The 72089-nt window shown below is 43.5% G+C and overlaps 1 protein-coding gene and 1 long non-coding RNA gene across 3 annotated transcripts; one reads left to right on the top strand and one right to left on the bottom strand.

The window, feature by feature from the left end:
* Positions 1-19380: 19380 nt before the first annotated feature.
* Positions 19381-22749, top strand: LOC120028716. Its single transcript, XR_005473516.1, has 3 exons — positions 19381-19812; positions 22177-22326; positions 22703-22749. It is a non-coding gene; the product is annotated as an uncharacterized LOC120028716 (long non-coding RNA).
* A 13979-nt stretch (positions 22750-36728) lies between these two features.
* On the bottom strand, positions 36729-41341 carry LOC120029021 (glutamine amidotransferase-like class 1 domain-containing protein 3A, mitochondrial). Of its 2 annotated transcripts, none has more exons than XM_038974306.1 (5): positions 41259-41341; positions 38209-38321; positions 37703-37874; positions 37336-37537; positions 36729-37225 (listed from the first exon to the last, which is right to left on the bottom strand). In XM_038974306.1, the coding sequence occupies exons 2-5, from the start codon at positions 38314-38316 to the stop codon at positions 37033-37035; spliced, it is 675 nt and encodes a 224-aa protein (XP_038830234.1). In that variant the 5' UTR covers positions 38317-38321; positions 41259-41341; the 3' UTR covers positions 36729-37032. The 2 variants fall into 2 exon arrangements, with proteins under 2 accessions (XP_038830234.1, XP_038830233.1); XM_038974305.1 differs by lacking the exon at positions 41259-41341 and adding an exon at positions 40118-40228.
* Positions 41342-72089: the final 30748 nt, after the last annotated feature.

The raw sequence follows: 72089 nt of genomic DNA, 5'->3' as shown, positions 1-72089 counted from the left end.
GCTTTTTAGTTAGCTTTGCGACAGTATCAAAAATAAATTTTGGATTGTTCTTATTTTCCTCAATTAAGTTGGAAAAATAGGATGATCGAGCAGCAGTGAGGGCTCTTCGATACTGCACGCTACTGTCTTTCCAAGCTAGTCGGAAGACTTCCAGTTTGGTGTGGCGCCATTTCCGTTCCAATTTTCTGGAAGCTTGCTTCAGAGCTCGGGTATTTTCTGTATACCAGGGAGCTAGTTTCTTATGACAAATGTTTTTAGTTTTTAGGGGTGCAATTGCATCTAGGGTATTGCTCAAGGTTAAATTGAGTTCCTCAGTTAGGTGGTTAACTGATTTTTGTCCTCTGGCGTCCATGGGTAGGCAGAGGGAGTCTGGAAGGGCATCAAGGAATCTTTGTGTTGTCTGAGAATTTATAGCACGACTTTTGATGCTCCTTGGTTGGGGTCTGAGCAGATTATTTGTTGCGATTGCAAACGTAATAAAATGGTGGTCCGATAGTCCAGGATTATGAGGAAAAACATTAAGATCTACAACATTTATTCCATGGGACAAAACTAGATCCAGAGTATGACTGTGGCAGTGAGTAGGTCCAGAGACATGTTGGACAAAACCCACTGAGTCGATGAGTTGATGAAAGCCTTTTGGAGTGGGTCTGTGGACTTTTCCATGTGAATATTAAAATCACTAAAAATTAGAATAGTATCTGCTATGACTACAAGGTCTGATAGGAATTCAGGGAACTCAGTGAGGAATGCTGTATATGTCCCAGGAGGCCTGTAAACAGTAGCTATAAAAAAGTGATTGAGTAGGCTTGCATAGATTTCATGACTAGAAGCTCAAAAGACGAAAACGTCATTTTTTTTGTTGTAAATTTAAATTTGCTATCGTAAATGTTAGCAACACCTCCGCCTTTGCAGGATGCATGGGGGATATGGTCACTAGTGTAACCAGGAGGTGAGGCCTCATTTAACACAATAAATTAATCAGGCTTAAGCCATGTTTCAGTCAGGCCAATCACATCAAGATTATGATCAGTGATTAGTTCATTGACTATAACTGCCTTTTAAGTGAGGGATCTAACATTAAGTAGCCCTATTTTGAGATGTGAGGTATCACGATCTCTTTCAATAATGGCAGGAATGGAGGAGTTCTTTATCCTAGTGAGATTGCTAAAGCGAACACCGCCATGTTTAGTTTTGCCCAACCTAGGTCGAGGCACAGACACAGTCTCAATGGGGATAGCTGAGCTGACTACACTGACTGTGCTAGTGGCAGACTCCACTAAGCTGGCAGGCTGGCTAACAGCCAGAATTGGTTTCCAGTTGACCAACTATGCAGGAAGTGGATTTCCCCAGTGTCTGCTGTAACGTTAAAAGCAGGATATAAAGCATCCTCTAAAACTAGACCCAAAAGAGCCCTACTCCATAGTTCTGCAGACCTGTTTTATACATGGAGATCCTGTAGTAATGTTCTATTTATTAATGTGGTTTTTATCTGTTCAGATGCAGGGTCTTGTGGTGGACACATCTTGTTTTAGGCTGATCATTGACACTTGTTTATTCATTATAAGACATGAGAAATATTGGTTACAGTATTAAAAACAGAAAAGAAACTGGAGATGTTAGTTTAGTTGAGTTTTAATATGAAATAGATTTAAACAATAACAGACATATACACATAACCATTGCAACACATTGTCAGGACAAATGATAGAAATCAGGTAATTTAAATGCTGCATGTATGCTGTTTGGCCTGTGTAAATCTCCCGAATGGAACAATACATTCAATCCCACATAAATCTTACCTCACCATTACAATAAATAATCCTTAATTTCTCCCCAGAAGCATCACACATTCATCCACAGTACATAGTCCTTAATAAATGCTAATTTAGACTTAATTCAACATCAAGTGTCACGCCCTGACCATAGAGAGCTTTTTATTCTCTATGTTGGTTAGGTCGGGGTGTGACTAGGGTGGGTCATCTAGGTGATTATATATCTATGTTGGCCTGGTAAGGTTCCCAATCAGAGGCAGGTGTTTATCGTTGTCTCTGATTGGGGATCATATTTAGGCAGCCATTTCCCCATTGTGCTTTGTGGGATCTTGTCTAGGTATAGTTGCCTGCGAGCACTACATTGAGCTTCACGTTTAATTTTGCGCTTTATTGTTTTTTTTCTTTGTTTTCTCTTCCAAATAAAGAGGATGGAAACATACTACGCTGCATCTTGGTCCACTTATTATAACGAACGTGACATCAACGTATTATGGTGTTTCTAACCTAGAGTTTTCTGGTCGCACTTTATTACAGAACAAAAATCTAACATCAATCTAGAATTCACAACATCTGTATCGTACCTCTAAAACTACAACAAATATACTGAATACATAGGTCATTTCCTTGATTAAAACATTTGTTATAACAATAAGGTCAGCAAAGATTGCATTTGGCTTTCACTACAGTCTTCTCATCACAACGAATTGATTAGCATTCAGTTAGCCCAACATTACAACAATTATGCCACGTTTTTACACTCTCACATTTAATCTTCAAGAGAACACTCTTCATTGGCTGGTGGCCTGAGATGTGTGGGTCCAGTATCTGATCTGAGCATCATCATTGGTCAACATAGGATGGGGGAAGGAGAGGATGGAGTGGGAAGGTCCTCTTCATAGCATACTGCTCTTCACCCTCTCAAAGATCTGTCGAACCTTGATAGCCGGTACACAGCCCTCCCTCACGATGCTAATCGTACCTGGGGGAGACGGAAACAATTCTGACTAAGTGATCATTGACACACAAGGAACCATTGGGTGGGACTAGGGTTGCAAAGTCTCAGTAACTTTAACTAAAATCCTGGTTGGAGGATTTTGGAAATTCCTTCTGAAATCCAGGAATCTTCCAACTAGGATATCTGGAAAACCTGGGAATTTGGGGAAAGTTATTGGAATCTTGCAACCCTAGGTGGGACAACACACAGCCTAAGAGGCTTTAGTTATGACTTATTGTAGTGGGCTTCTGTACTGTACTGTGACATCATACCTTCATCTATCTTGAGGCAGTTGACCACTGTGGAGGCTACGACCTCGTTGGACTCCCCGTCACACAAAACACCCTGGAGCTTATGGCCCAGACGACTGAAACACACACAGATAGAGGAGACAGTGTCACTATCAGTATTAGGAAGACAGTTTGAGAGTAAGTTCAGGTATAGGTTCAGGTTCAGAACAGCATCAAGAGTAAAGAACATCATCTACATTATGACCCAATAACTAGTAGAGGACTAACACAGATACATTAGCATAACTGTACATTTACACAGCAGGCTGACTGATACTGATGACATGTTATAAATGGTGATCATTTACCACTATAATGTTTTATGAATAACCACCAACACGCTTGAGTACAGGTGAGTATTATGCTAGACTGTTACCTGATGACCATGTCGTGGTGCGTGCTGTCGGGTTCTCCGCTGGGATTGGCTGAGGTGATGGCGAGTGGGCCGGTGATGTCACACAGGTGTCCGGTAACGGTGTGGTCAGGGACTCGGATCATAATGCTGTCCTTGGTCCCCACGCGGTCGTAGGCCGGACCCACACCTGGACAACACATGTAGACCATCACCTCAGCCAAAGTTGACCGACACAGGTGCGAACACAACGATTAAAAACACTATTTTAGTTTAGATAAACCCCCAAAAGTCAACATGTAATTCAAATAATTTCTGTTAACCTATCCCAGTGCAGCAGAAATAAAATAACTGTAATTTGCAGTGGAGGCTGCTGACGGGAGAACGGCTCATAATAATGGCTGGAATGGAGTCAATGGAATGGTATCAACCACATGTTTGACACCATTCCATTCACTCCATGCCATCTATTACACTCCATTCAAAATATTATTATGAGCCATCTTCCCCTCAGCAGCCTCCACTGGTAATTTGCCACCATGGTACTGACCCAGTCTGAGTAGCCAATCTCCCTTGCAGACGATGCAGCTGATTCCTCCAGGGTAGACGTTCCTCATGAACTCCCAGAGTAGAGGACTGAAGGGGGGCTTGGCAGCCACCAGCTGCTCCACACTGGAAATACAGATACAGATCGGCTTCTCTGCTGGGCGGTCCTGGTTAGGGGTCAGAGAGACAGGTCAGGGGTTAGAGGTCAGGGGTCAAGGGGCTTGGCCCAGCTGCTCTACACTGGAGATATAGATTGGCTTCTCTGCTGGGCAGTCCTAAAAGGGGTCAAAGAGAGGTTAGAGGTCAAAGATCAAGTGTTATCTAGTTTCATCCAAAAACAAAATGTTGTGAGCCAGTGCATGACAATTCACAGTATAACATTAGGATTGTTCCAGGACAATTGTTCATATCAGGCTCTAAGGACCAGTAGCCTACTTGCTGGAGTAACATTGGCTTGTTTAAGAGTATGAGGACAGTATGTTACTGATAATGTGAGTGTTACCTTGATGTTGTAGATGCTCTCGATGGCGTGAGGGTTCTTGCAGGAGGCAGCCAGGGCGTAGACAGTGTCGGTGGGGATTCCACAGACCCCCCCGTCGTCTAGCAGTCTGTTGATTTTCAGGAGTCCACTAGTCAGCCTGGAGTCTGCTACGGGACAGGGCGAGTCAGGCGACAACGCCTTCCTCTGCTTCACATCCTGAGACACAACACAGAGAGAGAAGATATGGAGCAGAACAGAATGGAGTAGGACATAATGGTATGGAATGAAATGTAACAGAACAGAAACAAATGGAATGGAACGAGAACCGAATGGAATAGAATAGAATGGAACGGAATGGAATGGAGTAGAATGAAACGGAACGGAATGGAATGGAGTAGAATGAAACGGAACGGAATGGAACGGAATGGAATGGAACAGAATGAAATACGGAATGGAGTGTATTGTTCTCACCTTGAACAGTGGTGGGCCGAGGGGCAGCAGTCTCTGAGAGAAGGTACAGTTGACCAGCGATGCCAGGGCTCCATACACACAGATGATAGAGAACACAGCTAGCATGGCAACTGTAGGAAGAACGCAAGAGCAATGTTAGAACAGTGACATTCAACTGACATCTAGGTCTCAAAACAATGTGTACATGATGCAATGTTTTGAACAGAAAGCGTACATGTTCACTATGGTAGAGATACTGTGCAGTAGGTCTGAGACCGTAAGGGTAGTGAGGTGAGAAGCAGGTTCCTTACTCTCCAACTGGTAGGGGAGCTGTTGGAGGGTGGACAGGAGGAAACAGACCAGGACTACCTCCATGACTGTGGTCAGAGACAAGAGGACCAGGTTCCCATACGCAGCTGGAGGGTGGACACATGGAAATATGGAGAGATATAGAAATGGAGAGGTGGAGGGGAGAAGACATGGAGAAAGTTAGCAATACAGGATGAATACACTGCATGTGTCCCTAATGCTCACCTATGACCTATATCAGGCTTCCTCAACGGCGGCCCGCGGACACATTTATTTGGCATATACATTTTTCTGAGCAAAAACAATTGTTGGATATAAAAGACTGTAAAAACACCAGCAAATCAGCTCTAATTGATTTTAATTTTGGATATCTGTTCCAAGGTATTCCCACGCATAATAGAGAGATATATGTGATTGTGTAGAAATGTAAACAATGTTTGAAATTACTATGTTTTAGTCAAATGTTATATCTGTTCGGGCTTCTTGCGGTTCATTTGCAGTCTACAAATGATTTGTATTTTGCCCTCGGCTGAATATAGTTGATGATCCCTGCACTATGGTGAAGCACTACTTGTGACCAGGGCCCATAGGGCTACATAAGGAATAGGGTGCCAAACACAACCTCCGTTTTTCACTCTCTTTATCTGTTGAAGCAGGTGAACAGGTAGATTTTGGTCATTTCATGAAGAGACTGACCGATGAGCATGAGGAAAGCGTTGATGACCAGGAAAGCGATGGTTCCAGCTGTGAACCCTAAGGACCCTGCTGGAGAGATCTGTAGCATGAGGCCTGAGAATAGAACAGAGAGTACTGGTTACTAAACAGGTCACAGAGCATGGAGACAACAACAACAGTAACACTGACTAACTGTCCTACAAGACTCCTCTGGACATTATTGTATGATTTAGGCTAAACTTAAAGGCACATTCTTCCTGTTAGGATCTGTCAATGTGTGAAATGTGTAAAATTCTATATGTATGTCAGCACCAAAGCCACATTTCCATTTTGCGTAAACCTAATGGATAATAAAGTCTTCTAATCTAATCCTTCAGTGTACATCCCAAATGGTACCCTATTCCCTATATAGTGCACTACTTTTGACAAGAGCCCTGTATAAGGAATAAGGTGTCATTTAGGAGGCAGCACAAGTCAACCATGTACCTGCGAAGCGGTACCATGTCCATGTAGCCCAGACAACCATGTAGAAGGATGGGATGACGGACCCAAATCTCTGTCCTCCCCTGACCTGCAGTCTGCTGACCAATCCCTGTACCAACGCTCCTGACACCAGCACCCACGGAACGCTCAGCCGCAGGAACACCCCACTCTGACTGGACGAGGCCGAGTGGAGTGCCGAGAGAGCTGCCACCCCGTTGGTCAGGTAGAATAGGGTGTCAGTGATCTGAATTGTCGGTGGTGATGATGACAGCGCCCCCTGGAGTTTCCCCGGGGAACAGCAGCAGCACAGGATGGAGCGGAGGCGGTCAGAGGAGACGAGCTGAGAACCCACAGGGATCAGAATCTTCTCAGCAATGGAGTTGATGAGGCGGCAGAATGTCCCGTAAAGCGAGGCAGCGGCAAACAGGGAGCAGGACACCCCGAAGAACATGTAGTACCCCTGGAGGGGGATCTGGGGGACCGTGGACACGGACAGCAGCAGGAACAATGCATTGTGGGCCACCTCCAGGGTGTCATTACTGAAACTAACCAATAAAAGGAGCAGCGCTGCCGTCACAAAGAACCAATCACCAACCATTGCCTGTCTCCCAGCAGCCACCTCTACCTTCGGCTCCGACACGATCAGGGGCGACAACACAAACTCCTCCCACGCCTTGGTCAGCCAGTAAGTGGCATGCAGCCCGGCCTTGATGGCCAGGTAGCCATCATGCCGCAGGTGAGCATAGTAGCTGGAGAGGAGCTGAGCAGCAGAGATGATGGACACCCACACGGCCCCCAGGGAGAAGGACGTGACGTAGCCGAAGCTGTAGAACAACAGGATGAATGGAGACACGGTGTCGCAAAAAAAGCAGAGCGCTTGGGGTTCAGCGTACTTCGTGTTCTTCTTCTTCTCCTGTCCCAGGCTCTGAGCGCTGGCCGTGGGAGTTTGTTTGGTCCCCAGTAGGAGCACGTTAAACAGGGGGTTGCCGAACCCCTTCAAGATGTAGCGCTGTGCCAGGCCTTTCACCAGCAGGGCTGCGCTGCCGTACACGGCGAAAAGAAGGATGAGGAGTTCTAGAATACCGGAGACGATCAGTGGCCAGGCGGAGGACACTCCCAATATCACGGCCTCGAACAGCAGCGTCAGCGTGATGGCGCCGAACACAAAGGGCATGATGACGTTTACCGTGGCCGAGCAGAAGGCCAATAGGAAGGAGAGGAGGATGTACGGGACCAATCCCGCGATGGCAGTCTGGGGAATGTGCAGGAAGAACAGCCAATCAGGGCTCCGCGAGGTGCCGTTGATGAGTTCCGCTGACAGGGATAGGTTGGTTATGAGGGAAGTATGCATTGTCATGTTGCTCATCAGGTCATGTGACAGGGTCAAGTTGGTTGTGATTTGTTGGGAGGCACCCTGGAAGATGCGTGTGGCGCCATAGCTCCCCCAGAGCGCTGCGTAGCCGATGAAGGCAGTGCTGCTTAGGTGGTCGTATTTGCGGAACGACAGGAGGCCGGCGATCAGCTGACACACACCACCTATCAGAATCAGGTGAACACCTGCAAGCACACAACACAGTTAGTGATGTTGAACAACCACCTACAAACACACAACACTGTTACTGATGCTAAACAACCAACTGAAACACAACAGCAAGAACATACAGTAGAGTTAGATAGTGATCATGATGAATGGATGGATTGATTAGCGTACCTGCCAGAATGTTTTCCACCCCCTGTACCGGTACTCCGGTTCTAGCGGTGTTGAAGTTCTGCAGTAGAACCAGGAACGCACTGATCCCATTGGATAACATGCCCAACACCCCTGGCTCACCATAGAAACTGGCGGGAAAACCATCCACGGTTGCCATGGCGTCTGTCGTTTCAGCTACAGCTGTAAAATACTAGCAAAAGTAATAATATTATATGAACATGAGAGAGAGGACAGCGAAGAAAAAAATTATAATGAGAAAATAAATGATGAAAATACAAGCTATTCAGTAGCATATTATTCCAGCATCAGTCTGGGGCGAAGTGTTTAACTATAAGGCTCTAGCTGGGGTCCCAAATGGCACCCTATTCCCTATGGGCCCAGGTCAAAAGTAGTGCACTATATAGGGAATAGAGAGCCATTTGGGACACAACCCTAGACTGGTGTGGTTGGCTGGTCTGTCTGTCAACAGTCTCCTCCAACCCAGGGCTAAGACTTCCTCTTGCTCTAAATTTAAACCCAATATTGGCTCATTCATGTCCTGCCTGTTTCTTTATTCTGTGGAATGGAAATAAAGTATGACTGTGTTTCTAGTATAAATGTGTTTTGGACAATAAACAAGCAGAGGATATATTTGCAGAGTTTATGATGTCACTGGCCCAGTCATGGAGGATAAATGTTATGTTGACTGGGACAGATGAGTTGAAACAGGTCATCACCAGAGAAACAGGTGGCATTGGAGCTTACTGTCTAGAACGGGCTCTGGTTAAGATTCACCTCAGTACTTATCACTGAACATAAAGATCCCATCGCCCTCTACAGTGGGGCAAAAAAGTATTTAGTCAGCCACCAATTGTGCAAGTTCTCCCACTTAAAAAGATGAGAGAGGCCTGTAATTTTCATCATAGGTACACTTCAACTATGACAGACAAAATGAGAAGGAAAAAAATCCAGAAAATCACATTGTAGGATTTTTTATGAATTTATTTGCAAATTATGGTGGAAAATAAGTATTTGGTCAATAACAAAAGTTTCTCAATACTTTGTTATATACCCTTTGTTGGCAATGACAGAGGTCAAACGTTTTCTGTAAGTCTTCACAAGGTTTTCACACACTGTTGCTGGTATTTTGGCCCATTCCTCCATGCAGATCTCCTCTAGAGCAGTGATGTTTTGGGGCTGTTGCTGGGCAACACGGACTTTCAACTCCCTCCAAAGATTTTCTATGGGGTTGAGATCTGGAGACTGGCTAGGCCACTCCAGGACCTTGAAATGCTTCTTACGAAGCCACTCCTTCGTTGCCCGGGCGGTGTGTTTGGGATCATTGTCATGCTGAAAGACCCAGCCACGTTTCATCTTCAATGCCCTTGCTGATGGAAGGAGGTTTTCACTCAAAATCTCACGATACATGGCCCCATTCATTCTTTCCTTTACATGGATCAGTCGTCCTGGTCCCTTTGCAGAAAAACAGCCCCAAAGCATGATGTTTCCACCCCCATGCTTCACAGTAGGTATGGTGTTCTTTGGATGCAACTCAGCATTCTTTGTCCTCCAAACACGACGAGTTGAGTTTTTACCAAAAAGGTCTATTTTGGTTTCAACTGACCATATGACATTCTCCCAATCTTCTTCTGGATCATCCAAATGCTCTCTAGCAAACTTCAGACGGGCCTGGACATGTACTAGCTTAAGCAGGGGGACACGTCTGGCACTGCAGGATTTGAGTCCCTGGCGGCGTAGTGTGTTACTGATGGTAGGCTTCGTTACTTTGGTCCCAGCTCTCTGCAGGTCATTCACTAGGTCCCCCCGTCTGGTTCTGGGATTTTTGCTCACCGTTCTTGTGATCATTTTGACCCCACGGGGTGAGATCTTGCGTGGAGCCCCAGATCGAGGGAGATTATCAGTGGTCTTGTATGTCTTCCATTTCCTAATAATTGCTCCCACAGTTGATTTCTTCAAACCAAGCTGCTTACCTATTGCAGATTCAGTCTTCCCAGCCTGGTGTAGGTCTACAATTTTGTTTCTGGTGTCCTTTGACAGCTCTTTGGTCTTGGCCATAGTGGAGTGTGACTGTTTGAGGTTGTGGACAGGTGTCTTTTATACTGATAACAAGTTCAAACAGGTGCCATTAATACAGGTAACGAGTGGAGGACAGAGGAGCCTCTTAAAGAAGAAGTTACAGGTCTGTGAGAGCCAGAAATATTGCTTGTTTGTAGGTGACCAAATACTTATTTTCCACCATAATTTGCAAATAAATTCATTAAAAATCTTACAATGTGATTTTCTGGATTTTTTTTCCTCATTTTGTCTGTCATAGTTGAAGTGTACCTATGATGAAAATTACAGGCCTCTCTCATCTTTTTAAGTGGGAGAACTTGCACAATTGGTGGCTGACTAAATACTTTTTTGCCCCACTGTATATGTAAAACACTAACCTACACTTTTTTGAATCAAAACACATTTGTGAATTACCACATCGCTCCCTGCCTTTCTCTCTCTCACTCACTCTTCCCCTCCCTCTCACTCCCTCTCTCTCCCACCTCCCCTACCTTATTCAGCAAAGTAACCCCTCTCAGAGAGCCCATCAGTGCCTCTCTACTCCCTGTCTTGCTTAGTGCCAGATAAACGCTGAGATAGGAGAGATAGGAGGCTGGTGCCTCGAGAGATAGGAGGCGGGTGCCTAGATTGATAGGAGGCTGGTGCCTAGAGAGATAGGAGGCTGGTGCCTAGAGAGATAGGAGGCTGGTGCCTAGATTGATAGGAGGCTGGTGCCTAGAGAGATAGGAGGCGAATGCTTAGAGAAATAGGAGGCTGATGCTTAGAGATATAGGAGGCTGGTGCCTAGAAAGATAGGAGGCTGATGCCTAGAGAGATAGGCTGCTGCCTAGCCAATCTTATTTTCTTCCTCGCTCTCTCCTTCTTCTCTCTCTCCCTCTTTCGCTGAGTCAGTGACAGGAGACAGAGCAGAGCACACTTACTTACCCTGTATATGTCAGCCTGTCTATCATCATATACAGTCTATCACATATATCTATTAGACTTCCATACACATGTGTTTACACGTCTATTATCAAGCAGCTGATTCTAGGAAGTAATATCAGACCTCTCTCTCTCCATCACTATCTTACCATCCAACACTAATAGCCTCCTCTAACTGTTCAGACAACTTCTCCACAGTATCATAAGCTGCTCTTTACAAGACAAATATTTACATAAGATACCAATTATTTCTGCCATGAATGTCATGCCATGAATGTTTGAGTATAATATTCTGCTGTCCTGAAACTAGCCTACACAGTGCATTAACACAGAGAGGAGAAGAGATGGATACAGCACGCAGTTAAAAGAGGAGTATTTACCTTCTGATGATGAGGACAATGATGATGATCCTCAGACAAAGAAAGAGAAGGCGAGATGATCGGACAGAGAGAGAAGACGTTGTTTGACATATGTTTTGGAGGAATGTCCTGAGAGTGGGAGGACTTCCAGATGTCCCCCCCCTCACCCCTCCAGAGGTGACATCAGACCTTACCTGGGTTGTTCCATGAAATTAGTACCTTTTGCTTCCCTTTGATATTTTAAAGGTCCAATGCGGCTGTTTTTATCTGAATATCAAATCATTTCTGGGTAACAATTACATACTTTACTGTGATTGTTTTCAATTAAAATATTGGATTTTTTTTTTTGCTTCTTAGCAAAGAACCATTTCTGAAGCAAAAATGTTGCTGGGACTATATGGGAGTGGTCTGAATTGAAAGGGGGAAAATGACAATGTGTTATTGGCAGAGAGGTTTGGAACTCTCTTTCTTATTTGTCTATTAACTAATTTATCGATTGATGATGTCAACAGGTAGGCCAAAACTATATCCCGTTAAAACTCCATCTCACCAAAACATTTTTCAAACAGCTCTTACACTAAAAGGGCATTATCATCATTTTCACAATTTCACAGTATTATTCCAACCTCAGTGTGGAACACCTTCTTAATATTGAGTTGCACCCCCTTTAGCCCTTAGAGCAGTCTCAATTTGTCAGGGCATGGACTCTACAAGGTGTCGTAAGCGTTACACAGTGATGCTGGCCCATGTTGACTAAAATGCTTTTCACAGTTGAGTCAAGTTGGCTGGATGTCCTTTGGGTGGTGGACCATTCTTGATACACACAGGGAAACTGCTGAGCGTGAAAAACCCAGCAGCGTTGCAGTACAGGTGACATCAGTAAGGGATCATAGCTTTCACCTGGTTTCACCTGGTCAGTCTATGTCATGGAAAGAATTATGTACACTCAGGGAATATAAAACACAGGGAAATCATGTTTTTGATTGCAATGAGCCTTTAAGTAGAAAATCTACACCAATATTGCATTTTAAAAGCCTTTCATATTTAATGACATGCCCTTTAATATAGACCACATGGAAAATTCAATAAATCTGATATTTTTATATGAATAGACTCCAGAATTTTACAAGTCCCTCTCTGCACAGGAAGAGTTTAACCCACTTGACACCAACATTTCTCAAAATGTTCACTATCATTGTAAAACCTTTTTGTTGCTTTGACAATGTAAGATTCTGAAGATTAGTGAATATCCATTTTTTTTTTTTTTTAAGATCAACCCTGTTACCTGAACTGAACTCTTGTTTTAATATGGTGGAACTATTCCTTTTAAATATTTACTTCAAAAGAAACACTGAACATCTATTAGTGAAATCCTAGTGTAAAAGCAGGTGGGTTGGTTCTACTCTTTTTGGCCTTTTTGTGGTGTAATACTGGGTGGGTCGAGTATAACACGTCAACCCTGTTGCCCATAGATAGACAGGCTAGACATGTTTTAACAATTTAAATTATTTTTGGTGAAACTTGCATTCAATTGCCCCTCCCTGTTGCACACAACAAGCTTCCAGGGGATTTACGGACGATTTAAGGTGAAATCGTCAACCCTGTTACAGTCAAACCTGTTACTTTAATTGGCACTTAATAGGCAGTTACTATAGACATTTTTTATTTAACCTCTTGAGAGGTTATTATAGGTTGAACATGTGCTTTTTATGACAGAATGTTCAAATTAGGTGAAATCAAAAGCTTTTTTTCACCAAGTTACACATCTCAAAAGGCACTGAATTAGTGGAACGTCCGCAACTAAGAATGACTTCCTGTTCCTCTGTTCTGTATAAGGGATTTTTGTCTCTCTGGAGTATAACATCACACCTTACCTAAGAAGAAAATACCTTCCTCCTGATGATGATGATGATGATGATGATGATGATGGTGATGATGAGGGAAAATCCCAGCATGTGATGGGAGTAGAGGTTCATGTTTTGGAATTTCCTCCCTCTCCCTGCCTCTCACTGTTTCATGATTCATGATATATTGATATATGTGGGCCTCTCTCTATTCAACTGTCAGTCAGTGTGTGAGGTTAGAAGCCCAGAGAGAATGTAGTTGTCTGTCTGTCTGTCTGTCTGTCTGTCTGTCTGTCTGTCTGTCTGTCTGTCTGTCTGTCTGTCTGTCTGTCTGTCTGTCTGTCTGTCTGTCTGTCTGTCTGTCTGTCTGTCTGTCTGTCTGTCTGTCTGTCTGTAAGATTAATTGATGTGTCAAATAAGCTTATTGACCTCTCAGGACTTGAATATTACTGCCAGTCACAAAATAATTTAACAAGTAGACCTACATAAAATGTTTACGTAGTGATAACACTATCACTCGTAATTCATACGTCACAATGATTAACTGGTACGTATGCCAGAGGTGGCACCACAGGTGGTTGGAGTGGTTGGCCAATTTTTTTCACCTGATGGTAACCAGGTATAACTTTGGAACCTAGTTGTAGCAGGGACTGTAAGGGTTGCCCTACTGCCTGGGCAAGTGAACTGAGCAGTCTGGCAAGTTGAGCCTGCTCTAAAGTTTCCCCAGGTGATTTTTCTTTAGTGAGAACAACAACCTGTAAGGAATTCCCCTAGGCCTAAAACTGAAGAAAAACTAGAGTATGATAAAGAACATTTCATGGTTTTGCTGTTTAATGTTTTCATTCTTTCTCTCTATCTGTCCCTCAGGACTGTTTTACTGACATACTCTACTGTCCGTCTGTTTGTGTGTTTGTCAGAGATCTTTCAGACCCATGTCTGCTACACTGAGAGGACTCCACCAGTCTGCCCTGGACAGTAAGCTCTGCTCAGCACTCTACTCTGTACTGTGTACTCTCTGCTGTCTCCTTCCTGTGTTAAGATTTTCCTTTACCACAATATCAAAACACACACACATATATACTGTACACAAGCACATTGGCTAAGTGTTTCTTTCTGGCTTGGATATGAGGAAGCTGATGTTTGACATGAGTAAATATTGGTCTGATCTGTTCTATTCATACAGGCTGTCTTGTTGAGGTCTACAGTATACTGTATATAGACCTACATTGACACAGGCTGTCTGTGTTGGTTGTCTACCTCTCCTCTGGTTCTTCGTCTCAGTTCAGACATGAGTAAACTGAGCTAAGAACATACTGAGGAGGTTTTAAACATTCCTGTCTCCTCTTGTCCTCGTCTCCCTTCTTCTCCCCTCCCCTCGTCCTCTTCAACACTCCTCTCCCCTCTCCCTCCTCTCCCCCCTCCTATCCTCCTATCCTCCTTCCCATTCCCTCCTCTCCTCATTCCCTCCAGTGACAGACCATCCAGGCTCAGAGGACAGTGTGACAGACAGTTTTGGACAGTTCATCCAGGGTGTCCAGTCCTACCAAATTCCCCCATCCTGCTCCCCCGGAGCAAGAGGATGGTTCTGGACTCCATCGGAGTGGGACTACTGGGCAGCACCACACACATCTTCCAGTTGGCCCTACAACACTGTCAGGTGAGATAATCGAATATATACTTTATTGTCCATTGGTTACAATGTATACTTGTCTTCTGCCTTTCCCAACACCCCTAGATATACACACACACACCCATTGAGAGGCACAGGGTCAGCCGCACAGAGCGCCCCTGGATGGAGAGCAATTGTGAGGGGTTAAGTGCCATGCTCAAGGGCCCAACGCCAGGGGATGGTATATGGGATCAGAGACCAGCAGCCTTTCATCTACTAGTTCAGTTCCATTCCCATTTTTGTGTCACCTGGGACTTGAACCAGCACCTTTCAGCTTCCTTTTCTCCTCGTCTCCTTCCCTTCACACTACCGCTAATTGATGTGAAAGCAGATAGCTTGTAGTGATATCAATCTACCAAGTTGGCAGAACAGTGCAGATGAAGGAGAAGACACAAGGAAACGAGGCAAGGGCTTTTCTCCGACTGACAACTCTATGAATCCAGTCGAGTGCTGTAACAGTCTGTAAGAGGCAGAGACAGCCTGCAGACAAAACACAGTAACTGGACGCAGGGTTAAGGTTAGACAGAGACAGTTGACAGACTACATAACTGTTAGAGGCAGACACTCTGTCATCCATTAAATAGTCAGGACAGGAATGGAGGAATAGAGTGTACTCTGTAAAGATTGGTCACTCACAGTCCCCATGGTGACAGTTCCTGTGTAGATGTGTGGAAACACATTGTGATATGGACACAGTGTTGTTAGGAAGAGGAGAAAAATTGGTTGTTTTAACAGTTATGTTGTCTCCGTTCTGTCTCTCTAATGCCCCCTACTGTCGATCCTCTGTCCTGCAACATATGTACGCTCCGGATGACATCAGTTCTGTGTACAGATGCAGAGGAACCAGACTCTCCCCAACCCTCGCTGCCTTTATTCAAGAGAGTGGCTGTGAGTAGATGCATCTACAGTAGATCTGCATACACATAAGTCTAGATATGCAGTACCAGTCAAGAGTTAGGACACACTTCCTCATTCAAGGGTTTTTCTTTATTTTTACTATTTTCTACATTGTAGAAAAAGAATGAAGACATCAAATCTATGAAATAACACATATGGAATCATGTAGTAACCAAAAAAGTGTTAAAGAAATCAAAATATATTTTATATTTGAGATTCTTCAAAGTAGCCACCCTTTGCCTTGATGACAGCTTGGAACACCGTTGGCATTCTCTCAACCAGCTTAACCTGGAATTATTTTCCAAAAGTCTTGAAGGAGTTCCCACATATGCTGAGCACTTGTTGGCTGCTCTTTTCATGAATGAGTAGGTGTGTCTAAACCTTTGACTGGTACTGATGTGGACACTATGTGGCTCCTATTACCACAGACAGAAAGACAGACAGACAAAGATACATATAGAGAAATACAGAGAGACAGACAGAGAGACAGAGAGACAGACAGAGAGACAGACAGAGAGACAGACAGAGAGACAGACAGACAGAGTGACAGAGACAGACAGAGAAACAGACAGACAGGTCATAAAGACAGAAAAAACATCCAGCAACAGACATATAATTGTCAGTATTTGTCACTATTTACTGTCTCGTGGTAAACCAACTGTGTACACCTACTGTCTTCATTTGAATTGTAATAAACATAACATTTGAATCTTTAAAGCAATGAGTCTGTTAATAACTGTGGTCTTTCCAGTGTCTGTCTCCATTGTATGTCTGTTGTCCAAGAAAACTACTGTGTGCCTGTTGTGTGTCGGTTGTCCTGTCCAGGCCCACTCCATGGACTTTGACGACGCCTGGCACCCTGCCATTTACCCGTCGGGGGCGGTCCTTCCCGCTCTACCGGCGGTCAGCGACATACTGCCCAATAACAGAAAGCCTAGTGGGTGGGACTTTCTGTTGGCCTTCAACATTGGAATAGAGTTCCAGGGACGACTGATGAAGTTCTCCAACGAGGCTCACAACATCTCCAAGAGGTGAGGACTGGACCATTGCTCTGGTGCTCTCTATGGGGCTGTGACATAAGTATTATAAATGTTTATAGGTCTGTTTGTGTGGTATTCTACCAGCCTGTCTTTGGGATAGGAGAGGCTCAGTGGCTAGTCTAATTAGTTTACTTTAAACAGTGGATTCCCTCAGAAGTCGGAAGTTTACGTACACTTAGGTTGGAGTCATTAAAACTTGTTTTTCAATACTCTACAAATGAATTGTTAACAAACTATAGTTTTGGCAAGTCGGTTAAGACATCTACTTTGTGCATGACACAAGTAATTTTTCCAACAATTGTTTACAGACAGATTATTTCACTTATAATTCACTGTATCACAATTCCAGTGGGTCAGAAGTTTACATACACTAAGTTGACAGTGCCTTTAAACAGCTTGGAAAATTCCAGAAAATGATGTCATGGCTTTAGAAGCTTCTGATAGGCAAATTTACATAATTTGAGTCAATTAGAGGTGTACCTGTGGATGTATTTCAAGGCCTACCTTCAAACTCAGTGCCTCTTTGCTTGACATCATGGGAAAATCAAAAGAGATCAGCCAAAACCTCAGAAAAAAAATTGTAGACCTTCACAAGTCGGGTTCATCCTTGGGAGCAATTTCCAAACGCCTGAAGGTACCACGTTCATCTGTACAAACAATAGTACGCAAGTATAAACACCATGGGACCACGCAGCCGTCATACCACTCAGGAAGGAGACGCGTTCTGTCTCCTAGAGATGAATGTACTTTGGTGCGAAAAGTGCAAATCAATCCCAGAACAACAACAAAGGATCTTGTGAAGATGCTGGAGGAAACAGGTACAAAGTACCTATATCTACAGTAAAACGAGTACTATATCGACATAACCTGAAAGGCCGCTCAGCAAGGAAGAAGCCACTGCTCCAAAACCGCCATAAAAAAGTCAGACTACGGTTTGCAACTGCACATGGGGACAAAGATCTTACTTTTTGGAGAAATGTCCTCTGGTCTGATGTAACAAAAATAGAACTGTTTGGCCATAATGACCATAGTTATGTTTGGAGAAAAAAGGGGGAGGCTTGCAAGCCGAAGAACACCAGCATCATGGCAGCATCATGTTCTGCTTTGCTGCAGGAGGGACTGGTGCACTTCACAGAATAGATGGCATGAGGAAGGACAATTATGTGGATATATTGAAGCAACATCTCAAGACATCAGTCAGGAAGTTAAAGCTTGGTTGCGAATGTGTCTTCCAAATGAACAATGACCCCAAGCGTACTTCCAAAGTTGTGGCAAAAAGGGCTTAAGGACAACAAAGTCATGGTTTTGGAGTGGCCATCACAAAGCCCTGACCTCAATCCTATAGAAATATTTTGGGCAGAACTGAAAAAGCATGTGTGGGTGCCACACCAGATACTGACAGTTTCTTTTGATTTTGACCCCCCTTTTGTTCAGGGACACATTGTTCTATTTCTGTTCCATTCCAGGCTGTGTAAGGGCTATTTGACCAAGGAGAGTGATGGATTGCTGCATCAGATGACCTAGCTTCCACAATCATCCGACCTCAACCCAATTGAGATGGTTTGGGATGAGTTGGACTGCAGAGTGAAGGAAAAGCAGCCAACAAGTGATCAGCATATGTGGGAACTTCTTCAAGACTGTTGGAAAAGCATTCCTCATGAAGCTGGTTGAGAGAATGCCAAGAGTGTGCAAAGCTGTCATCAAGGCAAAGGGTGGCTACTTTGAAGAATATAACATATATTTAGATTTAACTCTTTTTTGGTTACTACATGATTCCATGTTTTATTTCATAGTTTTGATGTCTTCACTATTATTATACAATGTAGAAAATTGTAAAAAAAATAAAAAAAATAAAAAAAACTTGAATGAATGTGTCTCCAGACTGGTTATTTTAGGAGGACTGCTGTGGCTGGGTAGAGGTAGGGGGCTTATTTCACCACTGAACTATTCCTAATGCCTTTCACTTTAACCACCACACACTGCTTTTTAATCTAATCTTTATATCAGCATAATTCACAGTGTGTGTGGCAGGAGTTGGAGTGGGGGGAATGAGAGTGCTCAGTGTTCACCAAACCAGCATGCAGTATGCACAATGTCCAAAGGCCATTTCTTAGCAAGCAAAATCCGGTGTGGACGATTAGGCAATAGCCTCTATACATCCAGATACATTATCAATATTCTAGTGATTGGATTATCTATTGACTCATGAAAAGAAATGGAGGTTGCCTATGCCTACTCACAGGGATAATGGCAATGTAGGAAATAAGAGATCATGAAACGATAATCATATTATTTTATATTTTTTCTTTGAGCTATTTTTTTTAAAAACATATCGGTTTGTCTTGTTCCATTCATATTTGTTTCCCCGTGCACGTGTCTCGTTTCATACTGCTTTTGGGAGAGTTGTACCGTTTATGTGCACACCGTTGACAGGAGGATGGCCAACTGTCAAACATTAACGCCAGGGTAAATCAAATATGATGTTCAGTCCACATTTTTTGCAGTTGCCTAAAACGCATGTGAGTTGGATTCGATTAATTTGGTCATTTATTTTTCCAACTTTCTACTTAAAAAAAATATTAATCAAAAGTTAGGCTAGGTTATCGTCACTTGCTCACTGGATATTATACCTTTTATGGGCATGTGAATTTACGGTTTGCTACATTTCAGGAATCACAAACATTTCCGCACATTAGGTCCAATGGTTGGCACAACAAAAAAAACTCACCAAACAAAACAGGTTTCCAGAGGGACACGCCTAGGATAAACAGCTCAAGAAGGCAGACGCAAAATGGAATGTGGGATTTGGTGAATATAAGTGACTTTAAACCTATATAACGGTGTCGCGAACTCCTATGATATTCCTCCTGGAATAAATGGAACACGGGGACGAGCACCATGGAAGAAAATGCCTTGATTGAGGGGCGTCATGCGCACAGGAGCGGACTATGGCTTTAAGCAGTGGGTATCCAAATGCGCATTGCAGTAGGGCTATCATCATACTATACGAATGAATACACATGCAATGTGAATTATTTATGTGTTTGTTTAATAGATCAGTTATCATGGTGGTTTATTATACTCCTCAAGTGATATTTTAGTAGAATAAGTATAGATTCATGAATAGTGATCATTTTACCCTTTCTGGCAATGTGATACACTAACATAAAATGTGACATACAAATGGGAACTGTGTGCATTATTCGTTGATATGCATTTCTTTAAGACTTTGTTGGGGGCCTAGCCCGAACCATGAAAAACAGCCACAGACCATTATTCCTACTCCACCAAACTTTACAGTTGGCAATATGCATTGGTGCAGGTAACTTTGTCCTGGCACCTGTCAAACCCGGATTCGTCCGTCGGTCTGCCAGATGGTGAAGCGTGATTCATCACAACAGAGAACGCGCTTCCACTGCTCCACAGTCCAATGGCGGCAAGCTTTACACCACTCCAGCCGACGCTTGGCATTGCGCATTGATCTTAGGCTTGTGTGCATCTACTCAGCCATGGAAACCCATTTCATGAACTCCCAACGAACAGTTATTGTGCTGACGTTGTTTCCAGAGGCACTTTGGAACTCGGAAGTGAGTGCTGCAACCGAGGACAGATGATTTTTACGTGCTGTGCGGCCGAGCCACTTCGCAGCTGCGCCGTTGTTGCTCCTTGACGTTTCCACTTCACAACAACAGCACTTACAGTTGACTGGGGTAGCTCTAGCTCTGGCTGGGCCACTCAAGGACATTCAGAGACTTGTCCCGAAGCCACTCCTGTGTTGTCTTGGCTGTGTGCTTAGGGTCATTGTCCTGTTGGAAGGTGGACCTTGGCCCCAGTCTGAGGTCTTGAGGGCTCTGGAGCAGATTTTCATCAAAGATCTCTGTGTACTTTGCTCCGTTCATCTTTCCCTCGAACCTGACTAGTCTCCCAGTCCTTGCCGCTGAAAAACATCCCACAGCACGATGCTGCCACCACCATGCTTCACCGTAGGGAGGTGCAAGGTTTCCTCCAGACGTGACACCTGGCGTCAGGCCAAAGAGTTCAATCTTGGTTTCATCAGACCAGAGAATCTTGTTTTCTTGTTTCTCATGTTCTAAAAGTCTTTAGGTGCCTTTTGGCAAACTCCAAGCGGGCTGTCATGTGCCTTTAACTGAGGAGTGGCTTCCCTCTGGCCACTCTACCATAAAGGCCTGATTAGTGGAATTCTGCAGAGATGGTTGTCCTTTGGGAAGTTTCTCCCATCTCCACAGAGGAACTCTGGAACTCATTCAGATTGACCATCAGGTTCTCCCTGACCAAGGCCCTTCTCCCCCAATTGCTCAGTTTGGCGGTTTTGCGGTCTTCGTGGTTCCAAACTTCTTCCATTTAAGAATGATGGAGGCCACTGTGTTGTTGGGGACCTTCAATGCTGCAGAAATGTTTTAGTACCTTTCCCCAGATCTGTGCCCTGACACAATCCCGTCTCTGGGGCTCTATACGGACAATTCCTTTGACCTCATGGCTTGGCTTTTGCTTTGACATGCACTGTCAACTGTTGGACATTATAAAGACAGGTGGGTGCCTTTCCAAATCATGTGCAATCAAGTTGTAGAATCATCTCAAGTATGATCAATGGAAACAGGATGCACCTGATCTCAATTGCAAGTCTCATAGCAAAAGGTCTGAATACTCTGGTATTTCTGTTTTTTATTTTAATGCATTTGTTACAATTTCTAAAAAACTGTTTTTGCTTTGGCATTATGGGGTATTGTGTGTAGATTGATGAGAAAAAACTCCCAATTTAATACATTTTAGAATAAGGCTGTAATGTAACAAAATGTTGAAAAAGTAAAGAAGTCTGAATACTTTCCTAATGCAACGTAATTATTTTGGGCTGATTTTGTTGTATGGGCCTATCGTTTTAAGATCTTACATTGAAATATGATGTTTAGACCAATAGAATTATACACTTTCCACAGGGATATCAGAAAATTAAACTTGGCATGCTTTTTATTATTGAGGAGAACTTATTGAAGCAAGAACGATCAGTTCAGTTCACCAGAGTGTTGGGTAATCGATGGACCATAATGAAACTATGGCTTTTTTCTTAAGAAACGGTGTGAGACAACACTTGGCTTGGCTCCTGTGTTGAAGTTGCCAAGAAGTGTCCAAACAACACCCCATGTAATAGAGACATTAGGTGGAAACAGATCGTGTAAATGTGGTCAAACCTGCCTCTTTAGAGCCACTGAACTGGTCTAGGAATAGATGCTATCTTGATTGTAGTGTGGGACACATTCACCATTGTAATCCCAGAGCCTAAGTAATATCTGCTCTTCACTCCTTTAGGAATTCTGCTCCTGCTGTTGTGCGTGGTTTCTTTTGAGGTACCCAACGCCAAGACGAGACCAATCGACTTTGTGTGCAATGCACACGCCAGGAGAAACATGAACAACAGGAAGGACCTTGTCACGTTCCTGACCTGTTTTCTGTTGTTTGGTATGTGTTTAATTGGTCAGGGCGTGAGTTTTGGGTGGGTAGTCTATGTTATGTGTTTTCTATGTTGGGTTAATGGGTTGCCTGGTATGGCTCTCAATTAGAGGCAGGTGTTTGGCGTTTCCTCTGATTGAGAGTCATATTAAGGTAGGTTGTTTCACATTGTTTGTTGTGGGTGGTTGTCTTCCGTGTCAGTACATGTTACCACACGGGACTGTTTCGGTTTGTCTGTTCCTGTTCGCGTGTTCTTCGTTTCATGTAAGTTCGTAAGTTTAGGTCTGTTTAGTTCGTTTTGTTATTTTGTATTTCTAAAGTGTATTTCGTTTTGTCTTTGTCTTGTTAATTAAATCATTATGAATTCACACCCCGCTGCACTTAGGTCAAATCCCTGCTACTCCTCTTCGGATGAAGAGAAGGAGGAAGCCCGTTACAGAACCACCCACCAAACCCGGATCAAGCAGCGGGTTAACGGACAGCGCACGAAGCAGGATTTCTGGTCTTGGGAGGAAATCATGGAAGGAAAAGGACCATGGGCTAAGGTTGGAGTGAATCGCCGCCCATGGGAACAGCTGGAGGCAGCTCGGAGAGCGGAGGAAACCGGAGAGAGGAACCTGCGTTATGAGGGGACGCGTCTAGCACGGAAGCCTGAAAAGCCCGCAAGTACAACCCAAAAATTTCTTGGGGGGGGGGCTAAGAGGTAGTGGGTCTAGGGCAGGTAGGAGACCTGCGCCCACTTCCCAGGCTAACCGTGGAGAGCGGGAGTACGGGCAGACACCGTGTTACGCAGTAGAGCGCACGGTGTCTCCTGTACTCTCCTGTACGTGTGCATAGCCCGGTGCGGGTTATTCCACCTCCCCGCACTGGTAGGGCTAGATTGAGCATTGAGCCAAGTGCCATGAAGCCGGCTCTACATATCTGGCCACCAGTACGTCTCCTTGGGCCGGCTTACATGGCACCAGCCTTACGCATGGTGTCCCCGGTTCGCCTACATAGCCCGGTGCGGGTTATTCCACCTCCCCGCACTGGTCAGGCGACGGGGAGCATACAACCAGGTAAGGTTGGGCAGGTTCAGTGCTCAAGGGAGCCAGTACGCCTACACGGTCCGGTATATCCGGCGCCACCTTCCCGCCCCAGCTCAGTACCACCAGTGCCTGCACCACGCACCAAGCCTCATGTGCGTCCTCAGAGCCCTGTACGCACTGTTCCTCCTCCACGCACTCTCCCTGTGGTGCGTGTCTCAAGCTCAGTGCCTCCAGTTTCGGCACCACGCATCAAGCCTCCTGTGCGTCTCCAGAGTCCAGTGTGCCCTGTTCCTGCTCCCCGCACTAGCCTTGAGGTGCGTGTCTCCAGTCCGGTACCACCAGTTCCGGCACCACGCACCAGGCCTACTGTGCGCCTCAGCAGGTCAGAGTCGGCTGTCTGCCCAACGCCGCCTGCACTGCTCGTCTGCCCAGCACCGTCTGAGCCATCTGTCTGCCCAGCACCGTCTGAGCCATCTGTCTGCCCAGCACCGTCTGAGCCATCTGTCTGCCCAGCGCCGTCTGAGCCATCTGTCTGCCCAGCGCCGTCTGAGCCATCTGTCTGCCCAGCGCCGTCTGAGCCATCTGTCTGCCCAGCGCCGTCTGAGCCATCCGTCTGCCCAGCGCCGTCTGAGCCATCCGTCTGCCCAGCGCCGTCTGAGCCATCCGTCTGTCCAGCGCCGTCTGAGCCATCCGTCTGTCCAGCGCCGTCTGAGCCATCCGTCTGTCCAGCGCCGTCTGAGCCATCCGTCTGTCCAGCGCCGTCTGAGCCATCAGTCTGTCCAGCGCCGTCTGAGCCATCCGTCTGCCCAGCGCCTTCTGAGCCATCCGTCTGCCCAGCGCCTTCTGAGCCATCCGTCTGCCCAGCGCCTTCTGAGCCATCCGTCTGCCACGAGCCATTAGAGCCATCCGTCTGCCACGAGCCATTAGAGCCGCCCGTCTGTCCCGAGCCATTAGAGCCGTCCGTCAGTCAGGAGCCGCTAGAGCCGCCAGCCAGTCAGGAGCTGCCAGAGCCGCCAGCCAGTCAGGAGCTGCCAGAGCCGCCAGCCAGTCAGAAGCTGCCAGAGCCGCCAGCCAGTCAGGAGCTGCCAGAGCCGCCAGCCAGTCAGGAGCTGCCAGAGCCGCCAGCCAGTCAGGAGCTGCCAGAGCCGCCAGCCAGTCAGGAGCTGCCAGAGCCGCCAGCCAGTCAGGAGCTGCCAGAACCGCCAGCCAGTCATGAGCTGCCCTACAGTCATGAGCTGCCCTCCAGTCATGAGCTGCCCTCCAGTCATGAGCTGCCCTCCAGTCATGAGCTGCCCTCCAGTCATGAGCTGCCCTCCAGTCATGAGCTGCCCTCCAGTCATGAGCCATGAGCTGCCCTCCAGTCATGAGCTGCCCTCCAGTCATGAGCCATGAGCTGCCCTCCAGTCATGAGCTGCCCTCCAGTCATGAGCTGCCCTCCAGTCATGAGCTGCCCTCCAGTCATGAGCTGCCCTCCAGTCATGAGCCATGAGCTGCCCTCCAGTCATGAGCTGCCCTCCAGTCATGAGCTGCCCTCCAGTCATGAGCTGCCCTCCAGTCATGAGCTGCCACCCAGTCCGGAGCTGCCACCCAGTCCGGAGCTGCCACCCAGTCCGGAGCTGCCATTAGTACAGAGTTGTCCCTCTGTCCTAAGCTACCTCTCTGTCCTGAGCTACCTCTCTGTCCTGAGCTACCTCTCTGTCCTGAGCTACCTCTCTGTCCTGAGCTACCTCTCTGTCCTGAGCTGTCTCCTCTATGTAGGAGGGGCCTTAGTGAAGGTTCCTGGACCATGGTCGGGGGCGAGGGTCGCCACTCAAAGGACGCGAAGGAGAGGGACAAAGACAGTGGTGGAGTGGTGTCCTCGTCCACCGCCGGAGCCGCCACCGCGGACAGATGCCCACCCAGACCCTCCCCTTGAGTTGTAGGGGTGCGCCCGGAGTTCGCACCTTGAGGGGGGGGTTCTGTCACGTTCCTGACCTGTTTTCTGTTGTTTGGTATGTGTTTAATTGGTCAGGGCGTGAGTTTTGGGTGGGTAGTCTATGTTATGTGTTTTCTATGTTGGGTTAATGGGTTGCCTGGTATGGCTCTCAATTAGAGGCAGGTGTTTGGCGTTTCCTCTGATTGAGAGTCATATTAAGGTAGGTTGTTTCACATTGTTTGTTGTGGGTGGTTGTCTTCCGTGTCAGTACATGTTACCACACGGGACTGTTTCGGTTTGTCTGTTCCTGTTCGTGTGTTCTTCGTTTCATGTAAGTTCGTAAGTTTAGGTCTGTTTAGTTCGTTTTGTTATTTTGTATTTCTAAAGTGTATTTCGTTTCGTCTTTGTCTTGTTAATTAAATCATTATGAATTCACACCCCGCTGCACTTTGGTCAAATCCTTGCTACTCCTCTTCGGATGAAGAGAAGGAGGAAGCCCGTTACAGACCTGGAGGTTGCCATGGTGAGAGACAGAAACTTGGCAATCACAGAGAAATCCACACATTGTGTCTATCTTATCTGTTTTATGTACACTGAACAAAAATATAGATGCAACATGCAACAATTTCAAAGATTTTACTGAATTACAGTTCATATGGGGAAATCAGTACATTTAAATTAATGAATTAGGTCCTTATGTATGGATTTCACCTTACTGGGAATACAGATAAGCATCTGTTGGTCACAGATTCTTCACCCAGAAGAAGGCACAGTGATGTCGAAACATTGGTGTTTATTTATCTGATAAATTACTGGGAGATTATACATATGGAGTGTTCGACTCTTTTTGTTTTTATAGGTCACAGATACTTTACCTTAAAAAAAAATGGGCCTCACAATGGGCCTCAGGATCTCGTCACAGTATTTTTGTGCATTCAAATTGCCATAGATAAAATGCAATTGTGTTTGTTGTCCATAGCTTATGCCTGCCCAACCATAATCCCACGGCCACCATGGGGCACTCTGTTCACAACGTTGACATCAGCAAACCACAAGCCCACACGACACCATGCACATGGTCTGTAGTTGTGAGTCCGGTTGGACTTACTGTCAAAAAACATTGGAGGAGGCTTATGGTAGAGAAATTAACATTAAATTATCTGTCAATTGCTCTGGTGGACATTATTGCAGTCAGCATTGCAATTGCATGCTCCCTAAAAACTTGAGACATCTGTGGCATTGTATTGTGTGACAAAACTGCACATTTTAGAGTGACCTTTTATTGTCCCCAGTACAAGGTGCACCTGCATAATGATCATGCTGTTTAATCAGCTTCTTGATATGCCACACCTGTCAGGTGGATGGATTATCTTGGCGGAGAAATGCTCACTCAAAAATGCTCACTCAAATTTGAAACAAGCTTTTTGTGAGTATGGAAGATTTCTGGGATCTTTCATTTCAGCTCATGAAACATGGAATCAACACTTTACTTCACATTATATTTTTGTAAAAATGTTTCTTAAATCCATCCAGGTTGGCTGTAGTGGTTCAGACCAACTCCCCTCCTCCCTTCAGCTACCCTGTGTCAGGATTCTAAAGGCAACCTGGGATCACAAATCTGTAAGCGTTTCTCTCTATAACACTTACATCTACAGTATAACGCTCTATAACACTTACATCTACAGTATAACGCTCTATAACACATAAAGTCAAAGTTTCAAATTGATTGTGTGTGTGTTTCTTTGTTTGTGTGTGTGTGTGTGTCCTTAGCTACAGCAGAAGCGTGCTGAGGTGAGAGGGGCTCTGGGAGTGTTGTTGGACGGTGTAGGGAGAGTGAGGAAAGAGACCAAACTCAGCTGTCAGTCATCTTTGCTGGAAAGACTTGAGCATAGAATCACAAACTACCTGCACATAGTCACCAAACTGGACATCAAGGTGAGACAACACACGCACACGCACGCACACACACACTTTAATTCTTTCCAGCCCTCTCTCTCTCTCTCTTCCTCTCTCCCAATCTCCCCTCACAAACACTTGACTGTGTGTCTGTTGGTCCACAGGGTGACTTGACAGATCCAGACCCAGGCTGTCCCAGCCAGCAGAGCCGGAGTCTGACCCAGGTGCTGCAGCTGTACGGCAGGCTGCTCCGGGGGAAGCTGGAGTGGCTCTCCCTGGACCTCAGAGACAGCTGTCTGGACCAGAGTTGATAACCTGGGATTTCTTCTATCCCTCTCCATTATTATCAACGCTGAACTGGATGAGGTAGCATTCCCTGGTAGAGGCTATCTGTACTACATGGCAGTGTTTTGCTGCCACCTGTATTTATTAATGGAGTTACATTACCCTCTTCTGGTCATATACAGTATGACATGGTGTTGTACCTGTTGAGGAGTAGTTGGGATCTGAGTAGGCTACAAATGGCTACTATCAAAAGCAGGCGCTATCAGAGAGAACAAGACCAAGACCAACGAGATTGGACCTATGCTCTTATTAGATAAGACAATTTTAAAGACTTTTACCCTGACTTTAAAGTGCCTCTGTGCCAAATTGGAAGAAGACTATCAACAGTATTTTCAAATGGGAATATCAACAGAGTAAAGGTAGCCTAACTTGCATGGATTTTCACAGCCATGTCAGGAGGGAAAGAAACATCCATGCTGGAAATATAGTTGGTTTAAATTGATTACTGCACTGGTTGGAAGAATGGAAGATGAATATAAATCAAAGGCATATTTTTGAAGAATTACTATTTTGGAAAAAGTTGAGCCAGATGACAATGAAAATGTCAAGAGGGAGAAAGAGTGTGTTGTATTCTATATGTATCTCTCTGTGTATAATGATTGATATTAAAGTGTCCTTGTCAACAAAACATTTTGGACTATGTCATATTTGATATTGCATTATTATTTGCTCAAATTTCTGTATTTGCTTAAAATGTGTAAAATGCATGATATGGTCTATTATATGGAGTTGTATTACAACATTAAATCATTGATAAAGTGCATTCCATTAAAGGCCCAGTGCAGTCAGATTTCTGTTTTCCAGTGTTTTGTAGCATATTGTACAACAGCTGATGAAACTAACACTGTAAAAGTGTGAAAACATTTGATCAGTGTTATTTTCTGATAGTTACTGGTTGAAAATACAATCTACACAGGACCTTCTAATCAGTAGGTAAGTAAGCAGAGTTGCAAAGAAAAAGACATCTCTCAGACTGGCCAATAAAAAGAAAAGGTTAAGATGGGCAAAAGAACTCAGACACTGGACAGAGGAACTCTGCCTAGAAGGCCAGCATCCCGGTGTCGCCTCTTCACTGTTGACGTTGAGACTGGTGTTTTGCGGGTAATATTTAATGAAGCTGCCAGTTGAGGACTTCTGAGAAGTCTGTTTCTCAAGCTAGACTCTCTAATGTACTTGTCTTCTTGCTCAGCTGTGCACCGGGGCCTCCCACTCCTCTTTCTATTCTGGTTAGAGCCAGTTTGCGCTGTTCTGTGAAGGGAGTAGTACACAGCGTTGTACGAGATCTTCAGTTTCTTGGCAATTTCTCGCATGGAATAGCCTTCATTTCTCAGAACAAGAATAGACTGACAAGTTTCAGGAGAAAGTTATTTGTTTCTGGCCATTTTGAGCCTGTAATCGAAACCCACAAATGCTGATGCTCCAGATACTCAACTAGTCTAAAGAAGGCCAGTTTTATTGTTTCTTTAATCAGGACAACAGTTTTCAGCTGTGCTAACATAATTGCAAAAAGGTTTTCTAATGATCAATTATCTTTTTAAAATGATAAACTTGGATTAGCTAACACAACGTGCCATTGGAACACAGGAGTGACGGTTGCTGATAATGGGCCTCTGTACACCTATGTAGATATTCCATTAAAAATCTGCCGTTTCCAGCTACAAGAGTCATTTATAACATTAACAATGTCTACACTGTATTTCTGATCAATTTTATGTTATTTTAATGGACAAAAAATTGTATTTTCTTTCAAAAACAAGGACATTCCTAAGTGACCCCAAACTTTTGAACAGTAGTATAGGCCTACATGCAAATGTTCCAAAATGCAATTTGTTGGAAAACACCAATCTAAAATGCGCACCACATATGCGAGTAGTTTCAAGATGCAACAACTATCATGGGTTGCAGATTTTATTTAACCTTTATTTTAACAGGGAAGACATATTGAGATCTAGGTTTCTTTTCAAATTTGCCCTGCATGATACTGCATAAATATACACAAAATATATATACATATTAAAATGCAAAAACCCAGTCATGGGAAGCACAAATTCAACATCACATATCACAAAAAAACAGTGATATTCCCCCACAAATAAGTCCCTAATCAATGCTTTAAATTACCCGAATGGCACCAGAACATCAAGATTAAATGTATTTTGAATCTTGTTCCAGTAATAAGGTACATTAAAACTAAAAGCAGATTTACCTAGCTCGTGGAGACCTTAGGAACCTCAAGAGTTAACCAATCCTGTGAACGGGTTAGGCAACTCAGGTGTCTATACTTCAACAGCAAGGCAAGACAGAAGTTTATGAAGTAGGTCCTTGTAAACAAAAAGGGAGTAATGTAGAGATCTACAGGTCTTTAACAAAGTCCAGACAATCTTAAGATACAGGATGCAGTGATGAGTATCAAAACTGTTACAGGTAACAAAACAAAGAGCACTATGGTAAATGGCATCTAAAGGTTTAAGAGTAGCTGCACTTTGATAAATAATATCGCCATAATCAAGAACAGATAAAAATGACTGAATAATCTGCTTCCTACTGCTTAGTCAGGCATGATATGTTTCTGTAGAAAAAAGCCAACTTTAAATCTTAGCTTCTTAACCAGCTCAACAAATCAAATCATATTTTATTTGTCACATGCGCCGAATACAACAGGTGCTTACTTACAATCCCGTAACCAACAATGCAGTTTTAAGAAAAATACCAAAAAAAGTAAGAAATAAAAGTAACAAATAATTAAAGAGCAGCAGTAAAATAACAATAGCGAGGCCATATACAGGGGGTACCGGTCAATGTGCGGGGCACCGGTTAGTCAGGTAATTGAGGTAATATGTACATGTAGGTAGAGTTATTAAAGTGACTAATGTCGTGGCAATTTCCTGTATGAGGAGAGTTACAAACCACACACCAGTCAGAGTTATACTTAAACTTCATATTTAATAATATGAGCTTTACCATAGCCCTGTGACTTTCAACAATTCACTATCTATAATGAATTGTTGAGAGTCCCAACATAATGGCAACTGAGATCTTTTATAGCAAAGATACACCCCTCTCAACTTACATGACGAACCACAGATCTTAGGAACTCTTCACAAAGGGCCTTTTACTTGAGAAAGGAGTATCCCTTAGCCAGATTGCATTCGCTATAAATTATCGCTCAGTTTGGTCTCTAAAACGAGGTTCTAATCTTGTTCCTGGTACTTCATAGTGGTACTCATCCAAGGCATAACTCAATTGTCAACTCTATATACTCCCATCTCAAGTAAACCCCCTCTTCTCCCCAATCCTGGACAAGCTCACTGAGGGGAGTGACTTGCACACAGACATTGTGGAGCCAAGAGATAATTGGTTCCCCGTTAATCACGCCATCCCTTCACATGGTTTAACAGATACATTCACATATGAAGACAATGTTCCATTCTGTACTCCTCCCTTTCTGATATTCTGCATATTACCAGAGACATGTAAAAGACAAGCCTGACCTCTCCCCTCTCTGGGCCCCAAGTGACTGAGCCCTAGCTGAGAAAAGAAAAGTGCAACTGCCAACAGTATAGTCCAAAGGGATACATTCTAATGACAAGTATCTCACATAAGCATATTATGTAAATAAAACATCTTATTTATCTATGTTACCCAACTAATTCTGACTAGGGTGGCTGGAGTCTTTGACAATTTATAGGGCCTTCCTCTGACACCTCCTGGTATAGAGGACCTGGATGGCAGGAAGCTTGGCCCAAGTGATGTACTGGGCTGTACGCACTACCCTCTGTAGTGCATTGCGGTCGGAAGCCGAGCAGTTGCCATACCAGGCAGTGATGCAACCCGTCAGAATGCTCTCGATGGTGCAGCTGTAGAACCTTTTCAGGATCTGAGGACCCATGCCAAATCTTTTCAGTCTCCTGAGGGGGAGACTGATACCTCGAGACTTCCTTAGATATCGTGCACCAGCTGTTGTCTACAAACATAGATAGACCGCCACCCCGTCTTACCAGAAGCTGCTGTTCTGTCCTGCCGACGCAGTGTATAACCCGCCAGCTGTATGTTATTCATTTCGTTGTTCAGCCACGACTCGGTGAAAGATAAGATATTGCAGTTTTTAATGTCCCGTTGGTAGGATATCTATCTATGTTTTATAAACGTCAAATCCATACCAATCCATGTGCGTAAGTATTTTAATATGGGAACACGTTTGATTGGAGCACCATCTAATGAGAGAACATGTAGTTAATCTGAAACATTCTTATGAGAGTATTGCCTGTATTAAGCACAAGATTTAAATCAGCAAGGGATTCCTGCATAGCTATCAAATCTAACTGTAGTTTTGACACAGCCAGATCAACAGTCGGGTTAATAGCATACAGTTGAAGTCGGAAGTTTACATACACTTAGGTTTGAGTCATTAAAACTCGTTTTTCAACCACTCTACACATTTCTTGTTTTAACAAACTATAGTTCTGGCAAGTTGGTTCGGACATCTACTTTGTGCATGACACACGTGATTTTTCCAAGAATTGATTAGACAGATTAATTCACTGTATCACAATTCCAGTGGGTCAGATGTTTACATATACTAAGTTGACTGTGCCTAAAACAGCTTGGAAAATTCCAGAAAATGATGTCATGGCTTTAGAAGCTTCTGATAGGCTAATTGACATCATTTGAGTCAATTGGTGGTGTACCTGTTGATGTATTTGAAGGCCTACCTTCAAACTCAGTGCCTCTTTGCTTGACATCATGGGAAAATCCAAAGAAATCAGCCAAGACCTCAAAAAAAAAAATTGTAGACCTCAACAAGTCTGGTTCATCCTTGGGAGCAATTTCCAAACGCCTGAAGGTACCACGTTCATCTGTACGCAAGTATAAACACCATGGGACCACGCAGCCATCATACCACTCAGGAAGGAGACGCGTTCTGTTTCCTAGAGATGAACGTACTTTGGTGCGAAAGTGCAAATCAATCCCAGAACAACAGCAAAGGATCTTGTGAAGATTCTGGAAGAAACAGGTACAAAGTATCTATATCCACAGTAAAACGAGTCCTATATCGACATAACCTGAAAGGCAGCTCAGCAAGAAACGAGCCACTGCTCCAAAACCGCCAGAAAAAAGCCAGACTACGGTTTGAAACTGCACATGGGGACAAAGATCGTACTTATTGGAGAAATGTCCTCTGGTCTGATGAAACAAAAATAGAACTGTTTGGCCATAATGACCATCGCTACGTTTGGAGGAAAAAGGGGGAGGCTTGCAAGCCGAAGAACACCAGCATCATGGCAGCATCATGTTGTGGTGGTGCTTTGCTGCAGGAGGGACTGGTGCACTTCACAGAATAGATGGCATCAAGAGAAGGGAAAATTATGTGGATATATTGAAGCAACATATCAAGACATCAGTCAAGAAGTTAAAGCTTGGTCGCAAATGGGTCTTCCAAATGGACAATGATACCAAGCATACTTCCAAAGTTGTGGCAAAATGGCTTAAGGACAACAAAGTCAAGGTATTGGAGTGGCCATCACAAAGCCCTGACCTCAATCCTATAGAAAATTTGTGGGCAGAACTGAAAAAGCATGTGCGAGCAAGGAGGCCTACAAACCTGACTCAGTTACACCAGCTCTGTCAGGAGGAATGGGCCAAAATTCACCCAATTTATTGTGGGAAGCTTGTGGAAGGCTACCCGAAACGTTTGACCCAAATTAAACAATTTAAAGGCAATTCTCTCTACTATTATTCTGACATTTCACATTCTTAAAATGAAGTGGTGATCATAACTGACCTAAGACAGGGAATTTTTACTAGGATTAAATGTCAAGAATTGTTAAAAACTGAGTTTAAATGTATTTGGCTAAGGTGTATGTAAACTTCAGACTTCAACTGTACATAATAGTATCATCCGCATATAGATTAATTTTTACATTTTTAACAGACTGACCAATAATGTTTATTTAAATAGTGAAGAGAACAGGTCCCAAAATTGACCCCTGTTGTACACATTTATGTACATCAAGAAATGCAGACTTAACCCCATCAATCACGATGGTCTGAGTTCGGTCACTAAGATAATCATTAAACCATGAACAGGTGTCAAAGCTCAGGCCTATCGAGGACAATTTATTCAATAAAATAGCATGATCAACAGTTTTAAAAGCTTTTGACAGGTCCATTTCATTTGTCTATTTAAATTACTGCCTAGATAATTAACAACTAATGTGGTTGCTGTAATAGTGCTACGCCAAGGCCTAAACCCTAATGGTTAACATTCAAAATGAATTTCTCAGATTAAAAAAGAGCAAAGTTGTACATTTACTAAGGTTATTAAGCCAACATTGATGGGTGTTCCACACTTAAGCAGACCGGGATCCAATTGGTCAGCCCCTTTGGATTTCTTGTTGTCTATTGCTAGCAAAGCATTCAGAAATTATTTTTCTGTAAATAGCCTGAAAGAAAAGCTCTGACTATCATTTGTCTGATCATTTAGCATCCAACCCAATATCATTGTGAATTGTGTTAGAAGTTATTTCAAAGAGAAAGCCAGCTGAAATAAAATGGTGAATAAATGCATCATGATTACATTTTTTTCTGTAATGAGGCCAATGTCTGAATGAATTTGTTGTGGCAGGGAGGAGGAAGTAGAAACCTTAAGGGATTTGACAGTTTTCCCTAATTTAGCAGGGTTCCCATTACAATCCAAAATAGTGGTTACATACAAACATCTGATTTAGCCTTTCTGATTTGTCTTACACAATGCTTCCTCAGTTGCTTAAAAGCTTGCCAGTCCGGGCCTAAGCCTGTGTTCCTGGCCTTGACCCAAGGATCATATATTTTATGAATGACTTCTGATAATTCCAGGCATTTGATCTAACCTTAACCCTTATTTATTGTCGACAATAGTATTGAAGACATCTGAAAAAAGGCTCAATGCTAAATCAGGTTTAGGGATAGTTTAAATACAATCAAGGTCACTAAAATAAAGATAAAATAAAAAAGCCCGTTCACTGACGTTTTTAAAGTTTATTTTAGTGTTGACACAGGCTTACATTTTTGTATTCTCACATCTGTAACACAACCTGGGCAATGGTCACTAATATCTTGGGTGGAGACACCAATAGAAACATATTTCTCTGGTGTATTCACTAGAATAAGATCAATGAGAGTCAACTTTGAAGGATCTTTAGGTTTGGGCCGTGTAGGCATAGTCACCAGCTGGGTGAGGTTTAGATCATTACACGTCTTTTAGATTGTCTGAAGCCTACATTTCCCAATCATAATTTAGGTCACCCAGGATAATAACTTCTGATTTAGTAAAAGAAGACAACTAGTTAACTCCTCAAATGTACGAAGATTAGCCGACAGTTATGGATACATTTTCCACAAAGGCTTAAAGATAACTCACATTTTTTTGACAAGGGACATGGATTTCAGTAGACAGATAAATATTTTTTCTTATAAAAATTGCCACTCCACCACCTCTCCCCTGTCTGTCAGCTCTGAACACAACCTTCAATATTAATATTGTCCAAAATGTCGCTAGAGATCCAAGTTTGTCAATACCAGAATGTACGAATTTGTTTGTATAGCCCAGATCTTTATGTAATTCAGTTTAGGAAATAAGCTACTAATGTTCAGATGCAGCAACCCAAGTGCTTTAAGATTTCTTGCCTTTTCCTGCAGTCAAATGTCCTAGTGGCCTCACGAGTGGAACGTTATTAACGGCTGGGTTTCCCTTTGTAGTCTAGTTTGCAAGCCCTGTCACATCCGACGAGTGTCAGAGCCGGTGTAGTAGGATTCAGGTTGTATACTCAATACCATTGGATGAATCCCGGAACATATTCCAGTCCTGTAGCGTGGCATCCGCATCATCTGACCACTTCCGTATTGAGCGAGTCACTGCTAATTGCTGAATTAGTTCTAGCTTGTAAGCAGGAATCAGGAGGATATAATTATGCTCAGATTTTCCAAATGTAGGGCGAGGGAAAGCTTTGTAAGCATCTCTGTGTGTGGAGTAAAGGTGGTCTAGAGTTATTTTTCTCCTCTGGTTGCACATGTGACATGCTGGTAGAAATGAAGTCAAACATAATTAAGTTTGCCTGCATTAAAGTCCCCAGCCACTAGGAGCACCAACTCTCAATGAGGATTTTCTTGTTTACTTATGGCCTTATACAGCTCGTTGAGTGTGGTCTTAGTGCCAGCATCGGTTTGTGTTTGTAAGACTGCTACGAAAAATATGAGAACTCTTGGTAGATCGTTTGGTCTACAGCTTATCATGAGGTACTCTACCTCAGGTGAGCAATACCTCAAGACTTCCTTATTAGACATCGCGCACCAGCTGTTATTGACAAAATAGACACACCACCCCTCGTCCTACCAGATGTAAATGTTCTGTCCTCCCGATGCATGGAAAACCCAGCCAACTGTATATTATCAGTGTCGTCGTTCAGCCACGACTCGGTGAAACATAAGATAGTTATTAATGTCCCGTTGTTAGGACAGTATCGAACGGAGATCATCCAGTGATTGCACGCTGACCAATAGAATGGACGGTAGAGGTGGGTTACACTCTTGCTGACAAATTCTCACAAGGCATCCCGATCTCCGACCGCTATAGTTCCATCTTTTCTTCACGCGATTGACAAGGATTTGGGCCTGGTCTGAGATGCAGTATATCCTTTGCGTTGGATTCAAAAAACAAAAAAAAATCATTGTCTAGTTCGAGGTGAAGTTGCTGTTCTGATACCCAGAAGCTATTTTCGGTCATAAAGAGACGGTAGCAACAACATTAACTACAAAATAAGTTACAATGCGAAACACACAAAATAGCACACCTACAAAGGTGGTTTGAAATGTGTCTTGAAATATCTGATTCCAGTGGATGCAAAATATCCCCATCGCATCAAAGATCAAACACCATATTTTACGGTAGGTATGGGGTTGTTCTGCTCATGCATCCTTATTTCAACGCCAAACCCACCACTGGTGTGCATGTAATCTGACCATAGCATGGGTTTCAATCCAAGTGCCATTTATCTAACGCCAGCAGTTTAAATTAGTTGGATGACATGAAAAGAGCTCTTTGGCCACACACACACACCAGTGGTAGTTTGGCATCGAAATAAGGATGCACAAGCGTCGGTGCTGAACCCCTAATAATAAAACACCAACAAATAGGGTTTCACCCAGCGTCGCTGCTTGAACCCTTAAATGATAAATCATTCATTCCAGAATTGATTGTTTTACATCACTTTTATTACAATTTTAAATAGTAGCACAGATCACAGTACATATGGTGCAACAGAAACATGTAGCTTCTGATGTCTGTTGCAGCTTTTTAAACAATCCAGTAAGTGACACTAGTAAAATCAGATCAGGATGGTCTCCTTGAAAACAACAAACATGATTCTAAGTGAGAGTCCTAAATGACATCCTATACAGTGCACTTCTTTTGATCAAGGCCCATAAGCACTATAACAAGGGAATAGCGTGCCATTTGGGACAAAAACAAAATCAGCATTCTGATTCCCAGACTTTCTAGGCCAGTTTGAGCAGCTCTGTAACCATGACACCCACCCCATCAAACACCTCGTGTATTGGAGCGTTACACATGAAGGCAGAGGTGGTGACCAGCTTGTTCTTTACGTCGACGTGCACCTCCCCCACATTCTTATTCACGTGTTTACAGCCCAGCTCAGTCATGGTGGTTGCCGTCTGGGCATAGGGCCATCTAGTGGTGGGAGGGAGAAGAGCAGCAGGGGCTAAAAACACATACCTCTTATATTCAAACAGAGACATAGTGTATACACACGGTCTCACACACCACTGACACTAACCCACCTCTCACACTCGTTGTCCTGTCCCACAGTGATCTCACATCCCGGCAGGGCCCTAGCAGCTAGGACAGGGGAGATGCAGCACATAGCCAGGGGCTTGCCTACTTCGTGGAACCCCTTAATCAGCTTCTCTACCTGGGGCTGAACCGTGTACTCCTTCCCCTTCACAGCCCAGTCAGAAAGGTTCTTGGCCACGCCAAAACCACCTGCAGGACACAACAGTTGGGTTGAGCACAGTGTAGAGCAGTGGAAACCAGCCCTGGTCCTGGAAAGGTAAAGGGTGAGTAAGGGTTGTATGCTGATGATAATGGAAGCATGATAGTGACGAAGGTATATAATGATGAAGGTATAAATTAAGGAGTAATGCTTACCTGGGATGACGAGGGCGTCGAAAGCGGTGATGTCCAGTTTGGTAAGATCTGACACGTCACCGCGGGCGATACGAGCACTCTCCTGCAGGACGTTGCGTTTCTCCGCCGTGGGTTTCCCCTCGCAGTGGTTCACCACATGCATCTGATCCACGTCAGGGGCAAACATCTGGACCTGAGGTGATGAGGGTTTAGACCGTCAATACTGTACATCTACAGTACAGGCCAGAAGGAGTTTCATAGTAGTGTTCATGGTAATGAGATTGGAACCTGCATTCCCAACGACAAGCACTCAGGGGGAGACTATGATTAAAAGTACAGCAGTAAAAGGAGCAAGCAGAGGCATATTGACAACATGCACATCAATGCAAACTCTGCACCACTTTCTAGACTAGAGGATGTCTGAAGTTGTCACAGGAATCTGACTATAGATTGGGCTTGTACAGTCAGAAGGTTAGCATGAGAAGCTTGAGTTTGAACTACCCATGGAAACGTTAAAGAGTCCTTACCTTAGCTCCAGCCCTGCTGAGGTGGACCAGCACAGCAGACGCCTCGTGGATCTCTGTCCCATCGTAGACCCCACACCCTGACAGAACTATTGCTATACACTTCACCATGACTCCTGCAAAAGACAGACAAGAATTACAGTATGGAGACAGTGATGCACAACAAGCAGTTAGATTAAACTGAATTCTAGATTGTTCTCTCATCAATACACATCACATGGCATGTCGGGTAATGCGTCAGGTAAGGTACACAAGTGTCCCAAATGGCACCCTATTCCCAATATAGTGCACTGCTTTTGACCAGAGCCCTGGTTTAATAGTAGTGCACTACATTGGAAATAGGGTGCAATTTGGGACAACGAAGACAGGTGAGCATGATGTGAGAATGACTTCCCAGCAGCAGAATCTATCAAACATTTAAAGGCCTGAGGCCTCATTTATCAACGGAGAGTAAATTGCTTACTAAATTTTGGTATACGTGAAGATTCTAGGATTTGCATGCGCAACAAATTGGGATTTAGCAAACTGTCGTACACGATACACACACGTCCATATTGCGAGGCTACAACCCGCCTTAAATTCTCTCCAGTCACCTTTTATGGTAGCAAAAACACACTAATAATGCTGTATGATTTGGAGATGTTGGAACAGGGCCATGATCATTTCTAAAATAAAGCACAATGGCATTATCCCATTTCTGTAGGGGTGTGGGCAGAATGCTTTAACCTATAGTGAGTGCCAAATGATAAACACTGGCCTCCTGAGTATCATCACATCAGTCTCTAAAGGACTGTGTCCAGGCAACACACCAATGCCTCTAGTCAACAATACCTGATACAGGTAGAGAGCCAGGTGTGGAGGGAGGGAGGAAAAGTACAGAATCCACAGAGATTATGTGATAAGCATCGGGTCACTGATCATTCTAAAGCACGGTTCAGATAGGCCTACAACAGGTTAAGACAACTTATGCAGCAGGTTTGGAGAATTAGGTTAAGGATAAGCTAAACTTTTCCAATGCGACTCGAACATATCTAGTTACAACCAGGTCTGCCCTTAAAACAGCCTTGGTTTCCACAAATGCGATGTTGCTAACGCAGTACGCTAAAAGAAACGGAACCCCTGAGCTGTATTCGAATACTCATACTAACCGTACTATTTGTGACGTGCTTGAGTATATAGTATGCTTATTGGTCATAGTATGGATATAGTTAGTATGCCAAAAGTTCCCGGATGTCGTACTAAATTCGCCAAAATATGAAGTATACACACATAGGACACTATTTCAGTACTTTAGGGCCTGTAATGCAATTCTTAAGGAAATAGCTTCACGTAGTTTTCAGATTTGAAGAAAATATGAGGTATAAAGAGAGCGGATACAAATTCAGAGCGGATACAAATTCAGTGCTTTAACGAATTATGACAAACTTATGAAAATGTTGAGCAATGTAATAAAGTAAGGACTTTTCAAATAAGTTACCTTACACATTGTTGGCTGATAAGGACAACATAGCTAACAAATTACTAACCACATAGCATAGCTTTACAATAGTACCGGTAACGTTATGTTGTTAGCTAGCCACCTAACGTTAGTTGGCTACTTATACATCAAACTTGCCAGTATATTCACTATAGGCTAACTACCCATCGTCTATTGACTCATTCTTAGTTTAGCTAAATAGTATAGTGGTTGTGCGTTCTCAATCGACATTCAGGGGCTTTCGTAAGTTCGCGCTGGCTATCTAATGTTACTCCGATTTCAGAACACACTCGTATAAACGCAGAAGAATTACATTTACGAGCGCTCAACACCAGTAGAATATGGGCGGTGTCAGTAAACGTCAGCAAAAAAACGTTATTAAATTGTTGCCAGCAGCAGTTGCAGTCACCAACGGATAACATGAAAACTGCCTACCCAGCTCTGTTAGGGCGAGTAAAATGGTCTGTGGTCTCATGCGTGTCTGGAAGTAGCTAGCCAACGTTAGATTGGGTGCGTGACTGCCGTTATATACAACGCTCAATCAACCCTACTCCTCGGCCGGAGCGTCCAGTGTGTGCCATGAGAGCCAAACGCTCTGAATTTACAAACGGACAATCTGACAACGCTCTGAATGTACGAGCGCAATCTGGCACTCCTGAAGTGGTAAAATGTAAAACGAATAATTTGTTGTTATGCTAACTAGCTGGCAAGATGTTGCATAGAAACGACTTCCGGTAGACTGTCAAAGAGCTAGTAAACTCAACTGAAAGGATACTGTTCGTTTACAGTATACTAAAATGAACTAATAGTATACAGTATGTTAGTATGGGTATACTAACACAGCTCTGGTCTGAGTTTAAACCCGATTGGCTGAACGCACCATCTGGGATTAGCATAGTGGTGGAAAATGGTGTTTCATAAGGAAAGTACGCATACCCACCCCCTCTGCATTAAATACAATTAATGAGGAAATCGAAGCATCTCGGTACGAGCCGGTCCACAAGGGATACTAATGTATTGACGGTTGCATACAATGCGTTTGGATGGTAAAAATTACACGACTCAATATCGCCTTCTGCCGGCCTTTGGGTTAAACGTTACGAAACAAAGTTGCCACTGTTGTAGCCAGGTGTCGTAGCAAACGAGAATCATGAAATACATGCACCAGAAACAGACCAAGTATCAGCAAGCTAGCCTAACTGCTAGCCAAGATAAGAATGTTCTTAACTGACTTGCCAAGTTAAATAAAAAGGTACCACACGTTTGTTTGTTTTTGTAAAAAAACTGCAGCAAAAATAAGACCAAGAACACAGAAAGCGCACTGTTACTTTGGTAAAACGTAGCCTTTCCGTCTCGTCGCAAGTCTTTATCTAATTAAGATGTGGAATTTTACTACCTCCAACAGCAGAGATGCGTCTTAAAACTGCCTAAAACAGTATCGGCTGTTAGATGTGAACCAGTCATCACATATCCACAGCTATTGTGTTACATTAAACTCTAAATACAACATTAATGCTAAACTGTTTACTTAGGCTACATTGATGCAGTATTAATTGATCGACAACGTTATTCTCACCTTGTTACAATAGTAGGTCTTCCTATTCACTCTGAACGCTACTGCGTTAATATCCTCCTTCTGTGGCCCCTCCCATGGAGGCGGGGACTAGTGACGCTGGGAGGGAAAAGGGAAACTTACTTGCCTTACTGCCCTCTCTGTTTGCTCTTTTTCTAAATCTCTCAGAATCAGACACTGGATGGATGGTGTCAGTGTGTCAATATTGATGAAGACACTGTATACTGAACAAAAATATAAACGTAACATGTAAAGTGTTGGTCCCATTTTTCATGAGCTGAAATAAAATATCCCAGAAATATTCCATACACACAAAAAGCTTATTTCTCTCAAATGTTGTGCATAGATGTGTTTACATCCCTGTTAGTGAGCATTTATCCTTTGCCAAGATAATCCATCCACCTGACAGCTGTGGCATATCAAGAAGTTGATTAAACTGCATGATCATTACACAGGTGCACCTTGTGCATTGGGGAGTCACAAAATCAGAACATTGTCTTACCTGCTACACTGGAAGCACAACTTTTGGTCAGGGCAAGCAGCATGCAAACCACAACCAGGTTTCTTTGAAATGTGTAGGCATGTCTCACACTCTGCAAATGTTATGCATACAATGTAGCAGGCCATTAAATTAGATTTTTCTGTTTCCTTGCTGTTGTTTGATTAAAGACAGACAAGTTATGATGCAATTTCTGCGTTCAAACAACTAGTTTCACTTTTTCGGGCAAGTGACTCTAATATTTGGACAACCAACAAATACTGCTGACTTGCCCGATGGGCCAGTGCTTTTCAGGCCTTATTATCAAACTATGTGTGTGTGTGTGTGTGTTTCTCACAGGTGAATTTCAAATTGTAACATCAACCACACAGAGTCAATGCCATGCTTCCTTCTGTGCAACCTATGATATGTTATAGGGTGCATCTGTCTCACGTTAGACTACCTTTCCATGACCATGAAGTGGAACTGTGATACATAAATGACCAAGACAAGGTGCATTATGAGTTTCATCTCTCTGTTCAAATGGGCAATCTCTAGTTAAAACAATAACAAAGTGTACACCCTGCCTCGGTTTTGGTAAACAGCTGCAGGATGGGGCTGAAATAAATGTAACCATGCTCAAATTTATTGACAGAACTATTAATGCAAGGACTGATCATCCATTATGTAAAACGTATAGTTTTGACCATGTTTTGAGGCTATAGCCTACAGTGTTTGTTTGCAATTGAAGAGTTTATTTCCAAAAAGCTATATCCACCAACTTTTCACATTTGTGTTTTTCTTGTCAGAAATGATTGCTTATGAGTACCTTCATGCGTGTCTAAAATATTACTCTTTTCACATTTGCCATCACATAGATTTTAGATGTGTATGACATTTTTTTTTTTTTTTTTGCAAAACGCTATATATCCATTGTTGTTCATGTCCTGTGATATGTGGTTTTCTCACCTAGCAATCTTGAGATGAATGCACTTACTGTAAGTCGCTCTGGATAAGAGCATCTGCTCAATGACTAAAATGTAAAATATAATTATTATTTTAAACATGTTAAAATATTTATTTATTTTTAAAATGTAGTTATTTGTTACATTTGACAGTGTATAACCTAGCAGTACTACCTATTTTTCTGAGAGTGAGGTGGAAATATAGCATTTTGCAAAAAAACATGATTATTTGTCTCTCTCAAAAAAATGTATGTAGCAATCGCAGATTGCCCCTTTAAAAGACAATAACAAAAAAGGTGTCCATTTCAGATTTTCAGCATTTTGACATAGATAAGAAGGACGTGGCTAGCTTTGACATTTCGGCTTATTCAATGCATGACCAACATCAGGCTACAACTTCGTGGGCATCCTTGGGATCTCCAGCGGTAGGTCTATGTGAAAATTCTGATTTCTGACTGATCATGTCAAGTTACAACACTATGTGTGATCATAAAATATTATGATCACACATATTTTTATGAAGGTTTATATCGTCAATGTCTGATGAACTCCATTTTTGCCAATTTACATTTTTGTAAATTTATTAAAAGAATATGCTACGTGTATGACAAAACATACATTTTTATTATAACCAGTTTATAAAAGCAATAAGGCATCTCGGCGGTTTGTGGTATATTGCCAATATACCCCGGCAAAGGGCTATATCCAGGCACTCCCTTAGCCGTGGTATATTGGCCCCAAGGGCCTTATTGCTTCAATAACAGCTGAATTGATCAGCTGTTGTACTATATGATACAACATTTTATATGATACGGAATTTTGACTCCACTGGGCATTTAACAAGGTTTGCCTTTACTCATGGCCTCTCTGGAAGTTTTTAGAAAACATACACTGAAAAAAAATACAAACGCAACATGCAACAATTTAAAAGATTTTCGTGATTTACAGTTCATATAAGGAAATCAGTCAATTTAAATCAATTCATTACGCCCTAATTTATGGATTTCACATGACTGGGAATACAGATACTTTATGTACCTGTTGGTCACAGATACCTTAAAAAACAGGTAGAGGCGTGGATCAGATAACCAATCAGTATATGGTGTGACCAACATTTGCCTCATGCAGCGCCACACATCTCCTTTGCATAGAGTTGATCAGGCTGTTGATTGTGGTCTGTGGAATGTTGTCCCACTCTTCTTCAATGTCTGTGAGAAGTTGCTTTCCTGTAAAGTCTCTGTTTTGGAAATAAGAGGTTTTCATCAGACAGCGACGATATTATATTTATTATAGATTAATGAATGTGGCCATTAATTAATTGGCTTATTATTTTATTTGGTTCTTTCTCAAAATGGCTTAATGAAAGATGTGAGCAGAGGTGGCACCACAGGTCCCAGAGTGGACGATTTATTTTTCTCCTGATGGTAACTAGGTAAAACTACTGAATCTAGTTGAAGCAGGGACCTTAAGAGTTGTCCAATTGCCTGGGGTAAGTAAACTGGGCATTTGGAAAGTTGAGCTTGCTCTAAAGTTGTTTGTTGAAAACAACAAAACTGTTAAGAATTGCAGTAAACCTAAAACTGAGCTTTCTGGTTAATCCGCATTGTTTAAGTAAGAGATGGACAATTTCTGGCATTTCTGGCAGCCGGTCAAGTTGAGCCTGCTCCAGGGTTGCCGCATTAAGCAGGAGATTTTTTTGAATCAATAACCAAACAGCAAATAATTCCAGTAGACTAATTTAGGGCTAGGAGCTATACTGGGGACTCGCAAAAGCAGTCCATTTTCTTACTTGCTACACTGGAAGTTTAACTTTTGGTCAGGGTGAACAGAGTGCAAACCAAGCCCAGGTTTCTCTGGAATTTCCTGCATTTTGAAGGCCCAATGCAGCTGTTTTTATTTGATTTATTCTGTTTTATCTCAATATTAAATAATTTCTGGTTAACAACTGGTACCTTACTGTAATACTTTTCTGTTAAAGGGGTCAAAATGAAACAAAAATAGTTATTTTTTAGCAAAAAACGATTTCTCATGGCAACATGTTGCTAGGACTGTCTGGGAGTGGTCTGAGTGGGGACGGGAAGGGCAACAAAGTGGTGCATTAACCACAGTGTGGATCAAGTCATCAGAGAAGAAGAGCCTAATGTGAGGGAAATGTAGTCAAACCTGAAACTAGCTGTTATTAGCGGAGAGGTTTGGAACTGGTCTATTAACTTATACCGCAACTCCACCTATGCTAAACCTGCGTATAAAACATCCTGTGTTGATTGTATTTTCAACCAGCAGGTATCAGGAATTATAAACTGTGTGTTTCGAGCCCTAAATGCTGATTGGCTGAAAGCCATGGTATATCAGATCGTATGCTACGGGTATGACAAAACATACATTTTTATTATAACCAGTTTATAAAAGCAATAAGGCATCTCGGCGGTTTGTGGTATCCCGGCGCCTCGCTTCGTGTTCCTAGGAAAATATGCAGTATTTTGTTTTTTTATGTGTTATTCCTTACATTGGTACCCCAGGTAATCTTAGGTTTCATTACATACAGTCGGGAGGAACTACTGAATATAAGAGCAACGTCAACTCACCATCGTTACAACCAGGAATATGACTTTCCCGAGGCGGATCCAGTGTTTTGCCTTCCACCCAATACAATGGATCTGATCCCAGCCGGCGACCCTAAGCGACGCCGTAAAAGGGGCAAACGAAGCGGTCTCCTGGTCAGGCTTCGGAGACGGGCACATCGCGCTCCACTCCCTAGCATACTACTCGCCAATGTCCAGTCTCTTGACAATAAGGTTGATGAAATCCGAGCAAGGGTAACATTCCAGAGAGACATCAGAGATTGTAACGTTCTTTGCTTCACGGAAACATGGCTCACTCGAGAGACGCTAACAGAGTTGGTGCAGCCAGCTGGTTTCTTCACGCATCGCGCTGACAGAAACAAACATCTTTCTGGTAAGAAGAGGGGCGGGGGTGTATGCCTTATGATTAACGAGACGTGGTGTGATCATAACAACATACAGGAACTCAAGTCATTCTGTTCACCTGATCTAGAATTCCTCACAATCAAATGTCGACCGCATTATCTACCAAGGGAATTCTCTTCGATTATAATCACAGCCGTATATATTCCCCCCCAAGCAGACACATCAATGGCCCTGAACGAACTTTATCTGACTCTTTGTAAACTGGAAACCACACACCCTGAGGCTGCATTCATTGTAGCTGGGGATTTTAACAGGGCTAATCTGAAAACAAAACTCCCTAAATTCTATCAGCATATCGATTGTGCTACCAGGGCTGGTAAAACCTTGGATCATTGTTATACTAACTTCCGCGACGCATATAAGGCCCTCCCCCGCCCTCCTTTCGGAAAAGCTGACCACGACTCCATTTTGTTGCTTCCAGCCTACAAACAGAAACTAAAACAGCAAGCTCCCTCGCTCAGGTCTGTTCAACGCTGGTCCGACCAATCTGATTCCACGCTTCAAGACTGCTTCGATCACGTGGATTGGGATATGTTCCGCATTGCGTCCAACAACAACATTGACGAATACGCTGATTCGGTGAGCGAGTTCATTAGAAAGTGCATTGACGATGTCGTACCCACAGCAACGATTAAAACATTCCCAAACCAGAAACCGTGGATTGATGGCAGCATTCGCGTGAAACTGAAAGCGCGAACCACTGCTTTAAACCAGGGCAAGGTGACCGGAAACATGACCGAATACAAACAGTGTAGCTATTCTCTCCGCAAAGCAATCAAACAAGCTAAGTCCCAGTATAGAGACAAAGTAGAGTCGCAATTCAACAGCTCAGACACAAGAGGTATGTGGCAGGGTCTACAGTCAATCACGAATTACAAAAAGAAAACCAGCCCCGTGGCGGACCAGGATGTCTTGCTCCCAGACAGACTAAATAACTTTTTTGCTCGCTTTGAGGACAATACAGTGCCACTGACACGGCCCGCTACCAAAACCTGCGGGCTCTCCTTCACTGCAGCCGAGGTGAGTAAAACATTTAAACGTGTTAACCCTCGCAAGGCTGCAGGCCCAGACGGCATTCCCAGCCGCGTCCTCAGAGCATGCGCAGACCAGCTGGCTGGTGTGTTTAAGGACATATTCAATCAATCCTGCTGTTCCCACATGCTTCAAGAGGGCCACCATTGTTCCTGTTCCCAAGAAAGCTAAGGTAACTGAGCTAAACGACTACCGCCCCGTAGCACTCACTTCCGTCATCATGAAGTGCTTTGAGAGACTAGTCAAGGACCATACCACCTCCACCCTACCTGACACCTTAGACCCACTCCAATTTGCCCACCGACCCAATAGGTCCACAGACGACGCAATCGCAACCACACTGCACACTGCCCTAACCCATCTGGACAAGAGGAATACCTATGTGAGAATGCTGTTCATCGACTACAGCTCAGCATTTAACACCATAGTACCCTCCAAACTCGTCATCAACCCCGCCCTGTGCAACTGGGTCCTGGACTTCCTGACGGGCCCCCCCCAGGTGGTGAGGGTAGGTAACAACATCTCCACCCCGCTGATCCTCAACACTGGGGCCCCACAAGGGTGCGTTCTGAGCCCTCTCCTGTACTCTCTGTTCACCCACGACTGCGTGGCCATGCACGCCTCCAACTCAATCATCAAGTTTGCGGACGACACTACAGTGGTAGGCTTGATTACCAACAACGACGAGACGGCCTACAGGGAGGAGGTGAGGGCCCTCGGAGTGTGGTGTCAGGAAAATAACCTCACACTCAACGTCAACAAAACAAAGGAGATGATTGTGGACTTCAGGAAACAGCAGAGGGAGCACCCCCCTATCCACATCGACGGGACAGTAGTGGAGAAGGTGGAAAGTTTTAAGTTCCTCGGTGTACACATCACGGACAAACTGAATTGGTCCACCCACACAGACAGCGTTGTGAAGAAGGCGCAGCAGCGCCTCTTCAACCTCAGGAGGCTGAAGAAATTCGGCTTGTCACCAAAAGCACTCACAAACTTCTACAGATGCACAATCGAGAGCATCCTGTCGGGCTGTATCACCGCCTGGTACGGCAACTGCTCCGCCCACAACCGTAAGGCTCTCCAGAGGGTAGTGAGGTCTGCACAACGCATCACCAGGAGGGGAAACTACCTGCCCTCCAGGACACCTACACCACCCGATGTCACAGGAAGGCCATAAAGATCATCAAGGACAACAACCACCCAAGCCACTGCCTGTTCACCCCGCTATCATCCAGAAGGCGAGGTCAGTACAGGTGCATCAAAGCAGGGACCGAGAGACTGAAAAACAGCTTCTATCTCAAGGCCATCAAACTGTTAAACAGCCACCACTAACATTTAGTGGCCGCTGCCAACATACTGACTCAACTCCAGCCACTTTAATAATGGGAATTGATGGAAATTGTGTAAAAATGTACCACTAGCCACTTTAAACAATGCCACTTAATATAATGTTTACATGCCCTACATTACTCATCTCATATGTATATGTATATACTGTACTCTATATCATCTACTGCATCTTGCCATCTTTATGTAATACATGTATCACTAGCCACTTTAAACTATGCCACTTTATGTTTACATACCCTACATTACTCATCTCATATGTATATACTGTACTCTATACCATCTACTGCATCTTGCCTATGACGTTCTGTACCATCACTCATTCATATATCTTTATGTAAATATTCTTTATCCCTTTACACTTGTGTGTATAAGGTAGTAGTTGTGGAATTGTTAGGTTAGATTACTTGTTGGTTATTACTGCATTGTCGGAACTAGAAGCACAAGCATTTCGCTACACTCGCATTAACATCTGCTAACTATGTGTATGTGACAAATAAAATTTGATTTGATTTGATTTGATATATTGCCAATATACCCCGGCAAAGGGCTATATCCAGGCACTCCCTTAGCCGTGGTATATTGGCCCCAAGGGCCTTATTGCTTCAATAACAGCTGAATTGATCAGCTGTTGTACTATATGATACAACATTTTATATGATACGGAATTTTGACTCCACTGGGCATTTAACAAGGTTTGCCTTTACTCATGGCCTCTCTGGAAGTTTTTAGAAAACATACACTGAAAAAAAATACAAACGCAACATGCAACAATTTAAAAGATTTTCGTGATTTACAGTTCATATAAGGAAATCAGTCAATTTAAATCAATTCATTACGCCCTAATTTATGAATTTCACATGACTGGGAATACAGATACTTTATGTACCTGTTGGTCACAGATACCTTAAAAAACAGGTAGAGACGTGGATCAGATAACCAATCAGTATATGGTGTGACCAACATTTGCCTCATGCAGCGCCACACATCTCCTTTGCATAGAGTTGATCAGGCTGTTGATTGTGGTCTGTGGAATGTTGTCCCACTCTTCTTCAATGTCTGTGTGAAGTTGCTTTCCTGTAAAGTCTCTGTTTTGGAAATAAGAGGTTTTCATCAGACAGCGACGATATTATATTTATTATAGATTAATGAATGTGGCCATTAATTAATTGGCTTATTATTTTATTTGGTTCTTTCTCAAAATGGCTTAATGAAAGATGTGAGCAGAGGTGGCACCACAGGTCCCAGAGTGGACGATTTATTTTTCTCCTGATGATAACTAGGTAAAACTACTGAATCTAGTTGAAGCAGGGACCTTAAGAGTTGTCCAATTGCCTGGGGAAAGTAAACTGGGCATTTGGAAAGTTGAGCTTACTCTAAAGTTGTTTGTTGAAAACAACAAAACTGTTAAGAATTGCAGTAAACCTAAAACTGAGCTTTCTGGTTAATCCGCATTGTTTAAGTAAGAGATGGACAATTTCTGGCATTTCTGGCAGCCGGTCAAGTTGAGCCTGCTCCAGGGTTGCCGCATTAAGCAGGAGATTTTTTTGAATCAATAACCAAACAGCAAATAATTCCAGTAGACTAATTTAGGGCTAGGAGCTATACTGGGGACTCGCAAAAGCAGTCAATTTTCTTACTTGCTACACTGGAAGTTTAACTTTTGGTCAGGGTGAACAGAGTGTAAACCAAGCCCAGGTTTCTCTGAAATAAATAAGAGTATTTGGCTCAACCCCCCCCCCCCCCCCCACACACAGATTTTTTATTGCATTTAAAACGAATTTCCTGCATTTTGAAGGCCCAATGCAGCTGTTTTTATTTGATTTATTCTGTTTTATCTCAATTTTAAATAATTTCTGGTTAACAACTGGTACCTTACTGTAATACTTTTCTGTTAAAGGGGTCAAAATTAAACAAAAATAGTTATTTTTTAGCAAAAAACGATTACTCATAGCAACATGTTGCTAGGACTGTCTGGGAGTGGTCTGAGTGGGGACGGGAAGGGTAACAAAGTGGTGCATTAACCACAGTGTGGATCAAGTCATCAGAGAAGAAGAGCCTAATGGGAGGGAAATGTAGTCAAACCTGAAACTAGCTGTTATTAGCGGAGAGGTTTGGAACTGGTCTATTAACTTATACTGCAACTCCACCTATGCTAAACCTGCGTATTAAAACATCCTGTGTTGATTGCATTTTCAACCAGCAGGTATCAGGAATTATAAACTGTGTGTTTCGAGCCCTAAATGCTGATTGGCTGAAAGCCATGGTATATCAGATCGTATGCTACGGGTATGACAAAACATACATTTTTATTATAACCAGTTTATAAAAGCAATAAGGAATCTCGGCGGTTTGTGGTATATTGCCAATATACCCCGGTAAAGGGCTATATCCAGGCACTCCCTTAGCCGTGGTATATTGGCTCCAAGGGCCTTATTGCTTCAATAACAGTTGAATTGATCAGCTGTTGTACTATATGATACAACATTTTATATGATACGGAATTTTGACTCCACTGGGCATTTAACAAGGTTTGCCTTTACTCATGGCCTCTCTGGAAGTTTTTAGAAAACATACACTGAAAAAAAATACAAACGCAACATGCAACAATTTAAAAGATTTTACTGAGTTACAGTTCATATAAGGAAATCAGTCAATTTAAATCAATTCATTACGCCCTAATTTATGGATTTCACATGACTGGGAATACAGATACTTTATGTACCTGTTGGTCACAGATACCTTAAAAAAAAGGTAGAGGCGTGGATCAGATAACCAATCAGTATATGGTGTGACCAACATTTGCCTCATGCAGCGCCACACATCTCCTTTGCATAGAGTTGATCAGGCTGTTGATTGTGGTCTGTGGAATGTTGTCCCACTCTTCTTCAATGTCTGTGTGACGTTGCTTGATATTTGCGGGAACTAGAACACACTGTCTTACACGTCAATCCAGAGCATCCCAAACCAACTCAATGGGGGACATGTCTGGTGAGTATGCAGGCCATGTCTGGTGAGTATGCAGGCCATGGAAGAACTGATGAATGTTCAGCTTCCAGGAATTGTGTCCAGATCCTTGCGACAGGGCCATGCATTATCATGCTGAAACATGAGGTGATGGCAGCGGATTAATTGGACGACAATGGGACTCAGGATCTCGTCACAGTATCTAAAACAACATTGGAGGCAGCTGGTAGAGAAAATAACATTAAATTATCTGTCAACAGCTCTGGTGGACATTACTGCAGTCAGCATTTCAATTGCACGTTCCCTTAAATCTTGAGACATCTGTGGCATTGTGTTGTGTGACAAAACTGCACATTTTATAGGGGCCTTTTATTGTCCCCAGCACATGGTGCACCTGTGTAATTATCATGCTACTTAATCAGCTTCTTGATACATATGCCACACCCATCAGGTGGGTGGATTATCTTGGCAAAGGAGAAATGCTCACTAACAGGGATGTAAACACATGTATGGATTTTTTTAAATTTCAGCTCATGAAACAAGGAACCAACACTTTACATGATGTGTTTATATTTTTGTTCAATTTAGAGAGGACATTAAAAGAAATTGAGTGGTGTTTTAAGGACAATATAGAAAATACAATGGCTGTGACAATGTATACCAATTCAATTTCAGCCTCAAAGCTTTTTTTTCTAAATTAAAGAAAAATATTTGGTTCGCTTGCCACTTTATATACAACACAAATTATTAAAACATAAAAACATTTTTTTTTTTTTTTTTAAGGTTCACATGAAGAGGACTGTTCTCAACATGTGCAATTTTTTTTGTTTGTTGCAGATAGCTTATACCATTCTGGCCCAGGCACAAAACAAGCCATGGGTAAGTAAGTAAGTAAGCCTTGGACAAGTAAACCTTGTCTGAGCCAAAAAGGCCATAGGGGCAAGAGCCTATCTTTTGTTAATGTAGGGTGAAGCAGCTTGATGTACAAGTCCACCACCTGGACAGGACAATAGTATTTTGCAGGGCCTTACCCCAAATACATCTCCTTAATGCTGAATGCCAAGCAGAGAGGCATCAGGTCCCATTCTCAACTGGGCATCGAACCCTGACCCTTTCGATCTCATGTCTCCCTCCCTTATATGCCGACTATGCCTCACACTCTGCAAAAGTAATGAGTCTGATGTAGCTGCCCAGTAAATTAAATGTTTTTGTTGTTTCCTCCCTGTTGTTTAATTAAGTGATGGACAAATTATGGCATTTCTACATGTAAACAAGAATTTTCCAATTTCGGGCAAGTTACCCTCATCTTCAGGCAACCAAAACATACTGCTGACTTGCCTAATGGGCCAGTGCCTTTCAGGCCTTAATGTTAATCCCTGTGTAGGGTATGACAAGCTAGAATGGCGCCGGAGAGGAAGGCTGACATTTTACGTGCTCCTAACCAACTGTGCTATTTTGTTCGTTTTTTTTGTGTTGTTTGTAACTTATTTTTGTAACTTATTTTGTACATAATGTTGCTGCTACCATCTCTTATAACCGAAAATAACTTCTGGACATCAGAACAGCGATTACTCACCACGAACTGGTAGAAGCTTTTTCCTTTAACGAGTCCGACGAGTCCGATGTGAAGGATATACTGCTTTCCCGGGAACAGGCCCAAATCCCTGTCATTTGCGTGAAGAGAAGACAGAGAAAAAGGGGGCGGAGGTCGGGCTGCCTTCTGAGAATTTACTGGCGAGTGAGTAAACCCATGCAATCATTGGAAAATAAAATCGATGACCTACGAGCAAGATTAAACTACCAACAGGACATTAAAAACTGTAATATCTTATGTTTCCCCGAGTTGTGGCTGAACGATGACATGAATAACATACAGCTGGTGGATTTTATACTGTATCGGCAGGATAGAACAGCAGCCTCTGGTAAGACAAGGGGTGGCGGTCTATGTATATTTGTAAACCACAGCTGGTGCAAGATATCTAAGGATGTCTCAAGGTTTTGCTCAGCTGAGGTAGAGTATCTCATGACAAGCTGTAGACCACACTATCTACCTAGAGAGTTTTCATCTGTATTTTTCGTAGCTGTCTACATACCCCCACAGACCGATGCTGGCACTAAGAACACACTCAATGAGCTGAAAACCATTAGAAGTAAACAGGAAAACGCTCATCCAGAGGAGGTGCTGTTAGTTGCCAGGGACTTTAATGCAGGGAAACTTAAATCTGTTTTACCAAATATCTACCAGCATGTTAAATGTGCTACCAGAGGGAAAAAAACTCTAGACCACCTTTACTCCACACACAGAGACAAGTGCAATGCTCTCCCTTGCACTCAATTTGGCAAATCTGACCATAATTTAATCCTCCTGATTGCTGCTTACAAGCAAACATTCAAGCAGGAAGCACCAGTGACTCGGTCAATAAAAAAGTGGTCAGATGAAGCAGATGCTAAGCTACAGGACTGTTTTGCTAGCACAGACTGGAATATGTTCCGGGATTCTTCCGATGGCATTGAGGAGTACATCACATCAGTCACTGGCTTCATCAATAAGTGCGTCAATGACATCGTCCCCCACAGTAACTGTATGTACACACCCCAACCAGAAGCCATGGATTACAGGCAACATCCGCACTGAGCTAAAGGGCAGAGCTGCCGCTTTCAAGGAGCGGGACTCTAACCCGGGAAGCTTACAAGAAATCCCGCTATGCCCTCCGACGAACCATCAAACAGGCAAAGCATCAATACAGGACTAAGATTGAATCATACTGAACCGGCTCCGACACTTGTCAGATGTGGCAGGGCTTGCAAACTATTACAGACTACAAAGGGAAGCAGAGCCGAGAGCTGCCCAGTGACACGAACCTACCAGACGAGCTAAATTACTTCTATGATCGCTTCGAGGCAAGTAACACTGAAACATGCATGAGAGCATCAGCTGTTCCGGACGACTGTGTGATCACGCTCTCCTCAGCCGATGTGAGTAAGACCTTTAAACAGGTCAACATTGTCAAGGCCACAGGGCCAGATGGATTACCAGGACGTGTACTCCGAGCATGTGCTGACCAACTGGCAAGTGTCTTCACTGACATTTTCAAACTGTCCCTGTCTGAGTCTGTAATACCAACATGTTTCAAGCAGACCACCATAGTTCCTATGCCCAAGAACACTAAGGTAACCTGCCTAAATGACTACCAACTCGTAGCACTCACGTCTGTAGCCATGAAGAGCTTTGAAAGGCTGGTCATGGCTCACATCAACACCATTATCCCAGAAACCATAGACCCACTCCAATTTGCATACCACCCTAACAGATCCACAGATGATGCAATCTCTATTGCACTCCACACTGCCCTTTCCCTCCTGGACAAAAGGAACACCTATGTGAGAATGCTATTCATTGAATACAGTTCAGCGTTCAACACCATAGTGCCCTTAAAGCTCATCACTAAGTTAACGACCCTGGGACTAAACACCTTCCTCTGCAACTGGATCTTGGACTTCCTAACATGCCGCTCCCAGTTGGTAAGGGTAGGTAACAACACACTCACCACGCTGATCCTCAACACAGGGCCCCTCAGGGGTGCATGCTCAGTCCCCTCCTGTACTTCCTGTTCACTCATGACTGCACGGCCAGGCATGACTCCAACACCATCGTTAAGTTTGCCGATGACACAGCAGTGGTACCTGTAGGCCTGATCACCGACAACAACGAGACAGCCTATAGGGAGGAGGTCAGAGACCTGGCCATGTGGTCCCAGGACAACAACCTCTCCCTCAACGTGATCAAGACAAAGGAGATGATTGAGGACTACAGGAAAAGGAGGATAGACCACGCCCCCATTCTCATCGACGGGGCTGTAGTGGAGCAGGTTGAGAGCTTCAAGTTCCTTAGTGTCCACATCACCAACCATCTAACATGGTCCAAACCCACCAAGACAGTCGTGAAGAGTGCACGACAAAATCTAGTCCCCTCAGGAGAGTGAAAAGATTTGGCATGGGTCCTCAGATCCTCAAATGGTTCTACAACTGCACAATTGGGAGTATCCTGACTGGTTGCATCACTACCTGGTATGGCAACTGCTCGGCCTCTGACCACAAGGCAATACAGAGGGTAGTGCATACGGCCCAGTACACCACTGGGGCCAAGCTTCCTGCCATCCAGGACCTCTATACCAGGCGGTGTCAGAGGAAGGCCCTAAAAATTGTCAAAGACTTCAGCCTCCCTAGTCATAGACTGTTCTCTCTACTACCGCATGGCAAGCGGTACCCGGAGCGCCAAGTCTAGGTCCAAGAGGCTTCTAAACAGCTTCTACCCCCAAGCCATAAGACTCCTGAACAGCTAATGAAATGGCTACCCAGACTATTTGCATTGCCATACAAATTGCTATTTGCTTGCTGTTTGGGGTTTTAGGCTGGGTTTCTGTACAGCACTTTGAGATATCAGCTGATGTAAGAAGGGCTTTATAAATACATTTAATTTGATTTGCCACCCCCCCCCTTTTACGCTGCTGCTACTCTCTTTTATTATCTATGCATAGTCACTTTAATAACTCTACCTACATGTACATATTACCTCAATTACCTCGACTAACCGGTGCCCCCACACATTGACCCTGTACCGGTAACCCCTGTACAGTATATAGCCTCGCTATTGTTATTTTACTGCTGCTCTTTAATTATTTGTTACTTTAATTTCTTATTCTTATTTTTAATTTTTTTAACTGCATTGTTGGTTAAGGGCTTGTAAGTAAGCATTGCACTGTAAGGAGTTTTTCCAGGAGTTGTTTTAAACTATGTGACCTGGTTGGAAAACTCTGGTCCCATCATAGCCCATATAAACCATTTTACAACTGATTACTCGCTATGGCAAATCAAATCAAATCAAATTGTGCATGTGACAAATACAATTTGATTTGATACTGATACTGATACTGATACTGATACTTTAAAATCAGATCTAACCATCCTGCGGAACGAGACGGTGCCAGCAATCACATCACTCAAAACAACAACAGAGTGACTCAACCCACTCAAGTGACGCACCCCTCCTAGGGACGGCATGAAAGAGCACCAGTAAGCCAGTGACTCAGCCCCTGTAATAGGGTTAGAGGCAGAGAATCCCAGTGGAGAGAGGGGAACTGGCCAGGCAGAGACAGCAAGGGCGGTTCGTTGCTCCAGAGCCTTTCCGTTCACCTTCACACTCCTGGCCCAGACTACACTCAATCATATGACCCACTGAAGAGATGAGTCTTCAGTAAAGACTTAAAAGTTGAGACCGAGTCTGCGTCTCTCACATGGGTAGGCAGACCATTCCATAAAAATGGAGCTCTATAGGGGAAAGCCCTGCCTCCAGCTGTTTGCTTAGAAATTCTAGGGACAATTAGGAGGCCTGCGTCTTGTGACCGTAGCGTACGTGTAGGTATGTACGGCAGGACCAAATCGGAAAGATAGGTAGGAGCAAGCCCATGTAATGCTTTGTAGGTTAGCAGTAAAACCTTGAAATCAGCCCTTGCCTTAACAGGAAGCCAGTGTAGGGAGGCTAGCACTGGAGTAATATGATCAAATATTTTGGTTCTAGTCAGGATTCTAGCAGCCATATTTATCACTAACGGAAGTTTATTTAGTGCTTTATCTGGGTAGCCGGAAGGTAGAGCATTGCAGTAGTCTAACCTAGAAGTAACAAAAGCATGGATTAATTTTTCTGCATCATTTTTGGACAGAAAGTTTCTGATTTTTGCAATGTTACGTAGATGGAAAAAAGCTGTCCTTGAAACAGTCTTGATATGTTCGTCAAAAGAGAGATCAGGGTCCAGAGTAACGCCTTCACAGTTTTATTTGAGACGACTTTACAACCATCAAGATTAATTGTCAGATTCAACAGAAGATCTCTTTGTTGCTTGGAATCTAGAACAAGCATCTCTGTTTTGTCCGAGTTTAAAAGTAGAAAGTTTGCAGCCATCCACTTCCTTATGTCTGAAACACAGGCTTCTAGCGAGGGCAATTTTGGGGCTTCACCATGTTTCATTGAAATGTACAGCTGTGTGTCGTCCGCATAGCAGTGAAAGTTAACATTATGTTTTCGAATGACATCCCCAAGAGGTAAAATATATAGTGAAAACAATAGTGGTCCTAAAACGGAACCTTGAGGAACACCGAAATGTACAGTTGATTTGTCAGAGGACAAACCATTCACAGAGACAAACTGATATCTTTCCGACAGATAAGATCTAAACCAGGACAAAACTTGTCCGTGTAGACCAATTTGGGTTTCTAATCTCTCCAAACGAATGTGGTGATCGATGGTATCAAAGTCAGCACTAAGGTCTAGGAGCACGAGGACAGATGCAGAGCCTCGGTCTGACGCCATTAAAAGGTAATTTACCACCTTCACAAGTGCAGTCTCAGTGCTATGATGGGGTCTAAAACCAGACTGAAGCATTTCGTATACATTGTTTGTCTTCAGGAAGGCAGTGAGTTGCTGCGCAACAGCTTTTTCCCCAAAAATTGAGAGGAATGGAAGATTCGATATAGGCCGATAGTTTTTTATATTTTCTGGGTCAAAGTTTGGCTTTTTCAAGAGAGGCTTTATTACTGCCACTTTTAGTGAGTTTGGTACACATCCGGTGGATAGAGAGACGTTTATTATGTTCAACATAGGAGGGCCGAGCACAGGAAGCAGCTCTTTCAGTAGTTTAGTTGGAATAGGGTCCAGTATGCAGCTTGAAGGTTTAGAGGCCATGATTATTTTCATCATTGTGTCAAGAGATATAGTACTAAAACACTTGAGTGTCTCTCTTGATCCTAGGTCCTGGCAGAGTTGTGCAGACTCAGGACAGCTGAGCTTTGGAGGAATATGCAGATTTAAAGAGGAGTCCGTAATTTGCTTTCTAATGATCATGATCTTTTCCTCAAAGAAGTTCATGAATTTATTACTGCTGAAGTGAAAGCGATCGTCACTTGGGGAATGCTGCTTTTTAGTTAGCTTTGCGACAGTATCAAAAAATTTTTTTGGATTGTTCTTATTTTCCTCAATTAAGTTGGAAAAATAGGATGATCGAGCAGCAGTGAGGGCTCTTCGATACTGCACGCTACTGTCTTTCCAAGCTAGTCGGAAGACTTCCAGTTTGGTGTGGCGCCATTTCCGTTCCAATTTTCTGGAAGCTTGCTTCAGAGCTCGGGTATTTTCTGTATACCAGGGAGCTAGTTTCTTATGACAAATGTTTTTAGTTTTTAGGGGTGCAATTGCATCTAGGGTATTGCTCAAGGTTAAATTGAGTTCCTCAGTTAGGTGGTTAACTGATTTTTGTCCTCTGGCGTCCATGGGTAGGCAGAGGGAGTCTGGAAGGGCATCAAGGAATCTTTGTGTTGTCTGAGAATTTATAGCACGACTTTTGATGCTCCTTGGTTGGGGTCTGAGCAGATTATTTGTTGCGATTGCAAACGTAATAAAATGGTGGTCCGATAGTCCAGGATTATGAGGAAAAACATTAAGATCTACAACATTTATTCCATGGGACAAAACTAGATCCAGAGTATGACTGTGGCAGTGAGTAGGTCCAGAGACATGTTGGACAAAACCCACTGAGTCGATGAGTTGATGAAAGCCTTTTGGAGTGGGTCTGTGGACTTTTCCATGTGAATATTAAAATCACTAAAAATTAGAATAGTATCTGCTATGACTACAAGGTCTGATAGGAATTCAGGGAACTCAGTGAGGAATGCTGTATATGTCCCAGGAGGCCTGTAAACAGTAGCTATAAAAAAGTGATTGAGTAGGCTTGCATAGATTTCATGACTAGAAGCTCAAAAGACGAAAACGTCATTTTTTTTGTTGTAAATTTAAATTTGCTATCGTAAATGTTAGCAACACCTCCGCCTTTGCAGGATGCATGGGGGATATGGTCACTAGTGTAACCAGGAGGTGAGGCCTCATTTAACACAATAAATTAATCAGGCTTAAGCCATGTTTCAGTCAGGCCAATCACATCAAGATTATGATCAGTGATTAGTTCATTGACTATAACTGCCTTTTAAGTGAGGGATCTAACATTAAGTAGCCCTATTTTGAGATGTGAGGTATCACGATCTCTTTCAATAATGGCAGGAATGGAGGAGTTCTTTATCCTAGTGAGATTGCTAAAGCGAACACCGCCATGTTTAGTTTTGCCCAACCTAGGTCGAGGCACAGACACAGTCTCAATGGGGATAGCTGAGCTGACTACACTGACTGTGCTAGTGGCAGACTCCACTAAGCTGGCAGGCTGGCTAACAGCCAGAATTGGTTTCCAGTTGACCAACTATGCAGGAAGTGGATTTCCCCAGTGTCTGCTGTAACGTTAAAAGCAGGATATAAAGCATCCTCTAAAACTAGACCCAAAAGAGCCCTACTCCATAGTTCTGCAGACCTGTTTTATACATGGAGATCCTGTAGTAATGTTCTATTTATTAATGTGGTTTTTATCTGTTCAGATGCAGGGTCTTGTGGTGGACACATCTTGTTTTAGGCTGATCATTGACACTTGTTTATTCATTATAAGACATGAGAAATATTGGTTACAGTATTAAAAACAGAAAAGAAACTGGAGATGTTAGTTTAGTTGAGTTTTAATATGAAATAGATTTAAACAATAACAGACATATACACATAACCATTGCAACACATTGTCAGGACAAATGATAGAAATCAGGTAATTTAAATGCTGCATGTATGCTGTTTGGCCTGTGTAAATCTCCCGAATGGAACAATACATTCAATCCCACATAAATCTTACCTCACCATTACAATAAATAATCCTTAATTTCTCCCCAGAAGCATCACACATTCATCCACAGTACATAGTCCTTAATAAATGCTAATTTAGACTTAATTCAACATCAAGTGTCACGCCCTGACCATAGAGAGCTTTTTATTCTCTATGTTGGTTAGGTCGGGGTGTGACTAGGGTGGGTCATCTAGGTGATTATATATCTATGTTGGCCTGGTAAGGTTCCCAATCAGAGGCAGGTGTTTATCGTTGTCTCTGATTGGGGATCATATTTAGGCAGCCATTTCCCCATTGTGCTTTGTGGGATCTTGTCTAGGTATAGTTGCCTGCGAGCACTACATTGAGCTTCACGTTTAATTTTGCGCTTTATTGTTTTTTTTCTTTGTTTTCTCTTCCAAATAAAGAGGATGGAAACATACTACGCTGCATCTTGGTCCACTTATTATAACGAACGTGACATCAACGTATTATGGTGTTTCTAACCTAGAGTTTTCTGGTCGCACTTTATTACAGAACAAAAATCTAACATCAATCTAGAATTCACAACATCTGTATCGTACCTCTAAAACTACAACAAATATACTGAATACATAGGTCATTTCCTTGATTAAAACATTTGTTATAACAATAAGGTCAGCAAAGATTGCATTTGGCTTTCACTACAGTCTTCTCATCACAACGAATTGATTAGCATTCAGTTAGCCCAACATTACAACAATTATGCCACGTTTTTACACTCACATTTAATCTTCAAGAGAACACTCTTCATTGGCTGGTGGCCTGAGATGTGTGGGTCCAGTATCTGATCTGAGCATCATCATTGGTCAACATAGGATGGGGGAAGGAGAGGATGGAGTGGGAAGGTCCTCTTCATAGCATACTGCTCTTCACCCTCTCAAAGATCTGTCGAACCTTGATAGCCGGTACACAGCCCTCCCTCACGATGCTAATCGTACCTGGGGGAGACGGAAACAATTCTGACTAAGTGATCATTGACACACAAGGAACCATTGGGTGGGACTAGGGTTGCAAAGTCTCAGTAACTTTAACTAAAATCCTGGTTGGAGGATTTTGGAAATTCCTTCTGAAATCCAGGAATCTTCCAACTAGGATATCTGGAAAACCTGGGAATTTGGGGAAAGTTATTGGAATCTTGCAACCCTAGGTGGGACAACACACAGCCTAAGAGGCTTTAGTTATGACTTATTGTAGTGGGCTTCTGTACTGTACTGTGACATCATACCTTCATCTATCTTGAGGCAGTTGACCACTGTGGAGGCTACGACCTCGTTGGACTCCCCGTCACACAAAACACCCTGGAGCTTATGGCCCAGACGACTGAAACACACACAGATAGAGGAGACAGTGTCACTATCAGTATTAGGAAGACAGTTTGAGAGTAAGTTCAGGTATAGGTTCAGGTTCAGAACAGCATCAAGAGTAAAGAACATCATCTACATTATGACCCAATAACTAGTAGAGGACTAACACAGATACATTAGCATAACTGTACATTTACACAGCAGGCTGACTGATACTGATGACATGTTATAAATGGTGATCATTTACCACTATAATGTTTTATGAATAACCACCAACACGCTTGAGTACAGGTGAGTATTATGCTAGACTGTTACCTGATGACCATGTCGTGGTGCGTGCTGTCGGGTTCTCCGCTGGGATTGGCTGAGGTGATGGCGAGTGGGCCGGTGATGTCACACAGGTGTCCGGTAACGGTGTGGTCAGGGACTCGGATCATAATGCTGTCCTTGGTCCCCACGCGGTCGTAGGCCGGACCCACACCTGGACAACACATGTAGACCATCACCTCAGCCAAAGTTGACCGACACAGGTGCGAACACAACGATTAAAAACACTATTTTAGTTTAGATAAACCCCCAAAAGTCAACATGTAATTCAAATAATTTCTGTTAACCTATCCCAGTGCAGCAGAAATAAAATAACTGTAATTTGCAGTGGAGGCTGCTGAGGGGAGAACGGCTCATAATAATGGCTGGAATGGAGTCAATGGAATGGTATCAACCACATGTTTGACACCATTCCATTCACTCCATGCCATCTATTACACTCCATTCAAAATATTATTATGAGCCATCTTCCCCTCAGCAGCCTCCACTGGTAATTTGCCACCATGGTACTGACCCAGTCTGAGTAGCCAATCTCCCTTGCAGACGATGCAGCTGATTCCTCCAGGGTAGACGTTCCTCATGAACTCCCAGAGTAGAGGACTGAAGGGGGGCTTGGCAGCCACCAGCTGCTCCACACTGGAAATACAGATACAGATCGGCTTCTCTGCTGGGCGGTCCTGGTTAGGGGTCAGAGAGACAGGTCAGGGGTTAGAGGTCAGGGGTCAAGGGGCTTGGCCCAGCTGCTCTACACTGGAGATATAGATTGGCTTCTCTGCTGGGCAGTCCTAAAAGGGGTCAAAGAGAGGTTAGAGGTCAAAGATCAAGTGTTATCTAGTTTCATCCAAAAACAAAATGTTGTGAGCCAGTGCATGACAATTCACAGTATAACATTAGGATTGTTCCAGGACAATTGTTCATATCAGGCTCTAAGGACCAGTAGCCTACTTGCTGGAGTAACATTGGCTTGTTTAAGAGTATGAGGACAGTATGTTACTGATAATGTGAGTGTTACCTTGATGTTGTAGATGCTCTCGATGGCGTGAGGGTTCTTGCAGGAGGCAGCCAGGGCGTAGACAGTGTCGGTGGGGATTCCACAGACCCCCCCGTCGTCTAGCAGTCTGTTGATTTTCAGGAGTCCACTAGTCAGCCTGGAGTCTGCTACGGGACAGGGCGAGTCAGGCGACAACGCCTTCCTCTGCTTCACATCCTGAGACACAACACAGAGAGAGAAGATATGGAGCAGAACAGAATGGAGTAGGACATAATGGTATGGAATGAAATGTAACAGAACAGAAACAAATGGAATGGAACGAGAACCGAATGGAATAGAATAGAATGGAACGGAATGGAATGGAGTAGAATGAAACGGAACGGAATGGAATGGAGTAGACTGAAACGGAACGGAATGGAATGGAGTAGAATGAAACGGAACGGAATGGAACGGAATGGAATGGAACAGAATGAAATACGGAATGGAGTGTATTGTTCTCACCTTGAACAGTGGTGGGCCGAGGGGCAGCAGTCTCTGAGAGAAGGTACAGTTGACCAGCGATGCCAGGGCTCCATACACACAGATGATAGAGAACACAGCTAGCATGGCAACTGTAGGAAGAACGCAAGAGCAATGTTAGAACAGTGACATTCAACTGACATCTAGGTCTCAAAACAATGTGTACATGATGCAATGTTTTGAACAGAAAGCGTACATGTTCACTATGGTAGAGATACTGTGCAGTAGGTCTGAGACCGTAAGGGTAGTGAGGTGAGAAGCAGGTTCCTTACTCTCCAACTGGTAGGGGAGCTGTTGGAGGGTGGACAGGAGGAAACAGACCAGGACTACCTCCATGACTGTGGTCAGAGACAAGAGGACCAGGTTCCCATACGCAGCTGGAGGGTGGACACATGGAAATATGGAGAGATATAGAAATGGAGAGGTGGAGGGGAGAAGACATGGAGAAAGTTAGCAATACAGGATGAATACACTGCATGTGTCCCTAATGCTCACCTATGACCTATATCAGGCTTCCTCAACGGCGGCCCGCGGACACATTTATTTGGCATATACATTTTTCTGAGCAAAAACAATTGTTGGATATAAAAGACTGTAAAAACACCAGCAAATCAGCTCTAATTGATTTTAATTTTGGATATCTGTTCCAAGGTATTCCCACGCATAATAGAGAGATATATGTGATTGTGTAGAAATTTAAACAATGTTTGAAATTACTATGTTTTAGTCAAATGTTATATCTGTTCGGGCTTCTTGCGGTTCATTTGCAGTCTACAAATGATTTGTATTTTGCCCTCGGCTGAATATAGTTGATGATCCCTGCACTATGGTGAAGCACTACTTGTGACCAGGGCCCATAGGGCTACATAAGGAATAGGGTGCCAAACACAACCTCCGTTTTTCACTCTCTTTATCTGTTGAAGCAGGTGAACAGGTAGATTTTGGTCATTTCATGAAGAGACTGACCGATGAGCATGAGGAAAGCGTTGATGACCAGGAAAGCGATGGTTCCAGCTGTGAACCCTAAGGACCCTGCTGGAGAGATCTGTAGCATGAGGCCTGAGAATAGAACAGAGAGTACTGGTTACTAAACAGGTCACAGAGCATGGAGACAACAACAACAGTAACACTGACTAACTGTCCTACAAGACTCCTCTGGACATTATTGTATGATTTAGGCTAAACTTAAAGGCACATTCTTCCTGTTAGGATCTGTCAATGTGTGAAATGTGTAAAATTCTATATGTATGTCAGCACCAAAGCCAAATTTCCATTTTGCGTAAACCTAATGGATAATAAAGTCTTCTAATCTAATCCTTCAGGGTACATCCCAAATGGTACCCTATTCCCTATATAGTGCACTACTTTTGACAAGAGCCCTGTATAAGGAATAAGGTGTCATTTAGGAGGCAGCACAAGTCAACCATGTACCTGCGAAGCGGTACCATGTCCATGTAGCCCAGACAACCATGTAGAAGGATGGGATGACGGACCCAAATCTCTGTCCTCCCCTGACCTGCAGTCTGCTGACCAATCCCTGTACCAACGCTCCTGACACCAGCACCCACGGAACGCTCAGCCGCAGGAACACCCCACTCTGACTGGACGAGGCCGAGTGGAGTGCCGAGAGAGCTGCCACCCCGTTGGTCAGGTAGAATAGGGTGTCAGTGATCTGAATTGTCGGTGGTGATGATGACAGTGCCCCCTGGAGTTTCCCCGGGGAACAGCAGCAGCACAGGATGGAGCGGAGGCGGTCAGAGGAGACGAGCTGAGAACCCACAGGGATCAGAATCTTCTCAGCAATGGAGTTGATGAGGCGGCAGAATGTCCCGTAAAGCGAGGCAGCGGCAAACAGGGAGCAGGACACCCCGAAGAACATGTAGTACCCCTGGAGGGGGATCTGGGGGACCGTGGACACGGACAGCAGCAGGAACAATGCATTGTGGGCCACCTCCAGGGTGTCATTACTGAAACTAACCAATAAAAGGAGCAGCGCTGCCGTCACAAAGAACCAATCACCAACCATTGCCTGTCTCCCAGCAGCCACCTCTACCTTCGGCTCCGACACGATCAGGGGCGACAACACAAACTCCTCCCACGCCTTGGTCAGCCAGTAAGTGGCATGCAGCCCGGCCTTGATGGCCAGGTAGCCATCATGCCGCAGGTGAGCATAGTAGCTGGAGAGGAGCTGAGCAGCAGAGATGATGGACACCCACACGGCCCCCAGGGAGAAGGACGTGACGTAGCCGAAGCTGTAGAACAACAGGATGAATGGAGACACGGTGTCGCAAAAAAAGCAGAGCGCTTGGGGTTCAGCGTACTTCGTGTTCTTCTTCTTCTCCTGTCCCAGGCTCTGAGCGCTGGCCGTGGGAGTTTGTTTGGTCCCCAGTAGGAGCACGTTAAACAGGGGGTTGCCGAACCCCTTCAAGATGTAGCGCTGTGCCAGGCCTTTCACCAGCAGGGCTGCGCTGCCGTACACGGCGAAAAGAAGGATGAGGAGTTCTAGAATACCGGAGACGATCAGTGGCCAGGCGGAGGACACTCCCAATATCACGGCCTCGAACAGCAGCGTCAGCGTGATGGCGCCGAACACAAAGGGCATGATGACGTTTACCGTGGCCGAGCAGAAGGCCAATAGGAAGGAGAGGAGGATGTACGGGACCAATCCCGCGATGGCAGTCTGGGGAATGTGCAGGAAGAACAGCCAATCAGGGCTCCGCGAGGTGCCGTTGATGAGTTCCGCTGACAGGGATAGGTTGGTTATGAGGGAAGTGTGCATTGTCATGTTGCTCATCAGGTCATGTGACAGGGTCAAGTTGGTTGTGATTTGTTGGGAGGCACCCTGGAAGATGCGTGTGGCGCCATAGCTCCCCCAGAGCGCTGCGTAGCCGATGAAGGCAGTGCTGCTTAGGTGGTCGTATTTGCGGAACGACAGGAGGCCGGCGATCAGCTGACACACACCACCTATCAGAATCAGGTGAACACCTGCAAGCACACAACACAGTTAGTGATGTTGAACAACCACCTACAAACACACAACACTGTTACTGATGCTAAACAACCAACTGAAACACAACAGCAAGAACATACAGTAGAGTTAGATAGTGATCATGATGAATGGATGGATTGATTAGCGTACCTGCCAGAATGTTTTCCACCCCCTGTACCGGTACTCCGGTTCTAGCGGTGTTGAAGTTCTGCAGTAGAACCAGGAACGCACTGATCCCATTGGATAACATGCCCAACACCCCTGGCTCACCATAGAAACTGGCGGGAAAACCATCCACGGTTGCCATGGCGTCTGTCGTTTCAGCTACAGCTGTAAAATACTAGCAAAAGTAATAATATTATATGAACATGAGAGAGAGGACAGCGAAGAAAAAAATTATAATGAGAAAATAAATGATGAAAATACAAGCTATTCAGTAGCATATTATTCCAGCATCAGTCTGGGGCGAAGTGTTTAACTATAAGGCTCTAGCTGGGGTCCCAAATGGCACCCTATTCCCTATGGGCCCAGGTCAAAAGTAGTGCACTATATAGGGAATAGAGAGCCATTTGGGACACAACCCTAGACTGGTGTGGTTGGCTGGTCTGTCTGTCAACAGTCTCCTCCAACCCAGGGCTAAGACTTCCTCTTGCTCTAAATTTAAACCCAATATTGGCTCATTCATGTCCTGCCTGTTTCTTTATTCTGTGGAATGGAAATAAAGTATGACTGTGTTTCTAGTATAAATGTGTTTTGGACAATAAACAAGCAGAGGATATATTTGCAGAGTTTATGATGTCACTGGCCCAGTCATGGAGGATAAATGTTATGTTGACTGGGACAGATGAGTTGAAACAGGTCATCACCAGAGAAACAGGTGGCATTGGAGCTTACTGTCTAGAACGGGCTCTGGTTAAGATTCACCTCAGTACTTATCACTGAACATAAAGATCCCATCGCCCTCTACAGTGGGGCAAAAAAGTATTTAGTCAGCCACCAATTGTGCAAGTTCTCCCACTTAAAAAGATGAGAGAGGCCTGTAATTTTCATCATAGGTACACTTCAACTATGACAGACAAAATGAGAAGGAAAAAAATCCAGAAAATCACATTGTAGGATTTTTTATGAATTTATTTGCAAATTATGGTGGAAAATAAGTATTTGGTCAATAACAAAAGTTTCTCAATACTTTGTTATATACCCTTTGTTGGCAATGACAGAGGTCAAACGTTTTCTGTAAGTCTTCACAAGGTTTTCACACACTGTTGCTGGTATTTTGGCCCATTCCTCCATGCAGATCTCCTCTAGAGCAGTGATGTTTTGGGGCTGTTGCTGGGCAACACGGACTTTCAACTCCCTCCAAAGATTTTCTATGGGGTTGAGATCTGGAGACTGGCTAGGCCACTCCAGGACCTTGAAATGCTTCTTACGAAGCCACTCCTTCGTTGCCCGGGCGGTGTGTTTGGGATCATTGTCATGCTGAAAGACCCAGCCACGTTTCATCTTCAATGCCCTTGCTGATGGAAGGAGGTTTTCACTCAAAATCTCACGATACATGGCCCCATTCATTCTTTCCTTTACATGGATCAGTCGTCCTGGTCCCTTTGCAGAAAAACAGCCCCAAAGCATGATGTTTCCACCCCCATGCTTCACAGTAGGTATGGTGTTCTTTGGATGCAACTCAGCATTCTTTGTCCTCCAAACACGACGAGTTGAGTTTTTACCAAAAAGGTCTATTTTGGTTTCAACTGACCATATGACATTCTCCCAATCTTCTTCTGGATCATCCAAATGCTCTCTAGCAAACTTCAGACGGGCCTGGACATGTACTAGCTTAAGCAGGGGGACACGTCTGGCACTGCAGGATTTGAGTCCCTGGCGGCGTAGTGTGTTACTGATGGTAGGCTTCGTTACTTTGGTCCCAGCTCTCTGCAGGTCATTCACTAGGTCCCCCCGTCTGGTTCTGGGATTTTTGCTCACCGTTCTTGTGATCATTTTGACCCCACGGGGTGAGATCTTGCGTGGAGCCCCAGATCGAGGGAGATTATCAGTGGTCTTGTATGTCTTCCATTTCCTAATAATTGCTCCCACAGTTGATTTCTTCAAACCAAGCTGCTTACCTATTGCAGATTCAGTCTTCCCAGCCTGGTGTAGGTCTACAATTTTGTTTCTGGTGTCCTTTGACAGCTCTTTGGTCTTGGCCATAGTGGAGTGTGACTGTTTGAGGTTGTGGACAGGTGTCTTTTATACTGATAACAAGTTCAAACAGGTGCCATTAATACAGGTAACGAGCGGAGGACAGAGGAGCCTCTTAAAGAAGAAGTTACAGGTCTGTGAGAGCCAGAAATCTTGCTTGTTTGTAGGTGACCAAATACTTATTTTCCACCATAATTTGCAAATAAATTCATTAAAAATCTTACAATGTGATTTTCTGGATTTTTTTTCCTCATTTTGTCTGTCATAGTTGAAGTGTACCTATGATGAAAATTACAGGCCTCTCTCATCTTTTTAAGTGGGAGAACTTGCACAATTGGTGGCTGACTAAATACTGTTTTGCCCCACTGTATATGTAAAACACTAACCTACACTTTTTTGAATCAAAACACATTTGTGAATTACCACATCGCTCCCTGCCTTTCTCTCTCTCACTCACTCTTCCCCTCCCTCTCACTCCCTCTCTCTCCCACCTCCCCTACCTTATTCAGCAAAGTAACCCCTCTCAGAGAGCCCATCAGTGCCTCTCTACTCCCTGTCTTGCTTAGTGCCAGATAAACGCTGAGATAGGAGAGATAGGAGGCTGGTGCCTCGAGAGATAGGAGGCGGGTGCCTAGATTGATAGGAGGCTGGTGCCTAGAGAGATAGGAGGCTGGTGCCTAGAGAGATAGGAGGCTGGTGCCTAGATTGATAGGAGGCTGGTGCCTAGAGAGATAGGAGGCGAATGCTTAGAGAAATAGGAGGCTGATGCTTAGAGATATAGGAGGCTGGTGCCTAGAAAGATAGGAGGCTGATGCCTAGAGAGATAGGCTGCTGCCTAGCCAATCTTATTTTCTTCCTCGCTCTCTCCTTCTTCTCTCTCTCCCTCTTTCGCTGAGTCAGTGACAGGAGACAGAGCAGAGCACACTTACTTACCCTGTATATGTCAGCCTGTCTATCATCATATACAGTCTATCACATATATCTATTAGACTTCCATACACATGTGTTTACACGTCTATTATCAAGCAGCTGATTCTAGGAAGTAATATCAGACCTCTCTCTCTCCATCACTATCTTACCATCCAACACTAATAGCCTCCTCTAACTGTTCAGACAACTTCTCCACAGTATCATAAGCTGCTCTTTACAAGACAAATATTTACATAAGATACCAGTTATTTCTGCCATGAATGTCATGCCATGAATGTTTGAGTATAATATTCTGCTGTCCTGAAACTAGCCTACACAGTGCATTAACACAGAGAGGAGAAGAGATGGATACAGCACGCAGTTAAAAGAGGAGTATTTACCTTCTGATGATGAGGACAATGATGATGATCCTCAGACAAAGAAAGAGAAGGCGAGATGATCGGACAGAGAGAGAAGACGTTGTTTGACATATGTTTTGGAGGAATGTCCTGAGAGTGGGAGGACTTCCAGATGTCCCCCCCCTCACCCCTCCAGAGGTGACATCAGACCTTACCTGGGTTGTTCCATGAAATTAGTACCTTTTGCTTCCCTTTGATATTTTAAAGGTCCAATGCGGCTGTTTTTATCTGAATATCAAATCATTTCTGGGTAACAATTACATACTTTACTGTGATTGTTTTCAATTAAAATATTGGATTTTTTTTTTTGCTTCTTAGCAAAGAACCATTTCTGAAGCAAAAATGTTGCTGGGACTATATGGGAGTGGTCTGAATTGAAAGGGGGAAAATGACAATGTGTTATTGGCAGAGAGGTTTGGAACTCTCTTTCTTATTTGTCTATTAACTAATTTATCGATTGATGATGTCAACAGGTAGGCCAAAACTATATCCCGTTAAAACTCCATCTCACCAAAACATTTTTCAAACAGCTCTTACACTAAAAGGGCATTATCATCATTTTCACAATTTCACAGTATTATTCCAACCTCAGTGTGGAACACCTTCTTAATATTGAGTTGCACCCCCTTTAGCCCTTAGAGCAGTCTCAATTTGTCAGGGCATGGACTCTACAAGGTGTCGTAAGCGTTACACAGTGATGCTGGCCCATGTTGACTAAAATGCTTTTCACAGTTGAGTCAAGTTGGCTGGATGTCCTTTGGGTGGTGGACCATTCTTGATACACACAGGGAAACTGCTGAGCGTGAAAAACCCAGCAGCGTTGCAGTACAGGTGACATCAGTAAGGGATCATAGCTTTCACCTGGTTTCACCTGGTCAGTCTATGTCATGGAAAGAATTATGTACACTCAGGGAATATAAAACACAGGGAAATCATGTTTTTGATTGCAATGAGCCTTTAAGTAGAAAATCTACACCAATATTGCATTTTAAAAGCCTTTCATATTTAATGACATGCCCTTTAATATAGACCACATGGAAAATTCAATAAATCTGATATTTTTATATGAATAGACTCCAGAATTTTACAAGTCCCTCTCTGCACAGGAAGAGTTTAACCCACTTGACACCAACATTTCTCAAAATGTTCACTATCATTGTAAAACCTTTTTGTTGCTTTGACAATGTAAGATTCTGAAGATTAGTGAATATCCATTTTTTTTTTTTTTTAAGATCAACCCTGTTACCTGAACTGAACTCTTGTTTTAATATGGTGGAACTATTCCTTTTAAATATTTACTTCAAAAGAAACACTGAACATCTATTAGTGAAATCCTAGTGTAAAAGCAGGTGGGTTGGTTCTACTCTTTTTGGCCTTTTTGTGGTGTAATACTGGGTGGGTCGAGTATAACACGTCAACCCTGTTGCCCATAGATAGACAGGCTAGACATGTTTTAACAATTTAAATTATTTTTGGTGAAACTTGCATTCAATTGCCCCTCCCTGTTGCACACAACAAGCTTCCAGGGGATTTACGGACGATTTAAGGTGAAATCGTCAACCCTGTTACAGTCAAACCTGTTACTTTAATTGGCACTTAATAGGCAGTTACTATAGACATTTTTTATTTAACCTCTTGAGAGGTTATTATAGGTTGAACATGTGCTTTTTATGACAGAATGTTCAAATTAGGTGAAATCAAAAGCTTTTTTTCACCAAGTTACACATCTCAAAAGGCACTGAATTAGTGGAACGTCCGCAACTAAGAATGACTTCCTGTTCCTCTGTTCTGTATAAGGGATTTTTGTCTCTCTGGAGTATAACATCACACCTTACCTAAGAAGAAAATACCTTCCTCCTGATGATGATGATGATGATGATGATGGTGATGATGAGGGAAAATCCCAGCATGTGATGGGAGTAGAGGTTCATGTTTTGGAATTTCCTCCCTCTCCCTGCCTCTCACTGTTTCATGATTCATGATATATTGATATATGTGGGCCTCTCTCTATTCAACTGTCAGTCAGTGTGTGAGGTTAGAAGCCCAGAGAGAATGTAGTTGTCTTTCTGTCTGTCTGTCTGTCTGTCTGTCTGTCTGTCTGTCTGTCTGTCTGTCTGTCTGTCTGTCTGTCTGTCTGTCTGTCTGTCTGTCTGTCTGTCTGTCTGTCTGTCTGTCTGTCTGTCTGTCTGTAAGATTAATTGATGTGTCAAATAAGCTTATTGACCTCTCAGGACTTGAATATTACTGCCAGTCACAAAATAATTTAACAAGTAGACCTACATAAAATGTTTACGTAGTGATAACACTATCACTCGTAATTCATACGTCACAATGATTAACTGGTACGTATGCCAGAGGTGGCACCACAGGTCCCTGAGTGGTTGGCCAATTTTTTTCACCTGATGGTAACCAGGTATAACTTTGGAACCTAGTTGTAGCAGGGACTGTAAGGGTTGCCCTACTGCCTGGGCAAGTGAACTGAGCAGTCTGGCAAGTTGAGCCTGCTCTAAAGTTTCCCCAGGTGATTTTTCTTTAGTGAGAACAACAACCTGTAAGGAATTCCCCTAGGCCTAAAACTGAAGAAAAACTAGAGTATGATAAAGAACATTTCATGGTTTTGC

Source organism: Salvelinus namaycush, chromosome 34, assembly GCF_016432855.1.
Source record: "Salvelinus namaycush isolate Seneca chromosome 34, SaNama_1.0, whole genome shotgun sequence".
Lineage (NCBI taxonomy): Eukaryota > Metazoa > Chordata > Actinopteri > Salmoniformes > Salmonidae > Salvelinus > Salvelinus namaycush.
This window is presented reverse-complemented; position numbering and strand designations above follow the sequence as displayed.

Excerpts from the sequence above, each read along its gene's own strand:
- LOC120029021 (XM_038974305.1), bottom strand. The coding sequence starts at position 40,157 with ATGAGACCACAGACCATTTTACTCGCCCTAACAGAGCTGG. Across the intron at positions 37,875-38,208 it reads TCAGCAGGGCTGGAGCTAAG|GTCCAGATGTTTGCCCCTGA; the intron begins GTAAGGACTCTT and ends TCATCACCTCAG. Across the intron at positions 37,538-37,702 it reads CGACGCCCTCGTCATCCCAG|GTGGTTTTGGCGTGGCCAAG; the intron begins GTAAGCATTACT and ends TGTGTCCTGCAG.